The following is a 72089-nucleotide window of genomic DNA, read 5'->3' as shown; positions in this document are numbered from 1 at the left end:
CTCATTATTCAGCCCACTTTGTACCCACATGGGCCCCACATAAAAATGTTGGCTGGGTAGTGGACCCCCAGCTGCCAAGAGCCCACTGGCCACTTGGCCAGATCACTCAAGTTATCCCAGGACAAGATGGTAGAGTCAGAACCGCAGGAGTCAAGGTCAAAGACAAGACCTACACTAGACCAGTCACTTGTCTTGTAGCCCTGCCTGCCATCCCAGACACTGATACTGTCTGTCCTTCGTAAGGTGACAAATTTGATGGACAAATTTGGGGGCGGCTGTGCTGAAGGACAGCCTTAAATGTGATATTGAGCAGCAGAGCTGCCCCCCCTGCTGACAGAAAGGAGCCATCGCAGAGTGAGCTGATGAGTCAGGGGAAGCGTGCTGCTGAGAGAAAGAGAGACTTTCGTCAGGATTGTTGTTGTTGTCGTACCTGTCGGGAGCTAGACGTGTGCGTTCATATACCAAACCACACACCCCCAACCACAGACACACTTTTCACACATTTCATCCACACACATAATCATCCATCACACTCACACCCTCAACATTCTTGAACAACAATAAAGGACTTAAAGGAACATCATCTGGACTCATGCATTTTAACTGATGCCCCCCAGCGGCCACAAGAGTTTCCATCCAGTTCATATACAGTCCTTAGAATAACCTCCAGAACAACCGTGGTTAAAATTGAGCCTGCCATATGTGAAGTTATCAGTTGTGGGGCCATATTCACACTATCTTAAACCTATAGTAACTCCTAACTGCAAGATTTAGGAGAAAATCCTAAAAATAAGAGGTGTGTCTGCCCTACCTTAAGGACTCCTAAATTTTTGGTTTAAGAGTACATCTTGAAACATTTTAACACTAAAAGAAGCTCTAATGCCTGTGAATAGTGAGAGGAAGCTGACCTGCTCACAATCAGTTAGTTAGCTTTTTGGTAATGCAACTCATCACGTCAAGTGTTTGGAAAAACATTTCTATAAATAACTTTAAAAACAAATTTTTCATTGTGGCAAGTTAGTACCCAGTTGGCTCACCAATTCAATTCAATTCAATTCAGCTTTATTTATAAAGCGCATTTCATGCACAAGGCAGACTCAATGTGCTTCACAACAGGTATACATAGTTATATAGAAATCAATTAGAAATCGAATAGAAAACAAGAAGAGTGCAAGTGCAAGTAAACAATCATATATGTCATCTTCAGCACATACACACTTAGACTCACACATGCGCACCCACTCACACAATCACATATGGACACATGCACACACACACATACACACAGTTCAACAGAATGCTGTTGAGAAAAGATATGTTTTCAATCTGTTTTTAAAGATGGCTACTGATGTGGCATGTCTAACTGTGTCAGGCAAGGTGTTCCATTTTCGTGGGGCATATACACTAAAGGCTGCCTCCCCTTCTTTGGATCTGGTGCGAGGAATGAGTAAGTTGCCACTGCCTGTTGACCGAAGTGTTCTTGTTGGGGTGTAGGTGATGAGCATGTCTGTGATGTACTGAGGTGCAAGGCCATGTAGTGCTTTGTAAACCAGGAGTAGCATTTTCAAATCGATTCTTGTACTAACAGGTAACCAGTGCAAAGATTTAAGAACAGGTGTGATGTGTTGATATTTCTTGGTACCGGTGAGAATATGTGCAGCTGCATTTTGAATTAGTTGTAACCTCTGAATACTTGATACCAACAAGTCAAAACAATAAACTGTTTGCAGCCCTGATGAACATATCTCTGCTGTTTTTCCAAATTATTAATCAAACCAAAATGAGCCCAATTTGTTTATATGTTTAGAGTACAACCACACTGATTAAATAAAGCTGGTTTTGTGGCCAATACTGGATTTTAAGGAGAATATAGTGCTATATGTAGGACTACTATATAAAGTACTTGAGTGAATATTACGCTTAATTAAATGGCTTCTATCTAGTTTGTTGCACTCCTTTGAATGAAATACTGATTCACTGACACAGCCCGTCACCTCTCAACCAAAACTCAAGTTCATTCATGAAAAATTATGTCCTCCATAGAAAAGGGTCAACCCTGCCCATTTTCTTAGTTTAGGCATTATCTTTTTTCTTTACTAAAATTGTCTCTCAGCAGCTTTGTGACAAGGTCTCAAGAGGAAATCTTAGCATCATTTTGGAAGACTCCAAGTGGTAAGATAAGATACTTTGTGAATACTAGGGATGCAACAATATTCAATATTTTATCGAACCGTTCAATACGCCCTGTTATGTTTAAAGGCAAACAATACAATACTACAATAATGTTTGCTGTTTAACGTGATTGGATACTGTATATGTTTTTTATGGAAGGCAATTAAGATGAGTGTTAAATTTTTATAATAAGGTTTGTGGTTTAACTATATCTGTGCTTTTAATTATTTTTACATGCAATATTGCCTTTGCTAGTGTGAGTAGTTTTATATTAAGATATCGAAACCGTACCGTTACCGTGGCCCAAAAACTGTGATGCATATCGAACTGTGGGTAAACTCTACCATTGCATCCCTATTGAATACGGCCCATGATCCTGTACTTTTACTCTTAATGTGCTTGTACTGTAGACAGTTAGAACTCTTGTTGCTGGGTCCAGTATATTGTTGTAGTTACTTAGCAATATTATCATGTACATTGTACCTCAGTGGGAAGCCATATTTTTCCACAGACTCTTGGAAAAAGGCATGGGTTGTAGATGACAGATTGTTATTTGCAGCTCCAAGGTACATTATCTGAAACAAAAAGAGCCATAATTAAAAAATATATATAATTTAAAACATGTCTATGGCTGTGTCCAAAATCACTCCTGTATTAACTATTGCTTTAAAATCAACACTGATTTGTTAACTCAGTAGTGAATAGAGATTTCAGACAATTACTAAAAGTGTTGTGCAAAAAATGTTTAATTTTCTATTTTTAAAAAGGTCCAGAATACGAGTCGTGAGTGTGTAGGTTTTAGCTGTTTTGAGGAACTTTGGATGGAGCAGTGCCGAGTAACAAAAATAAAATAAGTTATGTAACCAATTACTTTAACTGCCTTAACACTGCTTAATAATCATTATTTGTTGTCATTACTGACAGATGTGAAGTCGTAAGATGGAAATGTTGTCATCTATAAAATGTGGTGCGTTGCATTGTGGGATTGTTAGCAGGAATTGGTGTGCCTGCTATGGACACCATGGCTGTGTCCAAAATAATTCCCTACTTATTAAAACAGTGCTCCTGATATGTACACTACAGTGATTATGTAAAATGGTAATGATTTTTATATGTCCAAAATGTCTATTTACTGCTCACTAATGAATAAACATTTAGTGTATATTATATAGGGAGTACTGAATGAGTGAATGGGACAGTGGTTTTGGACAAAAACTTTTTAGTAGACTGGATATACATAGAGTATAGTGAACTTTATAGGCATTAGGGATGTCCCGATCCGATCAGAAATCAAAACATTGTCAAAGGATCGGAATCGGTTGGAAAAGATCAGGACCACTGATGTATCAAAAATTTAACGTTACGTTGTCCATACGTCCATGTTGTAAACACTACACATTTGTAGAGTGGGCGCATAGAAATATACAGTTGACTAGTGCTAGTTGAGTCATTAAGGCTCTATGGTGCATATTCAATGTCAACGTGTAGGCGAAGAGGCTTCAAATCAAATCAAATCAAATCAAATTTTATTTGTATAGCCCAAATTCACAAATCACAGTTTGCCTCAGAGGGCTTTACAATCTGTACAGAGACGACACCCTCTGTCCTTCGACCCTCGATTCGAGTGAGGAAAAACTTGCCCCAAAAAAGGCCCTTTTAACAGGGAAAAAATGCGGAAGAAACCTCAGGGAGAGCCACAGAGGAGGGATCCCTCTCCCAGGACGGACAGACGTGCAATAGATGTCGCATGTACAGAGCAGATCAACGAGATCACAATGTATTCAATTATAAGCGATGGTTGACAGGAGTGAAAGTACACAAAGATGTATTACAGCAATAATGATGAAATGCACATGGAAATGTGATTACTAGTGATAACAGTAGTAATGATCAATGGCAAGGATGGTATGTAGCAATGCAGTACGATAATAGTAGTGGAACGTATGTAACAGAGATGTGACTAATATTAGCGACAGTAGTGGTGGGTGTCAGGCAGGGTCATGGCAGTAGGTGCATCCACGATCAGGCAGGGCCATAGCAGTAGGCGCATCCACGATCAGGCAGGGCCATAGCAGTGGGCGCATCCACGATCAGGCAGGGCCATAGCAGTGGGCGCATCCACGATCCACGACCCGGGCGCGGCCAGGATCCAAGGGAGCCTGTAGGACTAGAAAGCACAAGGACTCCGGGGAAGAAGCAAGTCAGTGACATGCAGAGATGGGGCATGTATACAGGCATAATGTATACAGATGGAGAGGAGAGGAGAGGGGAGGAGAGAGAAGCTCAGTGTGTCATTGTCCCCCGGACTAGGCCTATAGCAGCATAACTAAGAGCTGGTCCAGGACAGGCCTGGGCCTGTCCTGGACCAGCCCTAACTATAAGCTCTATCGAAGAGGAAGGTCTTAAGTCTACTCTTAAAGGTAGAGAGGGTGTCCGCCTCCCGGACCAAAACAGGAAGATGGTTCCACAGAAGAGGAGCTTGATAACTGAAGGCTCTGGCTCCCATTCTACTTTTGGAGACTTTAGGAACTACAAGTAATCCTGCGTTCTGGGAGCGTAATGCTCTAGTTGGGTGATAGGGTAATATGAGCTCCTGGAGATATGATGGTGCCTGACCATTAACAGCTTTGTAAGTGAGGAGAAGGATTTTAAACTCTATTCTTGATTTTACAGGGAGCCAGTGCAGAGAGGCCAGTACAGGAGTAATATGATCTCTTTTCTTAGTTCCTGTCAGTACACGTGCTGCAGCATTCTGGACCAGCTGGAGACTCTTTAGAGACTTGTTAGGGCAGCCTGATAATAGAGAATTACAATAGTCCAGTCTGGAAGTAACAAATGCATGGACTAGCTTTTCTGCGTCTTTTTGAGACAGGATGGGCCTGATTTTTGCAATGTTACGTAGATGAAAAAATGCAGACCTTGAAATTTGTTTTATGTGGGAGTTGAAGGACATATCTTGATCAAAGATAACTCCCAGATTCCTGACGGTGGTGCTGGAGGCCAAGTTAGTGCCATCCAAACTCGCTATATCATTAGATAATGCATCTCTAAGGTGTTTAGGACCAAGTACTATAACTTCGGTTTTATCTGAGTTTAACAGCAGAAAATTGCAGGTCATCCAGGTCTTGATGTCCTTGAGACATGCATGGAGTTTAGTAAGCTGATTAGTTTCATTTGGCTTTATTGATAGGTATAACTGTGTATCATCTGCATAACAATGAAAGTTTATGGAGTGTTTCCGAATTATATTTCCTAGAGGGAGCATATATAAGGTGAATAGTATGGGTCCAAGCACGGAGCCTTGAGGAACACCATGACTAACCTTGGTATACAGGGATGACTCATCATTAACATGTACAAACTGAAATCGATCCGATAAATAGGACTTAAACCAGTTTAATGCGGGTCCTTTAATGCCAATTAAGTGTTCCAGTCTCTGTAGTAGAATGTGATGATCAATGGTATCAAATGCAGCACTAAGATCTAGTAAGACCAGGACAGAGACAAGTCCTTTGTCAGAAGCGATTAGGAGGTCATTTGTAACTTTCACCAGTGCCGTCTCTGTGCTATGATGTGCTCTAAAACCTGATTGAAAATCCTCATATAAACTATTTTTATGAAGAAAGTCACATAGCTGGTTGGCGACTGCTTTCTCAAGGATCTTGGAGAGGAAAGGGAGGTTGGATATAGGTCTATAGTTGGCTAAAGTTTCTGGATCAAGATTAGGCTTTTTAAGGAGCGGTCTAATTACAGCTAGTTTAAAGGATTGTGGTACGTATCCTGTTAATAGAGACAGGTTGATCATTTCTAGTAAAGATGTGCTAATTAAAGGTAAAGTTTCTTTCAGCAGCCTAGTTGGGATGGGGTCTAGGAGACAAGTTGTTGGTCTAGATGAAGAAACCATCGAAGTTAGTTGGTGGAGGTCAATGGGAGAGAAGCAGTCTAAATATAAGTCAGAATTTAGAACTGTTTCTGAGGTTCCTGTGTTTAAAGATACAATAGTGCCAGTTGAGGGCAAGCGATGATGGATTTTGTCTCTAATAGGCTTCTACTACTATATATTTCTATGAGTGGGCGTACTGTTCAGGCAACACGAGTGGCAAACCTGTGAAGTGGATTGGGATGAGGCGTGACCAGGAACAGGGTAGTGAGCGAGGGGATTGGATGGAAGGGTCCGACCAATAGCAGCCATGCGGACCGGATGGCTGCTATTACTCAATTTCTTTGCAGTTTTGCAGGCGTTAGAGAGAATGGATTTATGTGGTTCCTTTTGCTCTTCACATTGTGTAGGTTGTACTATTGGGCCATAGCCACCATCTAAATGATGTTAATAATAATGATCAATCTTTGACAACGTAGACCATAGCTTAAACATCCACTAACACTCGGAAATATACTTCAACTTAACAGAACAAGATCTAGCGTAATCTCTCTCTCTTTCTTATCACACACATTAAAGTAACTTGGCCCATTTCGTTACAATAATAAAAAAAACCTTAAAGGACAACTTGAATGTGTTCTTTCATTTTTTTACAACATTGCCAAAGGATCGGATCGGGACTCGGTATCGGCAGATACTCAAAATCAAATGATTCGGAGGCAAAAAAATTTGATCGGGACATCCCTAATTAGGCATACATTTTGGAAAAACCCTACGAAGGACATGCATCATTACTGACTCAGAATATCTATTAAAAACAACAAAAACAATTATACATTTTACACAAACCCACCTTCCTGGAATATCCATCCACTCCGCCGAAAATAACGATGTTATATCTGTTGTGAGAAGAACAAAAATGATTAAATGAATGAACATAGGTTAACATGGAGAGATTGGAATGTAAAGAGTAATGTAAGTAAAGCACATTTAGCTTTAAAAAATATTTATCTATAGTTTTCAGTTGCATTGTATAAACGCACAAAATCATTCTTACCGAATCAGCTTGTGGTTCGTGTCAATATGAACAAGAGACCTTGGGCAAGGCACCAAATATGTGCGTCTCACAGTACACCCCATTGAGGTCAGTCTTGTCAGCACACCTACGGTGTCCACTCTGTGCATTGAAGCCCTTACACACTCCCACTGAACCAGGCACCCCCTGGATTTAAGGGACCCTTTCATCATTCGGTACCCACAGTGTGGCATTGTCAACTTTAGGTCAGCAACCATGGCATCCAACTCCTCATCTGTCATTTGACTATACAGTGAAGTCACTGACATGTTGTTTTCTGATAGTCTTCTGTGGACTGTATGTTTCGACACTCCCAACAGGCTTGCAATGGTTGTGACAGATAAAGGTATATCAAGAAGATTCTGAAGGTACTCAGGGCTAATATAAAGCTTTGGGCGCCTTGCATGACCTGCATGTGTTTGCACCTGAAGATTTGGTTCCAAATTTTGGACATCCTCCCTTTCATCCCTGATCAACCTACACAGTTCAGATAGTGTGTCCATGATGCATACTGGAATGTCAATGCTACTTGAAATGGCACTACAGAACACCAGGTCTTGAGTACAAACAAATTCCATGCGGTCCAAATCCAATGGCCTGTGATTTAAAACATGTAGAAGCCGAGAATGTAACCTCTCAAGGATGTAGCGACGAAGCAGAACCTGCCAAAGATAAATGATTTGCCATTAATTTATCCAGCAGCCTGTTCCTCAGAGACAGTCTGACAGTTCATATGGAGAAATGTGAAGTGTGCTAATGACTGATAGCGGACACACAGCTGTCAATTTAGAATGATTCTGACTCACTAACATAACAACGGTGGTAAGAACAAAATTGGCCACTGTGGAAACTTCATGAATCCTACAGTCATTTTAAGAGTAAGAACATTTCCACACACAAATTAGTGATTGAGGCCCATTGTCCTGGCAAAGTTTAACAATCTGTATAGAAACACGTGGTCAAGGAAACATTATTTGATACAACACCTGTAGCAGTGACCATAATTAAGTAAATGTGTGTCATGACTCATGAGTGATGACTAACGCTGTACCATTTAAAATTGACAAAGGATGTCACAATGATACAGCCTATGGACTAGTATTGCTACTTACATTGCGCCTTCACCTAAAAGGCCGAGGGAAACAAGCTAACAGCTAGTAATGAACAGCTCTGTGCATTGGTTCAAATAAATGGTTTTTCAGTAGCGGGCTTTTGAGAAGCTCCTTTAGTTTTTTCGGCCGCTTCAGTAATCACACATGCGGGCTGACTTTACATTGCCTTTATTTAAGAAAAACAAACGTTTGCTCACCCACGAGTTGTTCGAAGATCCAAACGACTGGCCTGTGTCATTAACAGCAGCCATCTGACACATTTAATTCACCCTCCTATGACCCCGTGTGGGCAACAACAATTTCAGCCAACGTTAACGGGAGCAGTTAACTTAGCTAGCTTGTAGTGCTAATGTTACTTGATATATTTGCTCAGTGACACACAAGCTGAGGAAACGTAACTTGTTCATAAATAACATTACTGATAATTCATTTTAAGAAGGCAATAATACTTCTGACAACTAAGTTACTGCTAAAACATGAACTTTTACTTACAGCAAACAATCGAGAATCCATTGTGGTCTGCCTCTCAACATCACAACGCGCAACGCTCATGTGTGACCCCAACAATGACACGCTTAACATCAGGGTGCTACGCGCCGACTCGTGGTGTATAGGCTGTACTGCTACTGCAGCCAGGCAGCGTGAGCCTGTGAGCCTGAGCTCAGGGCAAAGGAAAAGTGAAGTTACAGACAAATCTTTTCTACACATTTGCGGATCTGCCACGGCAGAAGTGTAGCTCCTGCCTGAGTTGTAACTAATGACAGACATTTACAGATCTGTGTACGCACACAGATCTGAATACGCACACACAGATCTGAACACGCACACACAGATCTGACTACACACAGATTGAGATACGCATTTGCAAATAGTTTTGCACCAATTATAGCTCCATACTGTTACATGTTGTTTTTGTAAACCCCTTTTTAATTTGAACTATGTATTGATGGATTAATATTTCCTTTGTAAATTCTATTTCTAATTCCTCTTTTTATTGCTGATAAAAATCAAAATAATGAATTACTTTGTAATTTAGTCTATTTATTAATAGGTTGATTAATTAATTTGTAAACAAATGAATTAATGGCCATTTTTATTGTACAGTTAGTTCAATGCTTATTACTTTTTCTGTGACACTTGTGGTCCTCCATACATTTTGACCTTCCTATTGAATAAAAAAAAAGAAAGAAACAAGAGGAAAAAAAATCTGCAAGACAGGAGGGACAAGATAAACAAATATACAATGGACAGACAGACAGACAGATTGATACAAAGAGTCCACATTAACTCAAGGCATCCTAAACACAGATAATGATTACAAGTTGTGCTGAAGTGGGGGATATTTAAAAATTCTACCATGTAGGTACCCGAGGGTTATCAATACCATGAACCAGTGCAACTGACTCTGACAATGTTAATCTCAGAACTGTTTCGTGCTTATCACATTGCATGTGGCAAAGAGAATCATGCAGGTAGGTAGCATTGTATGTCCATCTCAATTTCCTATTTATTTATTTTATTTATTTGTTTATTTAACAGGGACAGTGCACGGCTCTCAGCCGTACCAGAATTAGCTACTAGCTAAATTTCATCTGTAGTCCCTGGGCAGGAATAAATAACATGAATCTAACAATGACAAGCACATACAAATATAAAAACTAGGGCCGGGACTCGATTAAAAAAAAAATAATCTAATTAATTAGAGGCTTTGTAATTAATTAATCGAAATTAATTGCATATAAATATTTGACCTGAGAACAGTGAGAAGCAATTTTTTTCATATAGGTTTTAGTATACCATTGAATAATGACTGAATAAAAAAAAAAGAAAGAAAAAAAAAAAGTTCCTTTGTAATATTTACATTTTTGGGGATACTGAATTTTAGGTCTTCATTGAATGTTATCCATAATTATTACTATTAAAATAAACTGAAAAAATAAAGACATGGGATGTTTCATTCGGTGTGTAATGGACATATATATATAATGTATTAGTTTCACTTTTTGAACTGAATTAGTGACATAGGCCTTAATAAACTCTCCCATGACATTCTAATGCACCTGTACATCAGAAACAATAGGAGTGATAGGTACAGTAGGATATGCAATAATTAACTACTGCATACATCTTGACAGCTCTACTTTACACTGTTGATTTGTATAATCCCAACAGACATGTCCAGTGATTTTCAGCTTTCTGTGTTTACATTTGTCTGTTTTGATGATACAAGTCAGCGGTCCTGAAATGTGTGTTTCTCTTCTATAAAACACATTCTACATCGCGGAGGCAACGTCTTTCCACTTAGGGCTTCCTTCACCTTTGAAACGGGGCAGAGCTCCGTGGGAAACACCTGCCTGACACAGCAACGTAGGGAACCGTGCACGTCCGCGGCGCACAGCTCCACGGACATGTACGGGGGGAAAAACGGCGTCGCAGTCGCACCGAATGCACGCGGCTACACGCCACTTTGGGTTGTGAGCGCGCATGTCGCGCGTCTACATTGGAAGCTAATAGGTAGGCTATTATCAGTATAATCAGAGGCAACCATGAATGAGTTCGCCTCAGTTTCACGTGATTGTCACTGTCAGCCTGTTGACCCGAGCTGAGACGCACCCCAAGTGTCGGCGGCTTTTTAACTCGTTAAATAATTGTGCTCCAGTATAATCGGTACGCCTGAAACTCATCCTGTGAGAAACGTTCCGCGGTGCAAATATATGTGCAATTAAAATGCGTTAATTTTTTTAACGCGTTAATTTTTATGTAATTAATTAATCTTAATTAACGCGTTAAAGTCCTGGCCCTAATAAAAACATCATCACACAAGCAGCCTTTCAAACAACAACAATAACACAGTTTTACACTCTTAAAACACAATACAACACAACGCAACAGCAAGAATAAAATCACAATGTTAAGACACAACAAAACAATGTAAAGATACAACACTAAAAAGATTGCGAAATAGTGAGCTAATGTTTGAATTTATGGTTGGTGGGTGCATGATTGAGTAGACTTAAGCCATGATTTTATCTTAGATTTAAAACCAGTAAATGTACTAATGTCTCTCTCGTTTGGTACTGAGTTCCAATAATTAGTGGCTCTGACAGAAAAGGCTGATCTGCCAAACTCAGTACATCTGTGCTGTACTGCACAGTGACCTCTGCTGGTTGTCCTAGTTGTTCTCTTGCTGTCTGGGCGCAGTGATATGAACTCCTTTAACGGAGGAGCAGCCAGATTCTGAATTACCCTATACACTAAACTAACATCAGCAAGACACACTAAATTTTCAAAAGTCACGAGTTTGTGCTTTTGATGATGTTGCAGTGATGATGACTTGATGGCTTTTTGTCTAATACCTTGAGAGTTTGTTTATAGAGCGTTTGTAGTAGAGCAAGTGTTGTTTTCCCAGTTTGTGACCAACTTGTGATGCAGTATGCAATATGTGAAAAAATCATCGAGTGCATATATAATTTGGCGGCATCTAAGGGTAACTGATTTCGAATGTGTTTGAAGTTTCTTAAGTTGAATTTGACAGTGTTACACACCTGCTTTATGTGTTTCTTAAAAGACAACTGACAGACAGATATCTGGCTGATTTCCATTTTTTCTTATATAAAAGTACATGCATGCAGTTTTACTGACGTTCAGTGTCAGGCAAGACTCTGAAAGCCAGGTGGCAATTTTGGCCATCGCTGCTGTTAATTTGGCTGCTACTTCACATCTGTCTCTTCCATGTGCCAGGATGACCGTGTCATCCGCGTACATTTGAGTTTCAACTTCAGGACATGCAAGTGGTAGGTCATTAACATATAAACTAAATAATAAAGGGCCTAAAACTGAGCCTTGCGGGACACCAACAGAGCAGTTAATGAATGATGACATTTTATTCCCAACTCTGGTGCATTGTCTTCTCATAGTAAGATAGGATTCCATCCATGTCATTACATCATCAGAAAAATGAAAATTTGACAGCTTTGAAAGAAGAACATTATGATTTACTGTATCAAAAGCTTTTTTCAGATCCAAAAAAACAGCTCCTACAGCACTCCCACTATGCAGTTTTGATTTGATTTTTTCAAGAAAATAGCAGGTGGGCATTTCGGTCGAATGGTTTTTTCTGAAGCCGAATTGCATAGGATGAAGGAGGGCTTGTCCAGAATTTAGAAAGTCAGTTAGTTGTTCAGTTACCACTTTTTCTGCAATCTTTGATGCCACAGGCAAAATACTGATGGGCCTATAGTTGGCTACATCAGTTGGTTCACCTGCCTTGAAAATGGGGACTACGACTGCAACCTTCCATGCAGCTGGAAAAATTGACTGTTTTATGGACAAATTAACTAGATGTGTAATGGGGGTGCTGAGGGAGTGAATATTGTTCTTTAGAAATGTTGAATCCCACTTAAATGTATCTTTTGCCTTTGAGGACTTTAAGGTGCTTACACACAAAGAATTGTTGGGTTATTTTTTCAACCCAACAGCTGAGTTGAGACTGTTGGTTAGTTTAATTGGGTTGTTTTCATTAAGTTGGGTAATCTAAGAACCCAATTTGCTGGGTTATTGTCGTTGGCAGTTGAGTTATTAGCTGTTGGGTTGTAATTTCCATTATACTGTGTTGGGTCATTTCGGACTACCCAACATGTTGGGTTGACGTTCGCGCATGCTCGACCAACAGTAACGTTGACCCCATGGTCCCGGCAATTTTTCCATGAACAGACATACTGAGAGACTCAGCTCTAGGCTGGGTCGCTATGTAGCAGTTTCGAAGTAACTCGAGTATTTTGTTTTAAAGTTAAAGTTGGGAGGACAACATGAGGTTTTTCATCAATTTGGCTTCCATGTATAACAACGTAAGTAGGAGAGTGTTGTAAACCCAAGTGAAGGAAAAATATATTATGAGTCCAATTGACCGCGGTGGGGGATCGATTTTGGTTTTGGCTACCCCGCTACATGCTAGCAAGCCTCAGCTAGCCAGGCAATCCGCGCTGTATTAGCCAGCTTGAGTTTGCCGAGGAGGAACCGGCAACTTTCTTATTTGCTCAAGTCGAAGTTTAAAACCGTAGAGAAGTTAATTGTTACAACAGTGAAAATACCTTTGATTTAACGTTACTGAATGAGTTATTTATGATACGTTTGTTTTATTTTAATTCTTTGTGTTGGTTTTGCAGTTTGATTCTCCCACCTCATGGACGATTTTGTGAGATCCAAATTGATTGAGTGGCAGCTTCCAGGGCTCCCACTACTATTATAAATAAATTGGGATAATTATTCACTGAGCCTTAAGCTACTGTCTGCTAAAGGACCACTATTTTCCCATATTAATTTTAAGGAAGAAAATAGTTTGAGTGTTGTACCAGATAGATACTCTATTAACCTCAGTGTGAAATTCAGTTGTCAGCTCCTCAATTTTTTTTCTTTGCCTCTGTGTGCATAATGTCTGTTTTTATGGTTTGGTTAAATTTCAAAATTAGGACTACAGATGAAAAAAATTTCTTAAAGCTAAATCTGGGATGTTTACAACAATTTTGTCCCATTAATTTGAACATTTTACAATAGTTCTACTGCAGTGAATTGTGTACAATAAAACTGAATTTCTGTAACACCTGGCCATATCATAACAGGTTCAGATTATATAATTAAACCAGGTGCAAGTCATGAATAGCAAGGAACACACAAGCACTAAAAAGATTTTGGTGTGGTGATTTTAGTGTTTTTTTTCCCGTGTTCCAGAGGAGGCAATTGATGAAGAGAGCTTTGGCTACCTTGATCTTCCAACCATCACCACCTTGATTCCCAGAATAGGCGACAGGCTCAAGTTCATTAAGAAACATAATGAATTTGTAAGTTATGCAGTTGCATACATAGTCACCACATCCTAAATTTTAATCAAGACAAAGCGATCAACATACAACTTTACTCTTTTGACTGCTTGTCTTTTTAGTTTAGGGTATATACAAGTCATGGGATACGTTTGCTTTAGATGTAAAGCTCGAATTCCTGGGAATGTGAAAAGTCTTTTTATTCATTTACGTGCAGTACATCATGTTAATCATGCTGCAAACTACTTTCAGTGTTGTGAACTTGGCTGTGGTAGAACATTTAGCTACATACGATCATTTAGAAGACACTTAACAGCAGCATGAAAATGTTGAGGAGGTGCTTCCTGTACTTGCTCAAGATCCAGTCCAGCCAGAATTCATTAATGCTGAAGACCAGCCGGCAGAGGAAGTTGAGGAGTGGGATGAGATTGAGCCAGAGGGTATTACAGATCGAGTAGCTACGTTCCTGGCTCATTTGAGGTCTGTTTCTTCACAAACCTGGTCTGGCATTCATTTCTTTGTTGAACAGACCTCTAGTTTAGTTTCTGACATTGTGGGTGGACTACAATCAAAGACCATGGCAATTTTCAGTCGTTTAGGACATGATCAAAGGCCAGAGGTACAACAACTCATGGTGGAGTTCCAAGACTGTGCTGAGCCCTTCCGAGATCTGGAAACTGAATATAAACAAATGCAATATTTTGTGAAATCTGGAGGGTTCATTGTACCTGTCGAGGAAACTTTTCCTGGGGATTCTTATGTCCAGAAAAGGGACTCTGCCACTGGCACTGTCAAACAAGTTGCGGTTCTTGACTCTTTTCAACGTATTCCTCTTAAACTTCTTTTGGAAAAGGTCCTTGAAATGCCTGGCGTCTTACAGAAAATCCTTGATTGGCAGCAAAGAAAAGATGGTGGAGTTCTTAAGGATGTCTTTGATGGGGAGTACTGCAAAACGCATCCACTCTTCCTGAAAGAGACTTCTATCCCACTTCTTCTTTACAATGATGACTGTGAAACAGTCAACCCCCTTGGATCGAAGACTGGAACACACAAGCTAGGCTTTATTTACTTTCAAATCAAGAGCCTACCACCAGATCTGCTCTCCAGTTTAAGGTCACACTTCCTGCTTGCAGTATACAAGTCAGATGATGCCAAAACATATGGCCTTGATGTTGTTCTGCGCCCCATTGTTGAAGAGCTGCAGTTGCTAGAGAAAGAAGGCCTCCCTCTTCAGACCCCTACATTTCAAGGTGTTGTGAAGTTCTCTGTTCTGCAAGTAGTCGGGGACAATTTGGGCTTAAATGCCATCCTTGGTTACTCTGAAAGTTTCGCAGCTAACCATATGTGCTGGTGGTGCAAAGTGCATAAACAAGTCTCGGCGCAGCAGACATTGGAAGATCCAGCACAACTGCGTAATGTTCACACCCATCAGGCAGATCGGCAACTTGCAAGAATTTCAGACACAGGGTTGAAGAGAAACAGTGAGTTAAACAACCTCTCTTTTTATCATATCACTGACAATGTTGCACCAGACATTATGCATGACATTTTAGAAGGAGTAGGGCCTTACAAGATAAAACTCGTCTTGAACACTCTGATTGAGCAAAAACATGTCACACTTGACCAGATAAACTACAGGATCACAAGCTTCGATTACGGCTTTTGTGACAAGGCTAACAAGCCCTCTGTCATTACCAAAAATGACTTGAGAAACCCTGAAGCATCTATGCGACAGTCAGCAGCTCAAATGTGGTGCCTTATTAGGCTGCTGCCAACCATGATTGGTGACCTGATCCCCGAGGGAAACAAGGAATGGGAACTTTTCCTGCTCTTGCTGCTGTGCATGGAGTTCATTTTCTCTCCCTCTATTACTGTCGCTGGAACACTGTTTTTGGCCAAGATCATTGAGGAGCATCACTCCCTCTTCCTTGAACTTTTTCCAAATTTACACTTGCGTCCCAAGCACCACTTCATGGTTCATTATCCAAAAGCTATCAGAAAACTAGGACCCTTGGTGCATTTTTGGTCAATGCGATTTGAAGCAAAACACAACTTCTTCAAACGTGTCAGTCACATCACATGCAATTTTCGCAATATTTGTAAGACAATGGCGTATCGCCATCAGATGCAACTTTGTTATAACTTGCGCTCTGGCACTGTGTTGAGTCACAATACAGAGGTTGGCCCAGGACCAAGCATCTTTCTTTCAACCATTGATGGATTTAAAGAAATCCAAAAAGATCTTTCAGATTTCCCTGCCTTCAGTGAGATTCTTGCGCCATCTTGGGTGACCTTCAAGGGCACAAAAATACAGACCAGGCATGACAGTGTTCCTCTCTTATGACCCTGATGGTGAACCCCAGTTTGGCCTCATAAAGTCCATCATACTTCTCGGTCAGATGACAAACACTCCAACAACCAAGTTTGTTGTACAGAGGTGGGAAACACAAGGTTTTGAAAGACATTTTCACACTTTGGCAGCTGTTGATCCAAGCGAACTGGTTGACCATCACCCATTACATGCTGTAAAACCGTACAAAGAACATTCTGACTGTTTATACATTTCTCTTCGCTACAGAGTATTCTAGGGGGTGGGGTCAGTGGCGGGTGGTTTCAGATCTGCCCTGATGCTTTAATACTGCTTATATTTAACTCCGGGCCAGCCTCCAGGGCAGACTTCTATTGACGCCCTGCAGGACCACACCTTTTGCTTATTATTGCAGAATCCTTTTACTAGATTTGATCAGGGATGTGGTAGGCTGCATAGAAGTTGAAGTGTTAAAGCTTTATCAACTCATAAAGTCAGTTTAAAGCTGCGAAGAATTGCCCTGCACAGGTTGGGCAAATGGTGTGCTCACAAGCCACACCCTCAGGACCCCAATTGCCAGCTTCATCAAATGACCTCCAAGAAATGACTGCACCTGCACCCACAGAGATGACTGCAACTGCAACCCTTGAGATGAATGCACCTCCAAGCACAATCGTGCTGCAGACAGTTCCCACATTTGTAAGTAATCTCTAAATAAATGACCTTTGTGTTGGTGTCCTCTCTAGCGCTGAAGCTGGACAATAGCAATGCATGTAGTTTATTTGCCTTTTTTGTCCGTATTCTTTCAGGATATCCGCACTGTCCTTTCCGACGTTCTTGAGGGCAGGGCCATTGTTCAGAGCCTGGAAACGGACCAGTTGATAACGATTAAACAGAGGCGTGCCATGGTCAGAATTTTGGTGTCCCACCTGATTGAAAAGTGCGGAGAAACGTGAGTAAAATCTAATGAAGGTTGTTGTGTTTTTTAAGTTTCTGTCCTGACCTTGAGATGTCATGTGTTTGATTCCTGACCAAATAATACCATAGACTTTTAAAAAGGGCACCTGATATGTCCCTGCTCTGGTTCAGAATAAATGGCAGGATTTTTAGATTAAGTCCAACTTTTAACTTGTTCTCCAAGCTGTCTGACGCAACATACACAGGAAATCAGCTCCTGGCCAAAGACCGCAATATTTTATCGTGTGTGTGTGTGTGTGAGAGAGAGAGAGAGAGAGAGAGAAAGAGTGTGAGGGAGAGAATCTGTGAATGCAATGCTTTAGGTATAGTTTCAGAAATGGTAAACCCCTATACCAATGAAATAATTTTTTTCAGAAAGTTGATTACAAAAAAGTGAAGCTCAATATAATAGACCATTAACCATTTTAAATAATGCTATGTGTCTTCTTAACATCACTGTAAATGGAATTTCACTACATGTATAAGTGACAAATAAAGCAAATCATTCATTTAGTTAGTTTTTCACAGTGTGACAACTAATGATATTATTTGTATGTGTTTGCCATTTTCAGACCATCAGCTGTGACAAAAACTGCCATGGCTTCAGCTTTAATAAATTCTTTCCCCTGCTTAAAAGATGCAAGTGCTAGTGGTTTTGTGAGTATTTTGTGTGGCGTTAAACCAAATGCATCCTAAAAGATTAAGATTTTTGTAATTTAAATGAAATGTTCAGGGTCAAGTAGACGTTTAGGCTCATGGACTTAAATGGGTATTTTTTATCTTGTAAGGATACGTGGTACACCCAGGGGCGCTCTAAGTACCCAGCCACTGGGTCTCTGGAGGAGAGGCTCAGGAACATAAGAAAGCGATTGCGGAGCTCGGACGGGCCCAGGCCACAGATGTCTTTGTCTCCCTCTGTGCCAAGGACGACAGTAATACCAGGTAATACAATGTCCGTGCCTGATTTTCATGTGAGATGTGTGTCGAAGTGTGAAGGTATTCTCTGTGGCATCACATGGCCTGTAATGCTGCATCGTCCTGTCTGTGCAGGATTCAGCTAATGCTTTAGAGCTAATATTCTATTAGTTGTGTTTTTCTGTGAAACAATCTTATTGGACAGTTTTTAATCTTCTTGGGCAGGCCACCCAAGTAAAGTCTATGTAGGGGAAACACTTAACATCACCGGGGACGCATTGTATAATGTAATATAAATGTTAACAACAGTGTGAATTTTATATTTTACAGCCCCCGCCATTTCGGAGGAGCGGGCGGTGCAGTGTGCGGAGTGGCTGAAAAATAACACCCAGCCCCTCGCCCAGGTGGATGCGTACATGAGAGATACTTGCACCTTCAGGGCGGCCTGGATACGGGCCGACCATTCAAAGACTATTGATGAGGTTCTGGCTGAGTTCCCCAGACTTCTGACCCCAGGCATGGTATGTCAAAACACAGGGGGAGCGACACTTATGCGCACTAAGCTTTTCACATAGTTATTTATAAAATATTGTAAACACCTTGTATCATTTTCATTTCTCTTCACACGTGTTTTTTTTTGTATGTATTCAAACGGCCATTTATTCATTAAAAGTATATACGAAGCAGCCTACAACTCCTCTGAAGTAGACGAGCTAGTACATATTTATTCCTGTGCACATTATCTAATGCATTGTCACAAGTCTAAAGTTAAAATTCAAAAATGCTAAAGCTTGGCATTGCCTCCAAATGTACTTTTTATTAACTAAGCATCTTTTTAAATATTCAAGCTCAGCCATTGTAGTTTTTTTTTTTTAATCAGCCCAAATTAGTCAATATTTTTTGTCCTCTATTTAAAAGTTGATTACTTTTTGGTCAGGAAAATGTACTTTTTTGTTATGGACAAGGAATATGTGAGTATATTGACATATTGTTTAAATGACCTTGTTTCTCAATTTGTCTCCATCTTTTAGATTGCACAGGACTTTGCTATCCTTCACGGTGAGGCTGCCCCAAAGCTGTTTGAGAAGTGGGTTCCTCTTCATGCAGACAAGATAATAAGTCTTGCCAAACGCGAAGGGAAACTCACTGATGTGGATGAACAGAGAGCTCGGGGTAATTTTATATGTTGTGCAAATATCTGATTTTATACCATGATTTTCTTGTAACCTAATGAAACTTAAAAGAAGAGAAACAATCTCAGCACACCTCGTGTCACGGGTGCGTCGGAGCGAGGTGCCACCAAGACTGAATCAAAATTAGAAAAAGGCTCCCGCACACCGTTAACTGCACAGCTTTTATTTTCAACGTTTCGGTCGTTAGACCTTCATCAGGATAGTTTAAGAGAAGTGTTCACATCATACATACATATATATATAAAGGATGTACATCGAGGACAGCCAATGGGATCAGTTCAGCTGATAGGTCTCACCTGTCTGGTGGAAACAAAATCAATTTGGCTCTGAAGGAGTTCATAATGGTCCAGGGCAGGAAATATCAGGTTGAAATATTACAAAAATATATTGGATTTTTGTTTCTTAAAGTTGTCAGAGTCCAGGGAAGCTTTGCTTCCCCTTTCATCCTCCTTGGTTGGGGCATCCTAGGGAGAGTGGGGGGACTAAGGAATCATTTTTACTCCCTTCTTCAGTTGATTTTCATGATGATACTTCACAGTTTTATCATATCTAAATATATTTTGTACGTAGTTATATTTTTGTATTTCTCTGCTTTGTATTTTTCTATTTTGAATTTTAATGTATGTGTGCATAGAAGTAGCCACTGGACTCTGACAACTTTAAGAAACACTTGTAAAAAAAATTCAATATATTTTTGTAATATTTTAACCTAATATCTCCTGCCCTGGACCATTGTGAACTCCTTCAGAGCCTAATTAATTTTGTTTCCACCTGACAGGTGAGACCTATCAGCTGAACTGATCCCATTGGCTGTCCTCGATGTACATCCTTTATATATATATATATGTATGTATGATGTGAACACTTCTCTTAAACTATCCTGATGAAGGTCTAACGACTGAAACGTTGAAAATAAAAGCTGTGCAGTTAACGGTGTGCGGGAGCCTTTTTCTAATTTTAACCTAATGACACTTAAAATTTGAACTTAACTTACAAAAACACTCAAACGCGAAAGTCACCTATGTAAACTGCAGAAGAAAGGAAGGAGAGATAGGGGGATGCTCAAAGAGGATTGTTACATGCAAGTTAGTTTGATGGGATTTGGTTTTAATTATAGATGGATATGGACGGCAATTGCTGCCAATTTGGAAGGCATTTTGACTTTTTTTTTATTGTATTACAGCTATTCAAGTCTATATTGACACCCATAATTGTTCTCCTACAGATGCCAAGGGGGAAGTAGCCCTGGCGCTGCTGCCAACCATGCTCCCTCCGCCAGTGTATAAAAAAGGCAGACGACTGGTCCGGGCCAGCATTGATGAATCAAGAAGAGCATTCATGGATGTGCAACCTGTAAGTAATTCACCTTTGAGCATAAACCAAAACATAAATTCATTAGAAACGACCCCAGTTGTTGTTTTAAAAAGTTGGAAGGAAACATTCATCTTTATATAACAAAGGGCATGGTGAAAACGTTATATCCTTGGAATGAGTGACAGTGCAACGTTAGATAATGTTACTCATTTCACAAAGCACAATTCTTAAAAGTTATAACTCGCATAAGAAGACTGCACATGCCGCATGATTTCATTGTTAAAGGCACTACAACAAACACTTTTTTTGCTTATTAAATAAGTCTCATGTGGATGAATCTTTGTTATTCACACTTATTAAAGTGCCTTGCGAAAGTATTCATACCCCTTGAACTTATACGCCCCTTGTCACGTTGCAACCACAAACTTAAATATTTTTTATTGGGGTTTTCAGTGATCGACAAACACAAGGTAACACACATTTGAGAAGTGAAACAAAAATGATATGATACTCAGTCCTCTGATACAGAGGGGGCTAAATACTTTGTTGAATCACCTTTCACTGCAGTTACAGCTAAAAGTATTCTGGGGTGTGTCTCTACCAGCTTTGCACATATACACACTGCATTTTTTGTCCATTCTTCTTTGCAAAACAAAACATCTGTGAACAGCAGATGCTGCCACCACCATGTTTCACACTGTAGATGGTGTGTCCAGGTTCATGGTGGTGGCAGCATTGTGCTGTGGGGGGCTTTTCTTCAGCAGGGACAGGGAAGCTGCTCAGAGTTGATGGGAGAATGGATGGAGCTAAATATGAATCCTGAATCCTACTGAGGATCTTTGGCAAGATTTGAAAACTGCTGTTCACAGATGCTCTCCAATCTGACCCAACTGGAGCTGTTTTGCAAAGAAGAATGGACAAAAAATGCAGTGTGTAGATGTGCAAAGCTGGTAGAGACACACCCCAGAATACTTTTAGCTGTAACTGCAGTGAAATGTGGTTCAAAGTATTTAGCCCCCTCTGTATCAGATGACTGAGTATCATGTATCATTTTTGTTTCACTTCTCAAATGTGTGTTACCTTGTGTTTGTCGATCACTGAAAACCCCAATGAAAAATATTTGAGTTTGTGAACAGACAAAAATGCAGTGTGTAGATTTGCAAAGCTGGAGACACACCCCAGAAGACTTTAGATGTAACTGCAGTGGAAGGGGGTTCAACAAAGTTGGGGTAGGAATGGGTTGAAAGAGCTTGAGTTGTGAGCTAATGATACTTGCTTTGCCCCAGTAGAGATACTTACCTTATTTCTTTTATTTCTCATCATAGGTCGGAACCAACATGGTGGAATACACTGTAAAAAGTGTGACTGGGCTAAATTAATATTTACAAAATAAATACTAGTAACCTTTACATGAAAAAAAAGACTGTGTGCAGTTTGGTATATTATTATGTTGATTTAATCAAATTTGAATTATTTATCAATTGCATTTTACTCATTTTTGTTTGAATAATATCAGCTGAAAACCACTGAGTAGAATTTAATTATATTTAACAGTAAAGTCAACAAAGTCTAAAAATTGATACATTTTACTCAATGGGGACTCTTAGGTTTTAATCGCCGTATACTTCCGCCCAAGACATTTGCGCCACACTGACGTTGATGTCTGCCACAGCCGTCGTCGACTGCCATTTTCTCAAGGTAAGAGGCTTCAATAACAATACTTTATAGCTATGTTGCCCCAGCAGTTGAACATTGATTTGCGTAACCGCGAGTTACCTAACAAGTTTACTGGCAGTAGTTTACTGGCAAGTTTAATCAATATTGCGATTCAAAGTCAGCCGGAGCTTCCACCCCTCCCCCACCTTACCAAGCTAACAGTGAGCCAGACGGTAAACACACGTTGTTCTGAGAGGTGAGTATATAGTTACACACTTCGTGTTATCGGGTATACTGTACTCGAGTGTCACTTTATACTCGAGTAACCGTCAAAAGCGGTACATTCACCGGCTTTACTACTTTTCCGAGTGGTGGTAACGGCGGTAGCAGTGGTGGTGGGGGGGGGGGGGCAGCGGTGGCTCCTACACGGTTTTAAACACTTTCTACATCGGTCAACACGGCAAGAAGTTAACCCCTCCATTTATTCTGTGTCGATCGTGTTTTCAAACTGTTGGTTGTGGGTCGTCGTGGTGACAACACATTACATCAAGGCCGTTTGTGAACGCTGGTTAGAGGTCAGTAAATACGAGCATGGTGCTAACTCTGAGCTGCCAGAAGGAGACACAAGATGGCAAATTATCGCACCAAACTCCGAGGCTACGGTGTTCCTGAGGTGATGTGCAATGCCTTGAAGCGCAAGAGCCCTGCAGACCAGAAATCTGCAAAGAATGTGAAAAAGCCTCGAAAGGCAGAAGTAAACTACCTCCCACCTTACCCAGCAGGAGAGGATGAGGAAAGTCAAGAACAGGAAAGGATTCAGTTGCTAACTGAAGTAAGGAAAAGAGACAACAACAAATTGATCAAAGAAAAGATGGCCAAAACCTTTGCACACCTAAGAAATGAAATCGTTAACCAATCACCCACCATAGAGGACATAAAAGCCAGATGGCCAGCTCTATTTGAGGCGTCTAATGTGAGTTACAAGTGTATGGTAATCAGAAACATTCCTTTGCAATTGTGAGGGGTCAACTATTTGATTCAAAATATGCCAAGTTACTGTCATCTCATAAATCATGTTTTCAGGTATTTTCAAGATCAAATATGGTTTACTGGTTACATCATTTGTCTTTTAGATCCAGGATGAGTTTCACAGAGTCACAACGGTGCACCTGGAATCAAAGTTCATGTCCAAGCTGGATGAATACTCTCCGAGGGCTTCTGAACCTCTTCCACTCAAAGGGCGGGACCATGGGATTGAGGTTGCAGACTATCCTACTGAAGGTATCCTACGTTTGGCCATATTATGTTTTTTATTTATATTTATATTAAATCTGCAGGAGGAAATGTCTATAAAAATGTGTATTAAATAAGTGCATATCATTTTAATTTACAGCAGTTTTTATACACTTTGCCATCGAATTAGACATTGTTTATCACACATTCTCAAAATGTGACCATTCAATTAGCTTGTGCAAAATATTTTAATATTTTAATAATGTGCTCTTTATGTGTTTTACATTACTCTGCTCTTAAGCACCAGCTGCCACTCACCCCTATTTTCTAGCTGTTTAAATGTCAACATTTTGGGAAATAGCCTACTTTGGCAGTCTCTCTATGAGTTAAAATAGAGTTAGAATGATAACGCTTCTCTTCCTCTAATGTAAATTTGAAGGTACAACCAGCAGCATATCTTATCATAAAGCACAGAAACAGGGAAGCAGCTACTTTGTCCAAAAGTGACAAAACTCACCTACCAGCTCACCATAAGTTCAGTGATAAACATAACATTTAAAATGTTTATTTTCTTTTCCAGGACCAGTGACTTTCTGGAGTCATAGCTGGTCCTCTGAAAACCTCAGTTAAGACAGGAAGTGTTTCATAAGACTGGTCTCTCAGACAGCACATAAAGGATCATTGACAGTGGTTTCTTTAAAAAATAACACACGTCTAAGCCTCCTAGCAATAAAAACTGCACCATGACCTTGAGTAATTAATTAATTTATGTTATTTCAGGCTCCAAGCAATCCCACCATCAACATAACCAGAGACATTGTCATCCGGTGTCTGATGTTGTACCTTGGGGAATCTCCCGATCAGCTCTTTAAAGAGTATGATGTAAGTTGAAATGCATATATCTTTCTCTCTACATCTCTATTTGTTTAGGACCTTCTCCTTTAGCTGTACAGTCTAAAATACAAAATGTTCTTGTTATCTTAGGATGCAGATGAAGACAGTGTGGCACAGGACCTTGCTGTACAAGAGATGAAAATCTACAGCATCCAGACTAATCTGTCAGAGGGTACAGAGGACATCGGAATCGTGATAGACGGAACAAAGGTCCTGACCGCTCTGGGTAACTTTCCGAGGGCTTGTGCCATGCTCATTGGTTTGACGTATGCAGTGAATCTTGCCTATCCCAAGGAGCTCAGGTACACTTTTGAAGCCTTTCAGAAACTCTTCCTCGAACTGGATTGTTCAAAGCTTTCCCCAAAAGTGAACAGCCTCAAGAGCAAGCTACTGGCTTAAGAAAGGGACCCTAAATACACTGGAGTGCTCAGTAATTCTGTGCTGTAGTTAAGTGTTCAAGTCTTGTTCATAAAAAATATGTTATCCATACTCATTTGAAGGGTGTGATGTTATACTTTGTACAAGTAACTGTTTTTGTTGCTTGGTATTCCAGAAGTCACGAGCAAATGATAATGCTTCATTATAACCAGGACAGTGAGAGTTGTGTTTTGAAAACACAGAGCTTCCTGATGGACTATGAACACATGGCCACCAGTTTAGGACATATGGATGATTTCATGATTCTTCTGGTTGTTCTTGCAACCACCTCACAGCTCCATTATGAAGATGGACAATATTCTGCTGGGTCTTTACCTCTGTTTTGTGCCACTGTTAGTTGTGAGCTCAAGCTGTACTGATCTGACACTGAGGAAAGCTACCTGTGCATTTGGCCTGCCTCAAATAGCAAGTGCCTTTGTTTTTCTCCAGAAATATTTTATCACTCTGCTTGCAGGCTTCAAAGCTCCTGCCATTCTGGAAAGAAAATTTTGAAATATACATCTGTTTTATCTGATGTAGTTGTTGATGTTGTCACACGGTGTACTTCAAGGCTGAGTTTCAGTGCTGCAGTTAATTACTCTTCAGGTGTGTTCAGAAAAAAATTTCATACTCATTTGAGGGATTTGCTGCTGTGATTCTGCTGTGTACACGAGGGATACATATGTTGCATGTTTTGATAGATGAATTTGAATTTGCACAAATTAATGATTTCAGTGCCACTTTAGTTAGTGAGGAACCAAACCAAATGAAGTACCTGACATTTATCCCAGACTTAAGTCAGTCAGCACAGGGATGTTTTGATTTCTTTTAACTCTTTAAAACGCATTGGCTTTAACAATTTCAAAGTCAAATCAAAATCAAAATCAAAATTTTAAAGGTTTTTTTTGCAGTCTGAAAACACTGCCATAATGTAAACACCAAACCTTGAATTACACCTAAAAGTCTTCTGTCCCTCAGAGGAATTTGTAGATCTCTCTCATCTTTCCTTGTGAACGTGACATCACTTCATAATGAGCCTTGATCAAAATACATAATAAACAGATTGCCAGCATACATATCCCTATTGTACACATTGTTTATGTCTGATTTCTTATAGCCTCCCTCTCTATTTCTTTGTATTTTGGCATTTTACACAAGAAAAAATCTTTTTGAAAATGTATTTGTAAACAAAGTTGCACAAATAAATGTTTACCTGCTGTTCTCCTATATGGTAATTTGTTAACTGACCTTCAGTAAATTCTTGCAACATGAAGGCATGATATTAATGAGATTCAACATAAAAAAATTATGGCAACAAAGTGACAATCAATAACATTAAATAGATTTTAAGTCATGTGGTACCAATTATAAGTTGATTTAAACAATTTATTTATGAAAAGATAAATAACAATTGCAGTTTAAATGTGTTGAATTAAGTAACATTGTTCCAAGTTATGAGTTGATGTAACTTATTTTATTTGTTGAATCCAAATCATTCTTATTCTGATATTTAGAAAGATAGCATCAATTTCACCCATAAAATTAGTAAATATAAATCAGTATCATCCAGATAATTAGTAAATGTAAATAAATTCCACCTAATTAATTAGTAAATCTAAATCACTTTTTTGCAGATATTTAGTATATCTAAATAACTTTTTTGCAGATATTTAGTATATCTAAATTACTTTTTTGCAGATACCTAGTAAATATGAATCAGTTTTACCTGTAAAATTGATTTGGATTTACTCAACATTTGCCATATTATTAGCAAATCCAAAATATTTCGACCAATGATTTCATTATTTTGTATTTAATAGTTTTGTTTAAATTTACTTAATCAAATCAATAGTTTTTAATCAAAGTTGAAGTTCTTAAAATCTATTCAATTATATTAAGTGTCACTTTGTTGCCATAATTTTTTTAAGTAGATAATGGTCAAACTTTTCTGAGTGTACCTTGACCAGGCAAAAACGTCGAGATCCTGCCCCTATGTCCTCCTGCTGGAGAGCGGGACGCAGTATTCTCAGGCGTTTTCTGTGATCTCGGGGAGGACGATTGAGGCCGAAACAGCACTTGCAGCGGTGGATACCTGTTTTAAAAGTTTTTATGTGTTCGACTTGCACTACCCGAGAGAGTGCACGCCAACATGGCAATTCCTCCAAAGTGTAGTTTTTGAAATGGAGGGAATCGTTTCGCCAGCAGTTGGCTTTCTCAGGAGCCAGCTCCAATCACTGGCCTCCAGTTAGGCCAGGACACCCAGTTTCTCCTGTAGATATAGTTCCTACAATTGTTTTTAGATAGTTTTAATGTTTTTTGTTCTGAAAAGATTAAGTCACTGTTCCCTTTTTAAAAAAAATACAATTACAGAAAGTTTGTTAATTAAAATATTTTTGTATTCTGTAAATTTTAAATTTTGATAAATAATTGTTCTTAAAAAAATGTTTCAAAATAGTTCATATGTTTAGTTTCTAAAAGTTTGTGTAAATCACTGTTCCCTATTTTTGATAAAAAGTTTGTTACTTAAAATATTTTGTATTCTGTGAATTTTGAATTTTAATAAATATTTTTTCTTAATTTTTTGTGTCAGAATATATTTAATCAATAAATAATGACCATAACAATATTATATAATTATAATAAAATATTAATAATTAGAAATTAGCAACCCAACTGATTGAGTAGAAAGAACCCAGCAGTATAGTCAAATTGAGCCTATGGTTGGGTTATATGAACAACCCAACTGGGTTGTATAAACAACCCAACTGTTGGTTTAAGGAAACCAACCCAACTTGTTGGGTCAAAATAACCCAGCATGTGTTCTGTCCAATATTTAACCAGTGTTGGGTTAAAAAATAACCCATATTGGGTTGTTTTTAACCCAACATTTTTAAGTGTGTAGGATCTTACAAACTTTATTTTCAGGGACTTCAGTTGTCTTAAAAATCGGCTTACTAAAATCTGGTGCTGCTATGTTTTTAATTCTTGCACCAAATGTGTGGGATAGATTCTGCACTGACGCAGTAAAATAAGTATTAAATGCAGAGGCAATTTCACTGAGATCATTAGTTAAATTTCCCAGAATTTTCAGTTCATGTCCCTTTCCCTGATTTTGCTTGTCTTTCTTTGTTAGTTTATTTATGTTCCTCCATATCAATTCACTATTTCCTTTTCCGTCTTTAATAATGTCCATAAAAAATGTTGCCTTTGCTTTCCTTAGTTCATTCACTACTTTATTATGAAGACTTGTAAAAATGTGTCCGTCGGTAATTGATTTAGACTTCTTTTTATTTTTTTATTTAACCTTTATTTAACCAGGTAAAGCTTATTGAGATGTAGAATCTCTTTTTCAAAAGCGACCTGGCCAAGAGGCAGCAAAATCACAATTACAAGCAGTAATACAGATAAATAACAAAAGTCCAATAAATAAAAATGAAATTATCAGGGATAGATTAAAGGAGGTGCAACATCTGATTTAAAAACAGTGACAGAGCCCAATGCTTTTGAGTTCCTTAGTTTTAAGAATCTTAACAAGGTTATCAAGAGGGATCAGGTTCGACAATTTTAATTCATCTTGCAGAGAGTTCCATGCAGAGGGGGCAGCAAAACGAAATTCCTTTTTCCCCAGTTCTGAGAAAACATGGGGGACAGTTAGAGTAAAAAAGCCAGTGGAGCGTAGCCTGTAATGTCCATGATTCCTAACAAGGTGAATACCGAGATAGGAAGGGACCATCCCAAGTAGAGCTTTATAAATAAAAGTCAACCAGTGAGTGGATCTCCTGACAGACAGGGATGACCATTCAGCTTTTTTGTACAAGGTGCAATGATGGGTCAAATTTTTGCATCCAGTGACAAACCTCAGGGCACAATGATACACAGTATCCAGAGAACGTAGACATGTGACTGGAGCATGCATGTACAGTACATCACCATAATCAAGCAGTGGAAGAAAGGTTGCTGACACAAGGCGTTTCCTGGCTCGAAAAGAGAAGCAAGATCTATTCCTAAAGTAAAAGCCCAATTTTACCTTACCTTTAGAAACTAAGCTTGAAATATGGTACTTGAAAGTTAGACGTTCATCAATATGGAAACCCAGGTATTTATAGGACGAGACCAGCTCAATGGCTGTACCTTGACAGGTTAAAATGGGAAGATTTTTCGACTGCACAGTAGCCCTGGAAAACATCATAACCTTCGTCTTCTCAGTGTTCAAAACCAGCATCAGCCTTTGCAGACGGGCCTGAACAACATCAAAGGCCGACTGTAAAATTGCGAAAGCTTGCACAACAGATGATGCAAAACAATAAATTATTGTGTTGTCTGCATAAAAATGATAGAGGGCATCTGACAAATTATTGCAAAGATCATTTATATAGATCGAAAACAAAATGGGTCCTAACACCGACCATTGTGGTACCCCCTTCAAAACACTCAAAAATGTTGATGAGGACCCTGCCATCTGGACACACTGTGATCTGCCCGATAAATAATTTCTGAACCAAGAAACTGTGTGTCAGATAAGCCCACTTTGTGCAGTATATCAATCAGGATATTATGATCGACGGTGTCAAACACCTTGGATAAGTCAATAAATAAGGCTACACATACTTTCTTTACATCCAGCGCTTCAATGATGTTGTTAAGAACCTTAAGGGCTGCAGAAACAGTGCTATGTTTTTTCCTATAGCCAGATTGGTATATTGATAAGGTGCTAGTTTCATCAAGGAAATCCTTTAATTGATTGCTAACAAGTCTTTCGAAGACCTTTGCTAAAATGCACAGCTTCGAAATTGGCCTGTAGTTGTTCACAATTGAGGGATCTCCCCCTTTTAGCAGGGGAAGAACAAAGGCAGACTTCGATATACTTGGAACCTCACTATTAAGAAGACTCAGGTTATACAAATTTGATAAAGGCTGAGCAATGAAGTCTGCAGCCAACTTAAGAAAGTAGGGTTCAAGCTGATCAGGACCGGCAGATTTCTTTGGGTCCAGCTGTTTCAATTCTCTAGACACATCATCAGCAGATACAGAAAGAAAGTGAAATGGAGCTGACACATTTTCTTTACAGGCAGGCAAGACATTACCGTTATCAACAAGGGAATCAGGACTGTTTGACTCATGACTGGATTAAAAAAAAAAACCTGCAGAAATAAAATGCTCATTAAAACAATTTAATATGTCGGACTTATCAGTTATCATACATGAGCCTTTGTTGATAAAGGATGGTGGTTCAGTGGAGGAAACCTGACCGGAAAAAGACCTGATCGCTTTCCAAAACTTTTTTGGATAATTTAAATTTTTAGTGGTTTCCGAGAGGTAGTACTCTGTCTTTGCTCTTTTTATAGCCTGAGTACAGCGATTCCTAAGCTGCCTAAATCTGAGCCAGTCAGCATCAGTTTTACTTTGTCTTGCTCTGGCCCATGCGTTGTTTCTATCTCAAAGGAGACTATTGAGCTCAGGAGAAAACCAGGGATTATTGCGACCTTTTACTCGCATTTTGTAGAAAGGGGCATTTTTGTTTAAAATGTTCAGGAAACCATCAGAAAAGAATTTCCAGGCCAGTTCCACTTCACCAATAAGATTAAGTCTGTTCCAATCAAAGTTATAAAGATCATGAAAAAAAGCTTGCTCACAAAAACGCTTAAGATCTCTTTTGATAAGCAGTCGGGGCTTGGTTTTAGGAAACTTAGCCTGCCTGACAGTTGCAATGACACAATGGTCACTGAGATCATTTGCAAAAATGCCTACATCAGGGTATTTATGTGGAGCATTTGTCATGATCAAATCAAGCAAAGACGACTTCTCGGGGCATTTAACATTTGGACACGTTGCCTCCTCAACAAGTTGTGTTAGATTAAAAGTGTTACACGTCGATTTGAGGTTATCAGATGCTGAAGTCAACCAGTCGTAGTTCAGATCCCCCAGTAGCAATAGCTCATTTGACTCGAAATTAGACAAATAATGTGCTAATGAGGTTAAGGCTTCAGCACTAGCAGAAGGTGGCCTGTAGCATCCTATAATATTAATAAATTGACTCTGAGCAAGATCAAGTTTAAGAGACAGCAGTTCAAATTGCTTGCAGATGGATACTGAGGATAAGGGACTAATATGAAACTTGTTTTTAGCATATATAGCGACTCCGCCTCCTTTCCTGGGGCGATCGCAGCGATGTACCATATACCCTTTTATACTGACATCTTTATCTAGTATTGACTTACTAAGCCAAGTTTCTGATACAACAATAATATCAGCATCTGTTGAACAAGCCCAAATTCTGATCAAATCAATTTTTGGAAGCAAGCTGCGCACATTAATATGGATAATACCGAGACCAGACCTGCCTTTGAACTCCTCCGGTGTAGAGATACAATTAAGACCTGGCCCGGGATTTGTATGGACATTTCCAGACATTAAAAGTAGAAGCAAGATGATATACCTTTTCTTTAAAATGTTACTACGTGAGAAACCCTAATCACAGTTTTTAGTCTTGCTGACATGAGCACAGAGACAGTCGTCTGCAGATATAAAGTTTTTCCTCCGTACAGAAAGATAAGCAAGCGAAAGTAACATCTTAAGGTTAAAAGAATCTGAATACCTATTTGGCATACCTTACCAAAAAAAGATCAGAATCACAAGCTATTGCAGCCATTTGTGATGCTCAGAATAATCGCATATATGACAATAAGTCTATAAATGACACTTTCAAAGAATTTTATTGTAGACTGTATGCATCTGAACAACCAGATGACGCACTTGAATTAATGGAAGATTTCTTTTCTCGGCTTAGTTTACCTACTATATCAACAGAACAGCAAAACAATCTTAACGCCCCCATTTCCAGAGAGGAAGTACTGAATGCTATAAAAACCTTACAAAACGGAAAAGCCCCTGGGCCTGATGGGTTTGGTAGCGAATTTTATAAAGAATGTTGTGATTTATTAGTAGACCCATTACTTGATATGTTCAATCACTCTTTTTTGCATAATGGATTACCTCAGACTCTTAGAGAAGCAAAAATTTCTCTAATTCTGAAAAAGGGGAAGTGCGCAGAGTCTTGTTCCTCATATAGACCGATAGCTCTTCTTAATGTGGACCGGAAGATACTTTCAAAAATCCTAGCTACTCGACTTGAAGACCTTCTGCCTAAAATTATAAAAGAAGATCAGACTGGTTTTATAAAAGGTCGTAACTCCCGTGATAATGTCAGGCGCCTTCTCAATGTAATTCAGGCTTTCCAGGAAAGAGATATTGATGGTCTGGTGCTTTCTCTAAATGCTGAGAAGGTCTTTTAGAATGGGTTTATCTATTTTATACTTTAAATAAATTTGGTCTCGGTGATAATTTCATTAGGTGGGTCAAAATTTTGTATGATAATCCTCAGGCGGCTATTTTGACTAATGGGCTTAAATCGGACAGTTTTCCATTGTATAGAGGAACGAGGCAAGGCTGCCCCTTGTCACCCCTCTTATTTGCCGTTGCCATCAAACCGTTGGCGAAGGCCATAAGGATGGCACCTGCTATACGGGGTCTGCTAGTTGATTATGAGCACAAGATTAGCCTGCATGCAGATGATGTCTTGATATTTATTTCCAATCCAGAGACGTCAATGCCAGCTCTACTTAACATTATTGATTTATTTGGCACATTTTCTGGGTATAAAATTAATCTGACCAAAGTCTGAAGCCATGCCACTTGGGAGCCTTAATTCGATACCAGCTGCTTTACCTTCTTTTCCCTTTAAGTGGTCTCCGGCAGGTTTTGTATACTTAGGAATAGTCATAACCCCTAAATTTAATCAGATGTATAAAGCAAACTTTGTTCCCCTGTTCGAGAAGGTGAGGCAGGATTTGGAGCGTTGGAATTCTCTGCCTGTCTCCTGGCTAGGACGTATATCCTTGGTCAAAATGAATATATTGCCTCGATTGTTGTATCCTGTTCAAATGAGTCCGGTCATATTCTCAAATAGGGTGATGCAAAACCTGAATGGCTGGCTAAGTTCCTTCATATGGAGCAAGCGCAGACCAAGACTTAAGATGGCTACATTGCAGCTTCCAGGTTCTGTAGGGGGTCTAGACTTACCAAATGTCAGAACATATCAGTTGTGTACTCATATGAGGTATATTTATGACTGGGTCGTAAATAACTCAAGCTCTATTTGGTTGGGAGTTGAAGCTTCCCTTTCGAAGTATCCACTAAGGGACTTACTGTTCTTTAAGAAATTTAAAAATATCAGACTGAGTTGTAATAACCCGGTTACACTTAATACACTTAAGGCCTGACGATCAGTATGTCGACTTGAGGGAAGGTCAAGGTTCACATCTGTTTTCACCCCTATCATGAATAATCCTGATTTCCAGCCTGGGATGTTTGATATTGGTTTTAGGCAGTGGAGGGATAATGGTGTTCATAGACTGAGGGACTTACTCTCTGATAATTTGGTTATGACACTTGAACAAATGATAGAGAAATATTCTGTCCCTAGGCATGACTTCTTTCGTTATTTGCAGTTAACCCTCTAGGCGCCATTATTGCGACAGGCAACATTGCTGAATAAAACAGCCCATATCTTTAAATCTACTGCCTTGTGCTGTTACTGCTTGCTACCACTAGATGGCCACTACATTCAGCTTCAATCCTGACGTCATTTGTGGGTGTGTTTCTATGCAAAATACCTGAGAAAAAAAAGTTTGAAACCCGACACCGGCTGTCAGAGCGGCACCGGCTAAGCGGCAGAGTGGGAGAGGAGAGAGCCGCGGAGCGGTGGTAGAAGTGTGCTGGACAGATAGAGACACAGATAGCGATTTTTGTAATAAAAAACAAAATGCCCAAAAGACTTTACAGTGCGGATGAGGTGCTTGCACAGATCTTTGCTGATCACGATTCAGAAAGGGACGATCTGCCCTCTGATGACGATCGCTCGTCAGAGATGAGTGACTGACGATGCTGCAGCTGCAGACACTGTCACACAAGCAACACACACTGATCACGGCGAGAGTGATTAGGAAATTGACTCCTATCAGATTCCTGTTCATTTGCTCTGAGGATGAGAGGATGAAAAAAATCTATGAAATGAAATGAAAAAAAATCTACTGTGTAGGGCTGGGACATTAACGCGTTAATTAAGATTAATTTATTAAATTAACGCATTTTAATCGCACTTATTTTTGCACCTCGGAATGTTTCTCACTGGATGAGTTTCAGGCGTACCGATTATACTGGAGCACAATTATTTAACGAGTTAAAAAGCCGCCGACACTGGCGCCCTGGCAATAGCAACATAAGCAAGACAGCACCGCTGTCCAGCTGCTCTCTCAGGCCGGCCTTGAAAGTCGTCAGATCATGTCTGTGACTGGACAAATGAGAGCAGCTAGGGACGGCGCTCTGACCGCTGACAGCTGGACTTTCAACGCGTTACACCAACCACAGCACGCTGTCCAGCTCCTCTCTCAGGCCGGCCTTGAAAGTGAAAGTGAAAGTTAAAACTTCACCGAGCAATCCTTGTCGCTGCTGAATCATTGTGGGTGATTATTTATTATTTATTTCACTCGTAAGGCCGTGTAATAGTCATTATTCAATGGTATACTAAAACCCATATGAAAAAAATTGCTTCTCACTGTTCTCAGGTCAAATATTTATATGCGATTAAAAATGCGATTAATTTCGATTAATTAATTACAAAGCCTCTAATTAATTAGATTCATTTTTTTAATCGAGTCCCGGCCCTACTACTGTGTAAATATGTCTTTATTTTGAGGATGAGATGACAATATAAATATTTTTTTTCTGTGTAAATATGTTCAAAAATCAGTTTTACTGAAAGTTACTTTCAGTCACCTGGTGACGTTACAATATGCAAATTAGATGAGCCTTTTGAAATCTTGAAGTCCAAACGGAATATTTTGCTAAATAAACTCTGGCGCCTAGAGGGTTAAGGCATTATATCTTGCACAGTACTACTTTAAAGCTATGGTCTACGATTTGAAAGATTTGTTATTATTATTAACATCATTTAGATGGTGGTTATGACCCAATAGTACCACCTACACAATGTGAAGAGTAAAAGGAACCAAAAAAAAACATTCTCTCTAGTGTCTGTAAAACTGAAAAGAAATTGACCAATAGGAACAATCCGGCCCAGATGGCTCCTATTGGATCAATTTTCCGATCCAATCCTCACTCACTCTCCTGCTCCTGCTCACGTCCGGTCCCGACCCACTTCCGCATTTGAAACTACAAGCGGGCAAGAGGTTTGTTTTGCCCTGAGCAGTTCAGCTGCCTCTGCTCGCCCCACTGACAAAGAGTCAAAGAAAGAAAGTCTGTCACTGAAAAGACACAAAGCGGAGATGTGAAACAAAGAGGGCTCGAAACGGAATAAACATCGGGTCATCACATCAACAGTGGCGAAAGGTCCGTGAAGATATGGACCCGATGCTGATACAGCGGCGTTTCTGTTGAGCAGGTAACCTTTGTCTCTATTGTGAATGTTGTGACACAGATAAGTTTCATGCCGATGCTGCTGATGACTGTGAAAGCTGCCGTTAGTTTGTTTCTGTGTTATTAGACGGTGTCTGTCTCTGCAGTATTGTCAACACTTGTTTACTTGTTCAACGGAGACGTTAGCCTCTATGCTAGCATTGTAAGCTAACAACAAGCTAACATTGCTATCATGTTTACACCAAATTAGCCTATGTATTTGCTCGTGGCAGCTAAATGAAGCAGCAAGTAAGATGAATGAAGGGATGGATGAAATCCCAACGCGAAGCGGAGGGGTTTCGGATTTATTTCCGGATTTTTATTTTATTTGTCCTGATTTATTTCTCCATAACAACCTCTCGCCAGTCACTACTCAGCTGTTTTGCTAACCCTCCTCCCGGTCTTGTCCGTTTGTTTTCAACGAAGCCTTTGCTAAATCAATATGATCGATTATCATATAGGCGTTACGATGTGTGTATTTGTGTGTCTTATCTGTCATAAACAAGAGATTACGGTTTACGGGCACGTTTGTGTCGCGGTCTGTGTGAGTCTCGGAGCAGCTGTGTGTCCCAGCTGCTGTCTGGTGCTACTCAAACAGCAGCTGAGACACACACAGCTGGTCCGAGACTCACACAGGTTTGTTTTTCAGCCTAAATGTGGAAGCGATCGTTGTGATGAAAGCTGACGGCAGCATCTGTTAGTCTCTTGGCCCTCAATAACTTTTAGAAGTGGCTAACTTAGCTGTTGTAACTTATTACGTAGCTGTAAGGTAACGTAGCTGTAGCATGCTAATGACGTTACGCTAGCTTGGCTGTGGAGCTTAGCTGTGGACATTGTAATGACTTACAAGATTTACGTGAGTTTCAACGTGCATTGTAATAACTTTACCTGTGAATCCGACATCGTTACTCCGCATTCAAAGCTGGGCTGTATTTGGTTTCTGCCGGCTTGTTGCTCTTGGTGCTTGTTGCGGGAGGGGGTGTGTCGCGGGACTCCGACGGGAGAGCGATACGAGCTTGGAGGGGAGGGATTAAGGAGCACAGAGGGGAGGGGTGTGTGTGGGGGCGGGGGATGCTTTTTTCAAACCTTTCTCAGATCGTAGACCAGAGCTTTAACTGAGAGCCATGACAGCTCCCCTGTTGAGAAATTATTATTTCTAACAGATAGAGAGGTATCTGTGAGTCTTTTATATTTTATAAGGCTATGTATTTCATACCCCCTGTTGGGTTACAGAGGCTTAAAGGCACATGGGAAAAGGAGTTTAACATCACAATTGATGATGAAGAGTGGAAGGATGTCTGGAGATGTGCTAAATCAATTTCAGTCTGCAATGGTACCAAAGCAGTACAGTTAAAGATTATACACAGAATGCACATATCCCCCAACCGCAGGCATCACTTCAATCCTACTCTCTCACCCATGTGCCTTAAATGCAAGATAGAAATTGGTACCCTAACTCATTGTTTCTGGTCATGTTTGAAACTGCAAATGTATTGGTCTAATGTGTTATCTGAAATACAAAAGATATTGGGCTTAGAACTGGAGATGGACCCTGTGTCTCTCATACTGGGCCTCCCAAGTCGACGCTTAACATCCATATACATATGGATATAATAAGAGGTTGTATTGTATTCTTACATACTCACCGAGGAAGAATATTTTATTGCAGTGGATTAATGAAAAAGTACCAACTGTTAAAGGCTGGCAAAGGGTGGTATTTGATCTAGTGCCATTAGAGTACCTTACATGTATATTACATTCAAAAACAGACCAATTCTATAAAGTCTGGGAACCCTATTTGAATTATTTGGAGCCTGATGTCTCTAATATCATGCTGCAGGGATTTTCTTGACTGCTCATACCGCTCATTATTACTGTAACCCCAAGTATTATTTATATGGATCTGAGCTGGTGTTCGGGTTGTTTTTTGTTTGTTTTTTGTTTGTCTTGTTTTGTTTACTTGGTTGTTTGTTTTGTTTTTTATTCCTGTGAGCCATGTTGTGTAAACCATCCTTTACTTGTAAAAGTGAAAAGTTAATAAAAATATTGTTAAAAAAAAGAAAAAAAAGAATCTGAATACCAAAAACTCAACTCTGGCATGGCTTCCCGGGTTCAGTTGCACGTCGCCAGCAAGGAGAAGGGTAGTCAACAGGTAAGCGAGCAGCTTTCTGTATAAACTTGAAGCTTTATCACTCGTAGTGTTGGTTTGCTCGCATGGTGCTGTTGCTCGTCCATCTCGTAATATTGCCGTGTAGAGGGTTAATCGGCTCCATTCATTGTGTATGACAGGTTGCATTGGTGGTAGTGCGGCGTCTCATGAGATCATCAGCTGATTGATCCCACAGCCGCGGACAGAGAAGATCAGCAGCACTATAATGTAGATCAGAAAAGCCGATCGCTGTATAAAGTCCTCAGTCCTCGGTCCATGCTTGGCTTTTGTAGTATGGATGAGATCATGGCATTTCTCAGCCGGTTTAGACAGTGCAGATGACAACAGAGATGAAAGTTTGGTGAGCACGCCTGCGGCTCCTGCAAGACCGCCTGCCGGCTTCGCCATCTTCCTCGATTAGCGACTTCTCTTCAACTATCTTGAAATGTAAATTTTAAAATGGAAAACAGGGCTTATTTTATTATCAAGGTTTGTAACAAAGTTTAAAAATGGAAATAGAGTCATTTTCAATTACAACACACAAAAAAAATCTAGTTTCCATTACTACATAAAGCAAAATTTAAATTGGTTTTGTTATTATGTTACCACAGCACAATCCAAATGGCATGGAAATTATATGGCAGTCTTAATTGTCTTTGCTCATGTTTGATGGTGGGTTGATGGTCCATGTATCATCTGTACATTCAATTATTCAGTTCAATCTGGCAAACAAAAAATGCATAAACAAGTGAGACAAGTGAGACAACCTTTCTAAACAGACGCAGGTGCCTATGGAGGTGCAGCCTGCCATTCAGACATTCAGCCTGTCCATTCTCTCTTGCCCAGAGACTCTCGGGCAGTGAAGAGAGGCTCCGGAGGAGTGTAATTCAAGAAGAGGAGCAGGTGGTCAGTCAGGAGGGACTGCAACAGTCGATGATTGTATAAGCCTGTTATTATGACCGCCACCAAGCACTGGTGGAGAAGTAAGGTTGGGTCTCTGTTTTGAAAAGCAAGGAGGAATAAAGGACGGAAAGGCCATACCATGGTGACAGCTGTATTGAAGTCAATGGGAGATGCATGGAGAAACACACTAAAACCAAACATATCTATGTCATATGACTTCTGATGAAAAAACGCCTCCAGAAAATGAAAGATCATACTTCAGAGAGTAGGTTAACCACTGATTTTTTTCCCCAAATGATTGACAGGACTTTCGGTTAAACTTAAGAAGTGAATGCTTGGCTACTTACTTGGCTGTTTCCTATTGTTTTTACTCATTACTATGACTCTCAATGCTGAGATCTACTGATTATTTCCCCATGAAACTCTATGTATGTGGTGCACTCTTGCTAGATGTATGGAAAGATTGCTTGTGTTTCTGCTATTACAAGCACATCATTTGTTGCACTTGTTTGTGCACGGCCCAGGACAGGATGGTTGCACAGAACATCATTGGTACCCATCTACAGAGCATCAGTAATATATATATCAGTAATGTTGATTATTGAAGTGAGATGTCTGCACAGAGCCCAAAGGCTACTAAAAGACAGCACCAACCTCAGTGACAGTCTGTTCACCCTGCTTCCTTCTGGAAAAGGATGAAGAAGTATCTGCTGCCGTACGACCAGACTACGGAGCAGCTTCATTCCTCAGGCTGAGACTCTTAAATTCATTCCTTCACAGAGAAGTTGTGGTGAAATCTCAAGGAAAAGTTGATGTCATTTGGTTCAAAATACAAGCATGACCTCAACATCAGCTTTCCTCCTTTCTTGGTTTGTTGAATTTGTGCGCACAGAAGTTAAGGAACGTACAGATCCCAGCTTCAACTTCCTCGTTTCTCAAGCACTATCAGACAGAAGAGAGAGTGTCCCGACCTAGGAAATAGAAGTCTTTTCTTCCCTCCTCAGAGAATGGCAGGGAGGAAGACAAGGCTGCTTCTCAGGATGTAATCTCTAGGTGTACTGTGGTTTGTGGAGAAGTAGTCAATGCAAGGGCATGATTACAGATATGTCTCATTAGTGTTTACCGTGATAAGTCTAAGAGAATCTATCCTATACTCAAGAAGAACAGCGACAGAGCCTTGGCTCAACAACTCGAATATGCAAGGTGATGCATTTCCATACATGCTGAAGACATGTGTAGGACTCAACGAGACAGCTAGCAAATGGGGCTGTGGTTATGTTGTAGAATCAGTCGACCAGAAGATCAGTTCCCCTACTGACACTTCTTCTTGTGTAACCAGGCTTACAAGACATCTGAGGCAGGCGCTCTACAGACTGCCATCTTAGAAAGTGGTCTCCCAAGCTACCTTCACCCCTGCAGCATATGTGTAGGTCAGGGAAAGATTTGGTCACATGTACCCAGTATCACCAATTATTTCCTCAGACAGTTCACTGTCATCGCTAGATCATCATTCCATTTTCCATTTTACTCCCAGCAATCCAAAACTCACCCCCTCCACAGATGCAAGGTCCATCAAGACAACTCCAACCACTGGCTTCACTATTGCTCTTTAAGGTACCCAGGCAAGGGCTACCAAACAAAAAAACAGAAACTTTGTCTTAGTGTCTTATCTCACTCTATTGGACCCTAGAGAAGCATTGCCAGATGTAAGCATGCTTCCTATAATTCATGGGAAAGGTGTTCACCAACAAGCTCCTCCATTGCATGAAGGTCAAGAATCCTTGTATCTACCCTTTTTTCGCAGTTTACCATCCGAAGAAGCCAGAGTGGATCCACTTCATCTTTGAATCCAGTGTGACTAGGTGGTCTCACTCAATGATATGCTGGTCAGAGGCCCTGACATCAGCAACAGCATCGTAGGGATGCACATGAGGTTCAGAAAGGAACCTGTGGCCGTCACTGCTGATATCCAACACACGTTTCACTGCTTCGTGGGGGAAGAAGAACACCCAGAGACTTTCTTCAGTTGCCGTGGTATTACAGCAACGACCTCAACAGTAGCATTGTGGACTACTGTGGACTTTATTCAGTCCTGGCACTGCTCCAGTATTCAACTGCTGACTTTGACAGGGAAAACATCTATTCATCCTTAATCTCAAGTGTTTTCTGTGGGAAGTGATGAGATCAAAGCCTTAACAATTGTTTTGCTGTATTTGCATGTAAATATATTTTGTGGTTTTTAGATTGTTTTGCTGCCCCCAGATGGCCAAATAAGTCAATGAAAGCAAAATAATTATTTCACAGTAAAACTTTTGTCTTGCTACACTAAATAGGCGTGAATGGATTTTAATGTCTGTGTGGGTGGATGGACGAAAAAGAATGTGGAAACAGACACCACACTAAACTAGCAGTCTCATGTGCTCACATGTGCATAAAGCTCTTTCAACCCTCTGATTTGCGCCCTTGGAGAAAAGCTACACAAGAGAGAGGGCATGAGTGAGAGAGTGGATCAGCGGAAAAGTGAAGGGTGACACATGTCCCAGCAGTAGGTAAGTGACCCATCTCTCACTCTTCAGACTAATGAGAGAGAATGAAGGCAAAGCTACGGCAAACCAGCAATGCCTCACATTCTGACACTGTCATCTGCCACCACCACTGGAACCAGTCAGACCCATGGAGGGGCCTTCACTCACATAAATGTCCCACTCCTACACAATAATAATCCACTCTGACTTAATGCCAACTTGTTTTGATATGATCATCATCATCAAACATTAAAAGTCTAAAATGAACAGGAAGTGGGAGTACTTCCATTCCAAACTGACTAAATTTAAAAATCCATCTTCTTCTCTCCGTGGTGAGGTCCTCTGTCCACAGCTAGCTTACATTATTATTACAATCAGTGTTGAAAATGTTCCTCAGAGTGAATAGATCTTCTGGATGGAGGCAAGTGAATAGAGGGGATAACAAGTTGAGTAACAAGGCCTTGTTTGTCCTTTAAACCCTAATGCCAGGGACATTCAGGAGACAGAAGTGTGTGGAGAGGAGAAGAGGAGGAGATCTAGCTATTTTCCTGTCATTTAAACAATTTTCAGGTTGTAAACATTAACAACCTGAGAACAGTGTGGAAACACACAATTTTCAAAGAGCATTTTCAAATATAGCCAACATTGTGTAGATATTTGTAGTCTGTGATTGATGTTTGCAGTGAACAGTTTGAGTAAGAGTTTTAGCAGTCACAGTCATTTGCCAATTAGTCTAACCTGGAGGGTTTTTAAGTTCTCTTAAGCTTAGCTTTCAAATGAAGCCAGTACAACAGAACATGGACACACAAAAACATAGTTAACAATGGCGCACTGGATCTCTCTCCCTTTCTGTAATTGTTTTCTTTTAGAACTGATGGTTCTGTTGTCTCTTAGACAGGTCCTTAGAGAGAGAAATAAGTAATTTCTCAGTCCTCTACCAAGCTTAATATTTATTACATAAATGTATATATTATGTAGGTTTTTTTTTTATTTTTTGGATTATTTGTTAAATAAATGATGTTAAATTGTGTGGTGCAGATTTCCCTTTGGTTGCACAGAGTCTGCCATATCTTGATCTTTTTTTCTGTCATTAGCAGGTCATGCTGATCATGTGACCGCCTACCTGCTCATACTGAGCAGCTGTCTCTGATTACCTATTTAACAATGAGCAGAGCTGACTGACAAACACTTTGCCCTTGCCCTGACGAAGGCCTTTTAGGCTGAAACGCATTGGCATGTTTTTTATTAGATTAGCCATGTACCAATAAAGGCTTTTTGAGTGCCTCAGATCTTTCCTCATAAGTTCTACTTGGATCCCTAAACTGAAGAGCACCAGAGGGACACCTTTTCCTACACCCAAGCAGCACTCCATCAAAAATCAAAAGAGAAGTACAGAAACTGAATAAATTCAAAATAATGAATGAAAAATGTGACCCTGCAACCCAGTGTTATTACTACTAATAGGTATAATGACCAAAATTACAAAAATTAGCCAAAATTATCTTCAAAGTAAACATTCTTTGGGAACCATCGATACCCTAATGGATTTGACGTCAATCCTGCTTTGGACAAACTGCCAGACCGACCAACGTTTCTGTCCTGCTGCTGAGGGTCAAAAAAACAGTGTTGACTTTTAACCTGTCATGTCATGTAACCATTCTTTTGTCACCAGTAAATAAGCTCTCTGTGACTCCTTCGTTAATATATAACTATTCGCATAGTGATTGAGTAATGTGTCAGTTGTTTATGAATGAGATTGGTGTGAAGATTAAAACCAGTACTGCGTATCTTCAACCTTGTTGTGCAGTCATGCATAGTTTAAACTCACAGATGTTTAATGTGAAATAAAATTCCAGTGGAGATTCCAAAAGAAACCAAATGCCACATTGAAATTCAGGAAAATGTGTCTGAAAAAAAGCTGCACAGTGTTATATTTCTCTCAATAATTTTTTTAGATGTGTTGTTATTTGATATTACAAATAAATTCAGAAAAGACATAAATTAAGAAGAATACAATATGGGGAAAACACATTGGGATGCATGCAAATACATGCATGTATTCACATTTTTACGCACAGAGATGCAAACCTTATCAGCAAACCCAATTTCTCACAGCAGCAGCTGCGGGACACCAACCAGCAACAAGCAGCTCTTTGAATGAACTGTGACAAGGTGTTGTTCTTTTCCCCCCTCCCCTCTGTCTTCTGTCTTCCGGGAACACTAATAGGCTCCATGCAGAGTAATGTGACCAATTGAATCATCCTCGCCCCAAGCTGGAGGCTGCAGATCGGAGGAGCAGAGTGCGCTGCGCTCAGTCCGGCTCCCACACTGAGAAAGCCTTTCTGGGGTGACACTAACAGTTTTTGCCCGGGACCTTTGGGATTTTACACCCTGTCCTTCAAGGAACTAGTGGCACTCTTTCCAACTGCCTAGGCCCCTTTGCCCGGGTGAAAAGGTCAGAGGGCCCTTGTTAAGTCGTAACTGCAGCTCTAGGTGAGTACAAACTCCAGCTTGTGATGCTGGGCAGAGCTAAGGCCCTGACACCACGACAGTGTACGAGTGATCAACTGTGATCTGATCAGTGTTAGTGACCCCTTAAGGAGCCTTATCTTGTTATTCAACTTGTAGAGTCCATAATACAAAACAGTATTTGCTGGATGACATATATTGTTTGCACTGCTAGACTTTGTTAATTACGATAAATACAGTAAATAAATAGTTTCATATGTGATTCCTTTTTTTACCAGCTAAAACCATTCGTACAACCAAGCATGTTAAAGTGACTGTGGGTTATCCAGGTTGTAGATAACAAGCATGGACACAGAGGCATCGGACATTCAAGAAAACATGACCATTTTACCACTTTAATGATTTAGACAATCAAACAGTAGTTTCTCTATTTCAGACACTTATATTAGGTTATAAAGTGGCGGTAACGAAGAATAGAAGTCTTCAGCTGCAGTGTGTTACATAAACTCTTCTGCACCCCTCCGAGTTGGGGAGAAAGAAACATTTCCACTAACTTGTGCTCTTAACTTCTATGTTAGCACTGATAGCTTAGTTTATTTAAATTAACATACATCTGAACAACTTACAGGGTGGAAAAAACTGTAAATGTCTTTACAAGTTTATTACATTTATGGAGTAGTACATCTAGTAGAAGATATGGATTCAAACATTTACTAAAATAAAAGTGAGTCCACCTTCACAGTACCACAAAGTCAAGTATCAATGTCCATATGTGAAAGTAAACAAAGACACAGCAAAAGAACATTCCCCCCAAGGATCCGATGATCAAGACTTAAACTTATGCACAGTACTTGAGAAAACATACTTTTTCTGAATACAGTCATTTATAAACCTAGTTCATAATGAGTTGTAAACTCGGTCAAACAGACATTATTTAAGCAGTAGTATTCACACGCTTCCATTATATGAACCGTATACAAACACTGGCTAACCACAACTGGAATGTATGAACATTGTGTGATATTGTCTGTTTTTAAAAGTTAAAGCGTTAAGGTTGAATAACAAGCACACACACTACAGAGTGATCTGTGTCCTTTTCACTACCCTGTCACTTAGAAATTCAGTTCATATACTGATAATTTGGATAAGCAAATTTGTTGGAAGGGAACATAAGGCCTCCGAAACACTGAATGAGTAAACAAACATTTGCAAGGCCTTCATCTTCAAAAAAATATTTAAAGCTGCTTCAAGGAACTTTCATTTTTGTCCAATCTAGCAGCCTCTGTGGGCCAAAGCGGTATGTATACCACCACCTCCAGTCATAAAGATCTTGAACTTTGTAAAATGTGCATTTGTTTAAGAAGCCAGTGAAAGAAAAACAAATTTGGTATTTTTTCCAACTGGAATTATTTAGTTAGTTTAGTTATTAATTGGTTATGCAAAAAATCACTATTTTGAGGGGTCAAAAACTCATTAAACTTTGAACAAATTTCAGTCATGGTAGAAAATTAGGGATTTTATGGGTTTCAGCCATGGGTGTGTCAAAATGGCTCACTAGCACCCCCTAAAATGCAGCCCCGAGACTGCTTTCACCTGCATTTATGAAATTCAGTATTCTAGACCAAGAAAGCAGTCTCTTGGTAACATTATCTAAACCCAAGAGGATGTCAGCCATTTTGAATTTTGTGCTTTTGTCGATGTGAAAATGTTGTACTTAACCAGATCAATTCAAAATGTTATCAGGGCAATCCGAACACTTCTGCAATTAAAAGTTATCAAAGCTTGAGTTTTTGTTGACTGTGGCGGGTCGGCTGTTGGCTGTGGTGGGTCGGCGAATATCAATCGTTCACCTAGAAACAAGAAGTTGCTGTAAATCCATGCCGTATGGTTGAATCTGCACCAAGCTTTGTAAGTTTGGTTGGAGTCCTGGCCTGAACACATGTACATGCCAATATCCTGTTACAGTCATAGCGCCCCCTGCTGGCAGCAGGAAATGACATTTTTTAAAGACTGATGTACTCCTCCTCACTGGATGAACAGATCTGCCTCAAACATGATGAGACAAAGCTTAGGACCTTGATGATCCTGTATCATCATCAAGGTTATACATTTTGGTTGAAGGGCATGGCTGTGGCAGCACAGGGTAGGCTAATGTAGTGCAATGAAACAGGAAATTGCTATAACTTCACTGTACATAGTCAAATCTGCCACAAACTTCACATGTTTGATGAGTCACACCTGAAGACATTGACATGCCAATATTTTATTGCAACAGGAAAATAAATGTTTTCTATACTTCTTACAAAAGCTCCTGAGGCTAATATGACACACATGCTGGACATTCTTTGCACATATCTATCGCACCTACGTCTACAAAAAACTCTCTTGGTGCCATAACCTCACTCAACCGGAAGTATTTTTCACACGATACAAGACAACACGATATGATTAGATACAATACCATACGATAAGATACGACATGAGATACTTTATTAATTTACCTTGGAGGAAACTGAGTGTCACCGAACATATAGGACAAACAAGTTAATGAAATAAAAAATATAAAAGATGACACACAGTTCAAAATAAGGGGAGAGCATAGTACCATAAATAATGAATAGTGTAAACATCAATTTGACTGTACATAACATGACATATTCAACATGGCTAGCAAAATCCCAAAAGTACTAAGTTTGGTCACATCCCAAGGCATCAACGTCATATGATCATCGCATCAATTAGCAGTGATAGACAACAACAATGTTCATTAAAAAACATAACTGAAGCCGGTACAAAAGACTTCCTGAATCTCTCAGAAGAGCACCTCAGCATAATAAGCCTGTCACTTAAAGACCTCTTCAGCTGACTGAAAACACTGTACACTGGATGATCATCATTTTGCGTAATTTAGCTTACTACACATTCTTTGATCCAGAACCGCATCAAGTGTGTCATGGGTCATGCCAATAATGGATCTTGCCTTCTTGATCAGTTTATTGATCTTATTCCTCTCTCTAAGCTTAAGCCACACCCCCAGTAAACAACAGCATAAAACAAGACACTAACTAAAATACCCTGATAAAACACATGTAAAATTGACCTGCTGACATCATAAGACCTGAGTTTGCTGAGGAAAAATAGCTTGGACTGGACATTTTTAAATACGGCACTGTTGTTCTTTTTCCTGTCCGCAAGGACACGGGATGTACTTATAAGAGGAAACAACGTCAATGGCCTCATCCTTAATCAAGACTGGGATATCAACATCCCTTTTCTTTCTAAAATCAATAATAAGCTTCTTGGTTTTTCTTATATTTAAAATTAAATGGTTGTCATAACATCACCGACAAAGCCATCTATGCTCTGTTGGTAAGTGATTGTTCGTGGATGTAGCCACCAAGAGAGTAATCATCAGAAAAAATTTGCAGGAGACAGCCACACCAAATTTAACCTGCGGCTGGAGGAATACAGTCGTGGTCAAAGTTAACATACACTTTTACATACAAGAAAATGTTTATCATGGCAGTCTTCACATCCAATGATACAACTCTCATATTTCTGTGATAGAATGAGTAGAACACATACTACTTTGTCACAAAAAACTTTCATGAAGTTTGGTTCAATAACGAATTTATTATAGGTCTTCTGAAAAAGTGACCAAATCTGCTTGGTCAAAAATATACATAAAACAAATTGAATGACCAATTTTGATGATGTAGAAAGTTGTGAGAATCAAATTTTCGATGTAGCATGTCCTCTTCACTTCTTCTGAGTGATTCTGATTGATAACAGCTGGTGACTTTTCTGGACCCATTTTAATGGACTTGTTTGATACACGCACTAGACTCAGCCACAAACACTACAATGGGAAAGCCATTTCAGTTACAGGTCCCAAGATCTACTGGCGCTGGGTTTGTTCTTGGGCCACCAGGATTTTGATGGTAATCTGAAAAACAGTTAGCAAATGAGCCAATCAGTATAGTGTAATTTTTATTTTGTTTTTCCACTTTGTAAATTTAAATTCCCTTTGAAACGTAAGGCAGAGTGTGATTTGCTTCTGCATATTTACATGTGTCCTGTAAAACAGTCAAGTTAGGAATGACTTGGATATCGATGATATTGATTGGTATTTACTAGGGCTGTCAAAGCTGCAGGTTATAATAACACGTTAATGTAAATTCATCTTAATGCCGTTAATTTTTTTGATGCATGATTAACACACACACGTTATGACCCTCAGCCCGCTCCATAGTTTGGGAAATCGGGAAGCGATGCAGCAGTAACGATGTGTATGGCAAGCAGGAACAAACCTGGGGTCTTTTGAATGGCAAGTTCTGCTTCAAAGCCTTGTCAGGTGGTTCTCTCGACAAGAACAGAGTTATTTGCATTTACGGTCGATGTGAACTACTGGAATACATCAAGTCTCAAATACCACTTGCTGGCCAAGCACACAGCTGATGCAGAGAGCCCTCCTCCCCCTCACCAAAGGCAGACCATGATGAATAGTTTGCAACGGAGACGTCTGGACAACTCTACAGCGACAGCTGAATGGTCGGCTACAGCTTGCAGGCCGATTACCATTGTTTAGTTAACCCTTACAAGTGTAAAGTTGGACACTACATTGTGTTAGTATTACTAAGGAATATTACATTCAGGTCAATATGCCCATCTGTTGCTTGTTGGGCTTGAGTTTGCCATGTTATGCTTTCAGCATATTTTTTGAGTATGCAGTAACTTTGAGGATATTCTGGAGAATATTCTGGACAGTATTTGTCATTGTTTTGGATTGTTGCAATAATAATAAAGCATAAAGCATAGTTGTCCACTCCCATGTTGATAAGAGTATTAAAAACGTATCCCTTTAAGGTACATTTATTACAGATGAAAAAAATATTAATTTCCTATAATCGCGGGTTAACTATGGACAATCATGCAATTAATCGCGATTAAATATTTGAATCGATTGACAGCCCTTGTATTACAGTATTACAAGTAACAGTGTTACTGCAGAATTTGAGTTGCAGTCCCTGCCATGCAGCTACATGTCAAAGTAGCCGACCAGAAGCTATCAGTCAACATTAAGTGATGTGAGGGTTTGTCAAACACGGCCTGATTGGGACCTTACGCAGTATCTGAGACGGATAGCTGCCAATTTGACTATAGAGAAAGCAGTACCAAGGTGGTTATCTTGTCTGATTTTGCTCCTGGCAACCCGAGGTCGAAAGTCAGTCAGCTAATAGCCAGCTCCCCTGAAAGCCAACTTTGAGATGATTAGGGGGAGCTCTAAAACATTTTCCACTTTTGCATTACTTGTTACATTTGATTCTCTGTACATAAACCTCTATGATTCCATGAACACACACATACAGTTGGTCACACACACACGGAAAGCACGCCCCTGTCATTTTTTCTAACTCACCTTGATTCTTGAAGCACTTGTAATAGATCTGGTTGCATGGTGATTTGTCTTGTCTTTTGGCCACACATTTCAGCCATTCCCCTGGTGTGTTTTGCAATAAAAAGGTGTTTGTGAAACTTGACGTTTTGTTTATTTCTACAACATTCCATGCATTGCAAAAAAATGTAACCCCTGGTTTTGTGCAGAACATTAGGGAATTACCTTGCACAGTCTTTAGCAGTAAGTTCTGTTTATACATTCGTTATTGTCATAGATCTCCATCTGCAATGTGAAAATGTGGATCTGGTGCAAATTATCCACAGTGCCGTGTTCCATTTTCATGTACTTTTCGTGTCTTCATTCTGCAGAGCTAGCTCAGCTAGCGCTAGGTTTGTTGTTACAAAGCTGTAACTTTAGTGGCCTGCTGGGCAGTGAAGCCTAGGCTAATATTGATCAGATTAGCCTTGGTTTTGGTTTAGAAGTGGATCTTGTGGTGATATTCGTGGTAGAATTGCAGCTAAAAACACCAGCATAGCTGACTGGAGAAACAGCAGGTGCTGCTAGTTTAGACCTGTCTGAGCTGACCAATCAGCAAAGACTGGGCTTTGCAGAAGAGGGGCCTTCAGTAGGACTGGACTGAAATGGAGTATTTTAGACAGAGGGTAAATTGGGCAGCGGAGCAATGGAAAGTATGTGTTTTATCAACATTAAGCAGGTAGACCTAATCTAGCAGACCCCTAAATACATATGAACCAAATGAGTATAGTATGGCCGCTGTAATTCATCCTATTGATAAACTGCCTGCAAACCTCATAATTACATAATGCAAATTCTCAATTACATCAATGAATGCCCTCCTAATTTAAATATTTTCTGTTGGAAAAAGAACAAACTAAAATTAACAAAGGACCCTGTTTGTTGCCTTTAAGGCATTTCTCTCATTATTACGAATTGCTTCTTTAAATATGTCTTTGTAACATATTCTTGTTCAAAATGATATGCTAATAACTGTCATAAAGTTAAACTTGTTTGTAAAAATGCTTTATTTTGATATTTGCATCATCCAACGACATCATGTCCTGTATGGTCACTTCCTGTTTAGTTTTTCTTCCTGGGCTTTCATAAAAGCAAGGCAGACGTGTGCATGCTCTGAATGTAACCTGCTTCCATCCACTCAAAAGCATCACAGAGGCAATGCCTTTTCACCAGCATGTTAATGAAGAAGTGTGACAGTAAACGGTCAACCTTACTACGACTCTGTCTTCATTGGCTATGGTTCAATTTGGTGTTTAGTCAGAGTTTCATGGAAATGCTAGAGAGCTTTTTATTTTAAAGTGGATGTGTTGAGTTTGTATTGAAGCGTAATGTGGTAACTTTAACAGGGCAGATGGGAGTGGATCAAAATGAGGCTTCGTATAAAGTATTGTAGTTTTAAACAGCATTACCTGCACCAACTCATTATTGATGAAAGTAGCACTGTGTGCACAACTCTCAATTGTAGTACATCACAAGAAAAAACATAGGGAGACACCACTCCGTTGCGCTGAGCTAATTGGCTATCCCAGGGGTTCTGCTAACTAGCCACATGCTGCAAGCTCTCTCCACATCTACCTGGGAGGAGTTCAGTCAGGTTGCATACATTTGAACAGGTTTAAAATCATATACCAGATGGGGCCAACAAAACTGGAATTCTACCAATCACTAAAACACACACACACACACACACACACATACTCAGTGTTGGGGAGACTTAAACTACATGTAGTTGAACTACATAGCTTAACTACAATTTGCTGTAACTTGCTGGTAGTTAAACTACATTCATATTTTGTGCTGCGTCAAGTACTTCAACTACTTTTTGGGTCATTTTTTGTAGTTTAACTACTCAATTTACAAACTACAATTTTGGCCAATAACATGAAATATTTTTTTTTATAAAAAAAAAGTTATATAATATAAATTTTATTTTATTTTTCTTTGAAAAAAGGCATGAAACATGTCATGACATGCTAAGCCAACGCTTCCTCTGATTGGCTTGCCCTGGCAGCACTCAAATGCTTCACAGAGTGGGTGGGTCTTTATGCCAAGGACGGCAGTGCTCATAGGGCACAAGCACGTCATGGACACCCCTCCCGCTACCCCCGAGCGCCCCCAAACGCGCCAGCCCAACCATGGCGATATTTGAGCATGTACATGTTGGATATAGATGCTTTTTAGTGTTGTTAAAGATGTTTTTAGTGCCAAACGGAACCGGCTGTCTGATAAAAACTTTGAGAGACTGCTCATGTGTCGTGTCAACAAGCGATTCTGCCCTGGCATCTAGTTCTAGTGCCTAAGTGTTAGTGCCTCTGAAGTTCCTGTGATGTTGACCAAAAATGTCAGCTTTTGTTCTTTAAAAAATAAAACTTGAGTTGAGAGGCATATTTCTGCTGGCATGTGAAGTTTTTGTAGGCTATTATATTTTGTTTCATATACACCATCTCATCTCATTTTCTTTCCGCTATTTCCCTATTGGGGTCGCGGGGTGTTGCCGCTTTTATCCCCCCTTTCGGGGGGTTGCGGGGCTACTGGGGCCAAATCCAGCTCTCACCGGGCGAAGGCCAGGGTACACCACTGGATGAGACGCCAGTTCATCCAGGGCCCTCTGATGGCAGAGGCTGCCTTGCAGCTTGCAGCTTGCAAGGTGCCAACTGCACATCAGGAGCAGTTTAGGGGTTCAGCATCTTGCTCAAGGATGCTTCGGCACGCATATACACCATATGTTGATTTATTTAACGCTGAGTTAAATGAGTATATTGAGTATAAGTAGTTGCTAAAGCTACTTTTTTTAGCAGTAGTTTTACAAACTACATTTCTCCATGTGAAGAAATGTAGTTTGTTCAAACTACTGCCTGGCTGAACTACATGTAGTTTTACAAGCTACACTTGCAAAGTAGCTTCCCCAACACTGCATATACTGTACATATATATATATATAAGCAAGCTAGCTGTTTCTTCTTCATGCTTCAAGTCTTTATGCTAAGCTTGGCCAATCATGTCCTGACTGCAACTCTAATGCTCCAGTTGTGGTGACTGGACTGACTGATCTGCTGACAGCTCTGACGGGCTAAGATCCAGAACAATGAAGCATCACCCAGCACATGGCTCTCATGTGACAACCTTGCTGACTGTTATCAGGCTGCTGTTTCCTCCAGCCTTAGCATTAAGACAAACATTTCCACATAAGTCCTCTGTTGGTTGATGTTAGCTCCACAGATGAACACAGAATGTGGTCTTGTGTTGGTTATGCTGTCCTTATTTAATGGGAATACTAAAGTAACTTATGAAGTTTTTTTTGTTTTTTTTTAAGTAATTAAAGCCAATTAACCAGATATACAGGTATTTGAAAAATGGTGAGTATACTCTCCAAACTATGCTACTGTATGATGTTATCAAACTACATTTAAAAATGTTCACTCCTCATACCCTAACACTGGTTTCATAGTTCTGTTCAAACTTTGAATTCCTTACTGTCCCTACTTTTTGTATCTGAAAGCTATGCAAAGTTCACAGAAAATGCATCAAAAAAAGTTGGAGGAGCATAACAAATGCATGTGTAACAATACGGTAAATCTATATTGTAATTGGTGAATAAGATGAGTGGAGAGCCATGCAGTGCAATAAGTTTAAAGCTCCCTGCCGATGAAAGACGCATTCCTACTCTGCATGTTGCTGTGTTCCTCAGACAGATTCCCAGCTGGGACCTGCTCTAATCTCCTGGCAACAATATTGACATAGAAATAGAAACTCTGACAGGGACAGGACTCTAGCTGTCTGCCAGTCAGGACTACATTCATATAAATCTGGTGTTTAGAGTTCTTCTATACACATATAGGACATATGTTTACATTGTGATACATGGTGATCCTGTAGATACAACTTAATCTTGACATTTAAAGGAACACTTACACATTTAGTTAAATATGAGTTTTTATTGTTTTACCCAGACTCAAATGTACAGTAAACATAGATGTCAATCTCACCTCGTTTTTAGCATAACTTAGCTCAAAGAAACCTCTAACCAAGATCCACCAAAACAGAAATAAGATGAAATATCTTGAATGAGGCTAAAAGCCAAGACTTGACACTAAAACTCTTCCCACCTCTGCAAGAATGTGCTTAGCACTTCTTCGAACGGTTCTTCCTTTGGGTAGCATGTGCATTAAAGCAATCAGCCACATTAGTAGCTCTGCAAGGCTCAAGTACAACAGTTTTTTATAAGCGAAATGCTGATGTCAACAGCCTAAGATGCTTCCAGTGATGATGCTATCATGCTGGTGTTTAGCAGCCAGTGTTTACCAAGTTCACTACCTTAAGCATATTAGCATGCTGACATATGCTCATTAGCATTAAAGTCAAAGTACAGCTCGGGCTGTCATAAGTTTTGCAGGTATTTGGGTAGAAGTATTGGACCAATTTAAATTTTGTCATGACGATGATTAAGATCACCAAAGTTATTCTTTATGGACAATGAGTGTTTGTACAAAAAGCATGGCAATCCATTCAGATATTTCCGTCTGGACCAAAGTTAGATAAGGGAGACTGATTTTCACCCTGTTTATTTATGGGGGTAAATGTAAAATGTGTACAAAGTCAATCTGATTTTAGCAGGTAACATTTGAGCTAATTGCTGACCAACAGCAGTTGACTACAGCTAATACTCAAATCATATTGCGTAATAGATACAGCATAACATGTTAATTAGACAGCTTTGGAGTTTCTTGGAGTTTCACTTTTGACATTGCTAGTCAAGCCATTTCTTCCCTTTCAGTCCTGTGCTAGGCTAGAGAGGAACATCTCAGATGTACATACCTCTATACTGGACACACATGAAATTGATTATTTCTGCCTTAAACATTCCCACAAACTTGTGAAATATGGGGGTATTTTATTATATGTTTCAGGATCATCCTCAAATTCAACTTACCCTGCCTGAGATCCATCTGCAACCATGACGACAAAATCCAACAGCAGTGTTCTAGGAGGCAAGGCTTCCTCCTCCCCTCTCTTGTCCTCCCCACCCCGCCAGCGCCTGGTCACCAAAGACGGACACTGTGCCCTTCGTCCACCTCTGTGCCCTTCAAGCTCATGGCCTGGGGCCTCGGGCAGAGCCTGGCTGCTGGCTTTGCAGGATCTTTGGGGACTGTTGGTTGGTCTGCGCTGGAGATGGGTGCTATTGGCCTTCTGTGCTTCCTTCCTGGCCCACTGGCTGCTGTTTGCCTGCCTTTGGTACTTGCTAGCCCACCTCAATGGAGACCTGGCTGTGCAGGATCACGATGCCCCCCCACAGGGGCATGTGGTTTGTGTGAAGCACATAACCAGCTTCACAGCTGCCTTTTCCTTCTCCCTGGAGACACAGTTGACAATTGGCTATGGCACTATGTTCCCCAGTGGGGACTGTCCAAGTGCTATAGCACTGTTGGCTGTGCAGATGCTGTTGGGGCTCATGCTGGAAGCATTCATCACAGGTACAACTACGTAATTCATATAGCATTCTCTCCCCATACATTGTTAAGTCTGAGATTATAGTCTCAGCTGAGAGTTTGATGGACACGCTGGGAGCCAAAATTGAAGCTAATTACCGTGTTGGCTAAATAGAAGAAGCTATTTTTTCTGGATATTACATTGAAAAAGTGAGGGTTGTTTTACATTCAAGGACTTTCTATTAATTCACAACAGGCATTTGAGTGTCAAAGTCTGTCTCTCCATCAATTTTGTGTTTCCCCCATCGACAGATCTTAGGCCCATCCTTATGATGCATAAACTTCCCCTAACTTGAATATAGAAAGAGTAACAGTTCGACACCTAACCATATCATGGTCTAAGACCTAATCCCAACCTCAGAGGGCAGATCTTCATGAAGCACGTGGGGATACACTATTTGAAGATTGGATAATAATCATTTAAAACCTGTCCTCGTGTTGAGTCAATCACACTAAAAGAGCGTTGCATCATGGGTTGCAGCCTTAATGTCTATCCCTAAAAGTATTTGATTGGTTAGGGAGAAAGAAGTTTATGGGGATCTGAACATCTATGAGGCAATTGTGCTGAAAATACAGAAGCGCATTGTTTCAAAGATTTTGATGCAGACAGAATGTGACATCTGCTGGGCAACCTTTGGTATTGCATTTACAAGATGTCATTTTTTTGTTTTTATTCAGTTAAGAATGTTCTATAAAAACTTTTAACTTTTTAAACAGTTGACAGCTGTGCTTTTTTTGTGGCAGAGCATCCCTTATTCCAAAACATTATGAAACCTCTCGCTGAGATTATGTAATTAACTGTTTCATTAAAAAAAAATTAATAACAATAACTCATGAGCATATTTAATAACATAATAAATGACAGAAACCAGGAATACCTCTATACTGGACTGATGGTGCTGGTGGTGGGGGCTGCACATACTGGCCCTTTAGGCTACAGCTTACCCAAGGAGTCCACTTGAATCCCACCTTGGACCCATTAGAGAATCCAATTTTTAACCCAATTGAATCCAGACTCTGGCCCAACACTAAACCATTAAGACCTGCATGAAGATGCTGGGTGGAGGCATGAAGTAGACAACCAGAAAAGATTTTCAATTGGACTGTTCTAACCCATCACTTTTTAACATTATTCTACTGAATTTGATACCTAATCATCTAGTGCGTCTAGAACATTTAGTGGTTTTGCATCTGCTGTTATTCTCTGAACCGGATTGCCTTTGCTGCAGTTTTGATTGCAAAGCAGCCTGTAGCACCACATTATGTAATAACGCCCCATTATGTAATAATGTAATACATTTTCACTTCATTATGTAATAACACCGCATTTTGTAATAATCTGCCACATTTTGCAATAAAATTCTTGAACGCAATATGTAATAAACTTTGCTGCATTATGTAATAAGTTCTTACATATTGCATCAGTAATTACAAAATGCAGGTGTTGCACTTTTTTTTTATCAAGAAAATGTAATAATTTGGTGCATTATGTAATAAACCACCAAAATGGATGTCTTAATTAGAAAAAAACATTATACCATCAGAACGACATTGACTTTAAGCATACCAGCATGAATTGTCATGCATCTGCTAGTTTAACTTATCATTGTTAATCAGATCGTTAGCTTAAAAGTTTGTTCTTTTATCTGTTAGCATTTCATATCAGTTGCAAATCAATCAACACAAAATTCTAAAAGACAATCTCTCTCCCTGAGTCTGAAATCTGTTCTTTGTTCACACCTTTTAGAGCCCGACCAATAAAGGATTTTTAAGGCCGATACCGATACAAATATTTGGTGATTTAAAAATACGATATTCCGATATATCGGCCGATATATATATATATATATATTTAAAAAAAATCCGTAAACGCATAACAAAACATACAACAGATTTCCGTAACATTAGTTATTTGTAGTTATTTATGAGTCCTCACTGAAATAATATGATAATGCAGTTTAAAAATAAACTTGTTTGTTTTATTGTCACAACAGAACAGAGGAACATCGAAATTACTAGCTAATTCAATTTCACTCTCGGCTTACATGTAACAGCAGCAAAACTGGGCATGGTAGTCACAAATTTTGTCATGCTTATTTGAGTTAAGAGAACTGATGAGGATGTTCTTTTAATTGTTATTCAAGCAATGTATTTCTCGTGACAGTTGCCAACTTACCATTAGCACACCACCGATGATCTAAGTCATGGATAACTGGTTCACTCTGCCCGACTTTGGCTGGATCAGCTGGTTGTACGGTTTGTGGCGTTCTAAACACGAGTGTTGCCAACAGGGACGTTGTAGAGTGTCCTTTGGTTGACAAACTATGCAACGCCAACACTCATTACATGGTTGAAGGGTATTTCGTTTTATTTTATTTTTTAAATATTCATTTATCGACCATTATAAATGCCGATACCGATAGTTTGGAAAATGCCTAATATCGGCCAGCCGATATATCGGTCGGGCTCTAATACCTTTCATCATGTTGCCTTTTGTTTATTTTCCAGCTGAAGTGTAAGCTATAGAGGACGAAATTGCTCCCCTAAACTGAAGCCAAAATGTTTGTATCTCCCCCTTGTGGCTGGCAGTAGCACATGCATACATTCTACCAGTGCTCTAAATTACAGTAGGCTAACACCCGCCGAATGTGTGGCATTATGAATCTTTACGGTACATAGATACACATTTACGGAAGCGTATTGCTACCATACCAGAAAAAAAAAATAAAATAAAAAAAATATATATATATATATATCAGATTCACGTTATAACGTGATAAGTTGGTCTCGGGTGGAGGGGGCGGAAGTGAATCCATGAATCCACCTGGATAGTCTCAGTTTCATTGACATATTTATACTGTCATTGACATTTCATGCTGACTGTGGAGGTTTGTTCGATCCGAGCGTCTGATTGGAGGCCGCAGCGTGACATCGGGCCCGTGGAGCCCTAGGTGTCCCTCCAGCTGATCACATTATAACGATTATAACGTTATATGATTTTTTTTTTTTTTCTGGTATGGCAGCAATACCCTTTGGTACTTCCGTATATAAGTCTACTACAGTAAACAATTTCAAATGTATTGAGCAAGTTACTTTTTTCTTTGCTAGAATTTTGAGAAAAAGTTGTCAGCTCTTGTCTGTAGACTACTTTTCACTCATATATATTGTGAGGGTTTGTTTTACATATCCTATAACTACAGATAAAGGGCAACATTTGTTACATTTTCTGTTCCATATTTGTTTTGTGTTTTGTCTGCTTTCTATCACGTATAATATTTGCATAACATAATCCAGATTGCATGTGTGTATGTCTTCCAACATTTCAGTGCACCGATAATGTTCGTGCCAGTAACACTCTATGAATTCAGTTATATTTGATTTAGATTTGACCAATGAAACATCCTACTAGTTTTTAAAATTAATTCATATTAACGATTCATGCTGGTATGCTTAAAGTCAATGTCGTTCTGATGGTATAATGTTTTTTTTCTAATTAAGACATCAATTTTGGTGGTTTATTACATAATGCACCAAATTATTACATTTTCTTGATAAAAAAGTGCAACACCTGCATTTTGTAATTACTGATGCAATATGTAAGAACTAATTACATAATGCAGCAAAGTTTATTGCATATTGCGTTCAAGAATTTTATTACAAAATGTGGCAGATTAATACAAAATGTGGCATTATTACATAATGAAGTGAACATTTTTTACATTATTACATAATGGGGCGTTATTACATAATGTGGTGCTATACAGCCTGAAACATTTTATTGTAAAGGCCAAGCATCTCCTCATCATACCACATTGAAGTCTCATTGTCTTAACCTTCAGGTGCATTTGTAGCCAAGATTGCACGCCCCCAGAAGCGGGCAGGAGCCATCCAATTCAGCCCCCAGGCAGTTGTGGGCCAACATCAGGGCCAGACGTGCCTCATGTTACGAGCCACCAACCTGCTGCAACGACCTCTGGTAGACGTAAAGGTGAGTGCTGTGCTCTACGAGGAGCATGACGGTCAGGCCCTGTACCAGACCTCTCTGGACTTCCACCTAGATCATCTGGGCCAGCAGCCCTGTCCTTTTTTCATCTTCCCACTCACCTTTTACCACCCCCTGGACCGCCGGAGCCCCCTCTATCCTGCCCTGTGTGAGGGCATGTCCAACCACTTTGAGTTGGTGGTCTTCCTGTCTGCTTTGCAGGAGGGAACTGGTGATTCCTGCCAGAAGAAGACCTCGTACCTGCGCCAAGAAATCCAGTTTGACCGTCGCTTTGTCCCCGCCTTAGGGCTGGATGCTCGTGGGAGATACATGGTGAGCACCCAGCATTTTGATACTGCTCACTCAAAGGAGCCTTTGAACAAGGACTGTGTGGTGCAGATCAATGGTGATGGCAGTGACAGGATGGAGTAAGGATGCTGAAGGGGAGATCTCATAGGGAGTTTCTGAGGGATTACTGGGGAGGGTAACAATGGGTCAGATATTTTTGTCTGGAGGTACTTGTTTAAACATAAATTCAGATTTACCAAATTAAATCAATTTAAATTAAAATGTATATCAAACATCGGTGCTGATGCAGATTCCCTCAGCTCTTCCCTCTGATTACTTGGAGTCACTAGGGCAGCAACCGCGGTATACTAGCCCAATGGGTTCCCACCCATTTATATGTCCAGGTGTGTTGGTATGATGAGCATGATCAAGCTATATTTGAAAATATTTAGTACATTGTTGTTGGTGCAATCAATTTTAATTCATATTCAATTCATATCCAGTAATCATTGTTTTGTTATTAACACCTTATCAAATGACTATGTACAATATAATATGAAAGTGGGAATTCATAGTGATGGACCCACAGTGAATAGTCACCCACTCTGAAGAGCTTTTTAAGCATCTTTCAGCTCATTTTTTTGGCTTCACAACACCTTCAGTAGGCAGGCAAATGTTATCTGCAAAATGGCACTAAAAACATAGAGACAATCAACATATAGGGCTTTTCAATACACATGTGCCGGTTTGACTCGGTTTGGCTCGGCACGTCAGTCCAGCATGGCAGGGTTTTGCATTTCCATGACAAGAGGGCTGGAATGCTGGAATTTTTATCTTTTAGTATTGCCGTGTCTCCCTTAATGGTCAAAGGCGACTATAAATTCTCTTCCTCCACACTATACTATCGAAGAATGGCCACTAACAAAGCTAGCTTTGCTAATTCCCCGTTATTTCGTTAATTAAAAGCTTTTATTTAGAAGCAGCAAAACCAGGATACTTTGGGTTTTCACCCACAGAAATGTAGCACGACTCCTAAAACAACCGAAACAACAACAACTGAATATGATGAAACAGATGAACAACACAAACCACAGAGATTAGAAACTACAAAAGTGAGGCATGGTTTGAATCGGCATCATTTAACAACTGAAGAGCCAGATTTTGCCCTCAGGAGCTGGTTCAGACCACAAACAGAAAATAAAGAAAGTGAATATAGCACTCATTTTAATCAGGGGGACAACAAAACTCCAGATGAATGATAATGTTACTTGGATTTGTTGATAACATAAGATGTGACAGTTGTATGCCCATAAAAGTGGCCATAAAACAGATAGCTTACAGGACAATGAAAACTTCATCTTAAGCCATTTCTGACTTTTTTTTACAGAAATTTGAAAGATGTTATGATCACACAAAAAAATTTCACATAAGTGTTGTATGAAAATAAACACACAGTTTGAACATGAAATGTGTATACCTAAATTGAAATTTAGTTTGATCAAATCAGTTTTACAAACAGTTAATTTTCCAGACTTCACATACATTAATTAAATTCTTAAATAAACCATGTACTGTATACAATTTCAAATTTGAACTACAAATTCAGATGTACCAACTCCAAATCTAGTACATATCTGCCCATAGGTTAACAACTAGTGCCAAAGACTAAAAAAGGGAAGGGCCAGTTATGATAGGATTAGTGATGAATGGAAAGTACAGGGTTGGTACCAGGCAAATTGAGATGGGGGTAGCAACAAACTTTTCCATTTTCTTACTCCCATAAGCAGCATAGTATGTCACACTGGAATGCTTTACATGGCAGTGAAGTGGTGCAAAAAGGTTTACCTGTTCTCCCTGTGCCTGCATGGATCTCCTCTGGGTTCTCTGTTTTTATCCCACAGTCCAAAGACTAACAGGTTAGGTAACTGGCAACTAAATTGCTTGATGGTGAATGTGAACCAAATGGTTGTCTGTCTTCTTGTGTCAGCCCTGTGATTGACTGGTGACCTGTCCAGGGTGTATCCTGCCCCTCTCACCCAGTGTCAGCTAGGTCCAGTCCCAATGACCCCCACCTTTTTAAGGATAACAGATATAGTTAATGGATGGGTGAATGCACAATTACTTCACTGCTGACCACTCCCATAACAGTCATATATAACACACCATAACACCATGCACAATACCATAGTATTTTACATTGTTAAATGTTTTTTCTACATTCCAGGCAGTCACTGCTTTCAGTTAATTATACTTCATTGTGAAAATCATCTTATAGACACTTGAAACAGTAACATTATGTCTGCTTTCATTGTAGTCAAAGTTATGATGCTGTGTGGAAACGTACATATGGATTGCAATAAGCTGCTTTCAGAGTAGACCTATATGGTCATTTTTCTGATGAGGAGCTGCTGGTAAAATAAATGTTATAGCTCTAAACCTGTTGTGGATTTGATGGCATTTGATTATTAAATTAATGTAGTTCAACAAGGCAGTACACCAGTTGATTGTAATGTTTCTATGAAACAGAAGTGAATATTTTCCACTTAATTTTTGGCACAGAAGGTAATTTTAAGTTGACATGCCTCAGAGCCAGCCCTGTAAAAATGAATATGGATTTAGTAGGAATGGCAGGTATATTGAAAGTGTTGAAAGAGCAGAAAGTACCAGTGAGGAAGAAGCGGAATGGAATGACTCTTCTGTCATCTCTACTAAGGGTGATTTTCTCTTCTGATGTTTGTGGACTAGCAACCGAACTGAAGATTACACTGTATCAATGGGAGCTGATAATCACAACAACCTATCAGATGATTGTAATTTATGAGGGTTGGAAGTAACAAAAATTAAATGATAAAAATTGAGGTGATAAAAATGCAAGAAAATGAAACATGGATTGACAAATTATCAAGGGATTTGAATACTTTAAAGGCGATTTGATTAAAAAAGTCTGACAACAATGATAGTGATTACAATGCTTATATCAATAATGAAGTGATACAATGTATGTGAATTGAAAAATATTGATAAATTGTCACTTGATTTAATAAACCCGATTGACATTTTACAGTATTTCTCTGATAATCAACTGGGCTACCATTCATCATTCACAACACATATATCGTTTACAGCAAACGCCCATTCAGTGAACAACTTGACACCCATTATGGATCCCACTGCTTTTCTTGTTAGACCCATATCTCATAATACATCCAGCACATTATTCGACAGGAAAGGGCAAGAAAAAGTGGAATAAGCGGTTGATTCTGTCAAAAAAAAAACATCCGATTTCCGTGGCCATGGTTACCTGCTAGACTGGAGGAAGAGAGGGAGATGACGGGGCCCATGCCCATGGCCATAGAGATGTTCTCGGCTGTCCTCCCACGTTCACACACTAAGTCTAGTCTTAGTCTGCTGGACAACCAGAGAGAGGGAGCCCTTGGTCAGTAGGCCACAATGAATTCACTAGTTAATCAGACAGATGAGACAATAATTAACCAACTAACATGCTATTTCTTAACTGTATGTGGGTGTCTGGTGTGGGCGTTGTTTCCCCAGTAAGTTTCCACGTCAACTTCTTTGACTGTCGCAGCTGTGTGTCTGTGCTCGAAAAAACACCAAGCTTGGATAAATAATAGACATAACTGGGTGGCAAAAAAATTCTTGCAGAGGGGCAGCTCGGCAGCAGCTTGCACTGCTGACATACTCTGCCTAACCGAGAAACACTATAGCTATGAAGCATCTCCAGAGGAGGAATAACCCAGAGTGGAGCAGCACCAGGCCCAGCAGGATATTTATCAGGGAAACTACACATTATAAGCCTTTGTATCAGCTGTTTTTTTACAAACAGAGTTGCACATAAGCTACCTGTTAAATCGGCATATTGCTCCTTAAACTTAACCAATTAAGGCAACATATCATAGGCAGAGTATGGCAAGAAAAGCAGTGGGATCCTTAACGAGTGTCGAGCAGTTTGCTGAGTGGGTGTGATCTTTTTGGGCGGTTTTTAGGGCTGAAGTAACAAAAATGTTTTACCCATAAATGATAAATGTCATTTGGGTGCTGTGAATGATTAATGGTAGCCCAGTTGATTATCAGAGAAATCCTGTTTGAAGTAATGTCAATTGTTTTTTCAAATAAACTGATAGTTTATCGGTCTATTTTTCAATTTACATACATTTTATCACTTTCATTATTAATTCGTAAGCATTTCGATTTCATCATATCACAACTTTTTTTTAATCAAATCAGCTTGAAATTAAACAAATCACTAGATACTTTACCAATCCATTTCTTATTTCACATGCACCTTTCATTACAAGTTACCCTTGTGTTGTAAAAAATTTTAATAAATCTACCTTGTAACCTTGTATTTTTACCCCTCAATTTTTCAATTCACATGCATTCTTATCACCTTCATTTTTATCATTACATTTTTGTTACTTCCACTCCTCATAGTAATTCTACTGTCAATGTTAAGCTGCTAAGGTAAATCATTGGAAGCCTTTTGGAACGAAGACATCCATGTTTTAGAGTTAGCTATCTAACATTAGACAGACCTGCATAAAATGACATATGGCTTAGTGACTGATAGAATGATATTGACTGCTAACTGATTTGTAGATTAATGCATTTATATTGAAAAAATCATTGCCTGAATCATTATGCAAAGCAGAAATTGATGTAATATGTTCAATTTGTATGATAATAAATGTCAATGTGCAAACAAAGTTAGGAGATTAGGAAGCAGTCTAAATTTTGTAGAAATACATTAATTTGTATTTGGAGTATTTTCCCTTTAAAGGCTGATGACATGAAGAGCATCACTGTGTTATCTCCATAGTTTTAAAAAAAAATCATGTTGCAACTTCAGACATCAAAAGGAAATGTTCTACAAAATGTGATTGTGAAGGATGAGATCTCAATGCATCTCACATGTTTTAGTGCCTTTGTACAGTGTACATTACATGAAATAAATATTTTCTAAACAAGCTGAATTGACAGAATCATTATTTTATTCTGCTTGTGGACTCCATGAACTCTTTTAGAGTTACCATGGTACCAAGATACTATGCTGCATGAAGGATGTGTTCTCCTTGCTGCTGGTGTAAGACTGTACCACACATATGTGCTTTGACTGCAATCATGTCAACATGTGTCAGTGCCGTTCATTTTAGCAGACACAATCAACAAAAATCAAACATACAAAAAAATAAAAAATACAGGGTCATAATCAAATAAGAGCTGAGCAAGCACCTGGCAAAATAAACACATTACCTTTATCTCCCTCTTAATCATTACAAATAGTCAAAATATTTCATAAGAGTGTTTCAAAGGCACATATAGTTCACAACATTAAACCATGTTTAACAAGGAATATGAATCCTTTACCCCTATTACTGACATTACTCTGTCATTTCACATTATTTACAACACTTGCGCAGCAGCCATTAGCCTACTGTTGCTAGCAATGATGTAAACAAAACTGAAACTGTTTCCACACTCTACACACGCTAAGGCTACGACCCTTATTTTACCATATTCTGATCATGTTCATCATATTAATAAGAATGTTTGTTGTTTGTTATGATTTGTTTAACATTGGACCAACCTGTATAACAGAAGAAACGAAGAGCAGAAGTTGCTTTCACCATGGCAGCTCTCGTATGAATGAGGAGGAGCTTCCGCTCCCCAGAAAAAGAGACGCTTCCCGGCCAGTCAACATTCTACTAGTGCCACCTATTGGCCCATTTGTGCCACAGCATGAGATTATCTAGTGCACAAGTACTGTTAATACTGCTCTGAAACAGAATTATATTACAAATAAAATACAATTTAAAACAAATGTGAACACATTCAGTGTGGGTCACAAATATAAATATTTTTTTTTAAGTACCATCCAAGTAAAATGTGTCAGTATCTGTACTCATGATAAAGCCTAAAGTTTATACATTCAAGTTTATACAAACTTTTCTGTAAATAGTGGTTCTACTCTTGTCAAAAACATTTATCTGAAGCTTAAATCTGAGGCTGTTCTGTAAATAGTTGTCTAAAGAATAATAAATATAGCAACTTCTGATCAAGCCTTGTCAATTTTAATAGATAATAGTCATTCCTTACATTTAACATTAGTACTACAAAGCAAGATTTGGGGTTAGCGAGGAAACCTGGGTTTTCAAGGCCATGACGGTGGGTCCCTTCCAGTGTTGGGGGGTACAGTGATATATTACTTTCAGCAGTAACAGTATAATATAATGCATTTCTAACAGGATTTGCTATCATATTATTACAGTTACTATCAGAGGTGAGTATAACAAGTTACATTTACTCCATCACATGCACTTGAGTAACTTTTTTGATTAAATTATACTTTTTGGAGTAGTTTTAGTGCAGCATACTTTTACTCCCACTTGAGTGAATTTTCTGAGAAAAATCATTAGAGAAGACTTTCAGGCTCTCCACCACAGACCCTGGACATGATGCCACTGTAACGGTTACAGATATATCAGCAATAGATAAACGTGCAAATGAGTAAAACCATTGCAGACACCACAACTCACTCACTTTGACATTGCTGCAACATTTGTCCTTTAATGTTACTAGGGAATTTATTGCAGCATTGAATGAAGAAATAGAAGTTGCATCTTGCCTCCCCAACTTTATTTCTTGAAACTATCACATTTTGCCAAGCAAAAACAAAACCAGTACCCTACAATCAATGTGATCTATAAAACTGACAGTAGGCAAATACTCTAAATAATGCCTTGATGAGATCTTAAAATAAAGCGTGAAAAAAATTGTTAGGGCTTATCTACATATCATTTTTTGCTTTGGTTCCTGCACACTCACACCTCAGTATTTCTTGCTATGCTACAGAAAAGAAGAGACTAAACTATGCTCAGGGAATAAAGGCAAACCAGTTTCCTTTTGTGTGAAATTCACTGAGATGTTTCAAACACAAATGGCCTTGACCACACCTGTACTTAATGCAATTAGGCATTTTATGAAACATCACAGCATTGTCTCCTAATGAGCCAAAATAAGTCACATCGATTTAACCACTCTAATCTCATGTCTACATGTGACTGGACAGACCTGCATGTGGGGGCTCACCCCTGATCTGTTCTCCGATCTCAGTTTTCTGTGATGAAACTGAGACTTGAACATCTATACTGGAATTACCAAAGTAAGGGCAAGGAAAGTATCACATGTTGACACTCTATGTCTACTTTTTGACACAACAGACATGGTCTATTACACTGAAAAAAATGTGGAGTGTTATTTACTTGGGAAAACCTAGGAAAGTTTTTGCACTTAGAAATTGTAAGTAAATTCTACAAGGGCGCTCATCAAGTAAACTTTACTTGTGGATATAAGTTTCTTTTACTAGCAAACCTCAGGTAATTTACTGATGATTATTAATATGGTCATTGAATTTTACTCTCTCCTTCTTTGTAAGTTTTACTTAAACTCTGACTGCTTCAAACTGAAAAATCTCACCTAAAACCAATGGCTTTTCAAGGTAATTTTTAAATACTTTTTCTAACTTTTATTTATGGACTATATTTAAGTTACATTTACACAACATTTTAAATAATTTTTCTGCAGTTTAAATTGCCTAAATGTGTTCTTAATGTTTTTGTTTATTGAAACAATGACTTGAAAAATGAGGCAACTGTTTAATTCAACAGCACCTTTATTTTTCTTAAGTGAAAAAATATTTTTTTTCAATAAAACATTTTCCAACAAGTTTGCATGGCAAAACAACAACAAGGTATAGTTCGTCCTAAAATGAAATTTTTGTTATCATTTACTTACCCCTTTGTCGAAAGAGGGATTGATGAAGTTTTGTTAACATCCGTGTTCTTCTGTGAGTTTGAGAGAAGTTTTTTCCACTCAACTGCAGTGTTCACGCAGCACCACAGAGGAAGTAAAGCAGAGCAAACAAAGCCAAAACACAATTTTGTGATGCTTTTTTCAAAACATCTAGGAATGTGTTAACTGCAAGACACTTGGATTACTTCAGATGAGCAGTATGGAGACATTTTTTTGATTCATGACATATTTTTGAGATGTTTGAAGCCAAGTTGCCATTCACTGCAGTTTTGTGAGAAACAAAAATCTCAGCAAACTTCCAGAAGAGCATGAACGTTGACAAAACTTCAGTCCTTCTATCGGCATCGGGGTAAAAATATGATGACAGAAATGTCATCTTAGGGTGGCTAAAATGGGTCTGAGGTAGCTTGTTAAAGGCACAAGGACAAGTTCAGGAACTGTTTGCATAGAGCATACGTAGCCTATCTTTTGATTCCTTTTTAACCTTAAACTCTCGAAAAAAACATTTGACATGCTTCAGGAACCTTCAGTGCTTATTATTCGAACGTTTCATCTTAAAGAACAGTGTTTTGCCCTGGGGTTCTAAACATACGTTTCTGTATCATGAGTAATATCCTACAAAAAGCAGAGCATCTTGACACTAAAAAGTGTGATATTTCGCCCCTCCCTCTTTTCATGCCCACACTCACATCCGTGACCCATTGAAAATGGCCCCACTACCCACCAGTTGAGAACCTCTGGTTTAACTTGAAAATGCTGATCTAACTTCTTTTCTTTTGTCCCCAAAACTTAGCCACTCTACATGGCCACATGTTTAACACAGTGCAACAAGAAATAAAAATACAATAAATAAAATATAAATAAAATATAAATTACATCGTTAAAACTTGAGAAAAAGAAGAAAATAGACAAAAAGCCACATAAACAACTGTGCCGTTTTTTTTTTTAGTGCCCTCTTTGAAAGGACAACTCTTGGGTCAAACATGTGCACTCAAGCTATGAGCTTGTTTCGCAGAGACAGGATTTTTGAGGACAGCTTAAGGACATCAAGCTCTAGAAGAAGCTTTTGAAACACTTCAAAAGTGTATTTCATTTTTGGTGGGTAACTCAAGTTCATGGCATAAATGATGCCCATGAGCAGGAGACAGGCCTTTGCAACACTTCCACAGTTGTCAAGTACCTCAGTCCCTTCAACAACAATTGACACATTAGCGTTGGATGCACCTTCATCTTCTTCACTTGTGTGGAAGACACAGATCCTCAGGACTTGCTCAGCCTGGTCCTCTTGAGCTGCCTCTCTGCTGATATCCTGTAAAATATATGTGAATCCATGTTCAGGTGCATAGTACAGCTTAATTTTTTATTCAAGTTATAGTGTCAAAAATATTAATATTTCAATACCTATCCATCCTAAACATTTGAAATAATTTCACTAAGTTAAGGAAGTTTAGAAATTGAGTCTTTGAATCATACAAAAAGGAGGAGACTGCCAACTGAGGAGGAAAGGGGGTAGCAGGGAACTAGAGAGTGCATCCTATATGATGATGTTGTTGTTATTTGTCTCTTTTGTGTATGCATTTGTGTTGTTAGGGTCTGGAAACATATAAGCTTTGCTCATTCCAACGCATTTTCAAACTGTTGTAGTACTGTGTACTGTCTGCTGCGGAATTTGGTGTCTTGTGAATATTCAGTTTGAAATATATTTTTCTGATTCTGAAAATATACTTGTTCCACAGTACCGATAACAGCTGAAGTTTGCACTCGCTTTTACACAAATAACCTGTAGTAAATCAGGCCTTATGGATCTTATGGACAACTCTAGTGATTCCTGAACTTTATTTCCTGTCTCTCATTATTGGAAACACTATTGAATAATACAGATGTGCATGTAGCACGCAGAGAGGAGAGGACCGACGAGAGGGGAAGAGAGGGGAGGGGGGAGGAAAGAGGACAGAGGAGAAGAGAAAAAATGGGAGGAGAGCAGAGGAGAAGAGAGAAAATGGGAGAAGAGAGCAGAGGAGAAGAGAGAAAATGGGAGAGGAGAGCAGAGAAGAGAGAATCAAGGAGAGGAGAGTGGAAGAAAAGGGAGGGGAGAGGAGAGAAGAGGAGAAAGTAGAGGGGAGGAGAGAGAAAAGAACACAGGAAAAGGGAGGAGAGAGGAGAAAAGAGAAGCGAGGAGAGATAATCATTACCCCAAATTTCACTCCGTTTTTCATGTCAGGAATATGATTTAATTCATTGACATTTTAGATTTATTTCTTATGGAGATATTGAGTTAATTTAGAGACTTTTAGGAATGCATTCCCACTCATACACTGTGAAATAGGCCATATAGTTTAATTACATCTATGAAAATATCTTTTTCTTCATCTCCAACTGAGAATGCAGTACGTGCACCAGAATGCACGTACAATAAAGACTTCTTATTGAAAGAATGCATTTTGTTTCTTTTATTGAGTTGTTATAAAAGGCAATGATGAGCTTTAGGTATCCAGTACTTTGCTTAATTCTGCCAATTTTAATTTCTTTGCTTTTCATGCATTATACAAAATTTCATCAAACAATAGACTATTTTTATCACTTTGTATCTCATTATTTTAACTTTTTATTATTAATTCTCTGACAATTATTTGATGGTTCAAGCAAGTTGTATTTAAAGGGGAAGTGAATAAGAATTCAATATAATGTAGGCTACTAAAGTGAACTTTGTGATCTGAAAATGTTATTTACCTTGTAGTCCTTGATGAGCTCCCCTGAAGACTCCCCCTGGAATTCCATCAGGGTGCGAATATTTGGCCTCCCGTCTTGCTTCAACATGACGCTGTTTTAACAGACAAAGGATACTTGTGTAGGAAGTACCATATGAATTCACTTATCTATACATGTTGTCAACAGAAGCAACATCAAAATTCATACAAAACTATGATATCCTGGATCTGCATTGGTTGGTCCTCTGAGGGCATTATTCTTAACTGCTGTGGGTTAATCCACATTAAAGTAACTGTATGCATTTGAAACTTTACCTCAGCCTTTCCCAAACTATGGGTCAGGACCCAAAGTGGGTCGCCGACCAATTTTGCTTGGGTTGCCAGAGTGAAATGTCAATTTTGTGAATTTATTCTCCAAATTAAAATAGACAGAGAGCATGATTTTTCACTGTCTGTTCAGCTCAGTTGCATCTCTCTCTACCTCTATTTTTTGCCCTCTCTCCATTTCTCTCCCTGTCTTTCTCTGTCCCCCTTCTCTCCCTGTGTGTGTGTGTGTGTGCGTGCGCACGCGCATGTGACAAAGAAAGATCAGGGGTTTTTTTGCTGAATAACTCCTGCATTTTTGGAGTTTGGAAGTCAGGCTTAGTGACAAAAGTTCTTTCCAAGGGAACCGTTGTGATTCTTTTGAATTCCTCCTTGATCTGAAATAAGGAGGTATGATTATGCTATTTACTTTTTTCTTTTTAACAAGCACAATTTCTTAATGGATATATAAATGCAACACACAGACACTTGTTTTACCTGAGCTTCAGAGAAAAGAGCAGGCCATCTCTCCTGGAAATCTTGGATGGCGGGGCACTGCTTTACAACTTCCTGTCTTCGGAAGGAGAGAGATCTTTCCATTTTCTCAGATATTATACTCTCATTGTTTTTCTTCTTAATTTCTTGCAGCATGTCTACTCTCTCCTTCTCTAAAGTGGCTTCCGTGTCCCCAATTGGCAGTGGAGGCAGGTAGTTTACCTCTGCTTTCTTGGGCTTTTTGATGCCTTTGCTTGAACCATTCTCATTTGACTTCTGTCTTTTCAGCGAGTTCACTTCCAGCTCTGGACAGGCAAGTTGACGGCCACTCAATTTTGCATGGTAATTCCCCATTTTCATCCTCCACTGCCACCCATAAAGGCTGTTAAAAGACAATGGTTCCCTGAGACATGGGAACTTTTTGATTAAGGCTTCGACCACTGTCAAAATTTGAATCCCTGTGGGGTATGCCGTGTAACCAAAAACCATCTCTGCAGGCTTCTCCAGTATGATGCTTGTCAAACTTGGGTGGTTGAGCAGGGCGTCAACCTTCAGGAATGCTTGGTTTCCAGCCTGCAAATGTTGCTCTACATCAAAGGAAAATGTCAGTATTTCAAACCTGGCTGGACATGGTTGAGGGCGTTGGGAAGTTCCGCTTTCATCAGAGAAGAGAGAATGATGGTGTCTGATGATGATGAGTGGGTGGAGATAGTATCAGAGGATTCTTGTGGTGGAGGCGAGTCAACCTCTATTTCTTCCACTGAACTGAGAGTGAGGACAACTAGCTTTACTGGCACAACTTTTAATGTTGCCTTATCCTCCACATCTCTAATGCTGGTTAGAGTGAAAAACTGACCATTGAAATCCATGTCCTGATAAAGCACAGAAAAATCCCCAGGAATATCAAAAGAATCTCTGATAGCACAAATAAGGTCTGTGAGGCTGCTTGGTATGCCTGCAGGTAGAATGAGTTTGCGAATATCGTCGTCTCCAAAAATGATGTGGAACTTTGCTGGGGTGCTCATCCTGGCTGAGAAAGCTGCATCAGAAACACAAAAATTGTTTGTTAATCTTTACAGACATTCATTCTGATGTGAAGTTGCAACTATATACAGTAGGTACTACTTCAAAGTGGCCATTTCACTCGCGGGGAGCGAGATTCACGCAACGCGTGAAATGTAAGTGACAACTGTAGCCACTACGTGGAAGCATAGTACTGAATTGCAGCTGAAACGATTTTGGGACAATTCCACATTTGACCACAATGTAGCTGCAATGGAGAGTGGCGCTGTTTTAGGCTACAGGTAGAGTGAATAGAGAGTGGGACTGCTAAACCGTATCAGATTGATTCAGACTGATTGTTTCACAGCGGTGGGACACCTCAATTATCTGGGTGACCTTGGATAATCACTTGTGCTTTCTTTGTTTTACAGTAGAGCTAAACTACATTAGTCGTTTTTTAAGGAACATTTGTTTACTGGTAAAATTGCCGACCTGAATTATTGTCCCAGTCCGCCCCCGTGAGCCTATATCACGGCCTGACTGGATGTTGCTTAAATATAAGAATAGCCAATAAAAATATCTGATACCCTAAAGACATCTGAGGTTGTGATTTTGCTCGCTCGCTGCAGCCACGGCTAATAAGCGGAGGCAGAAACAATTACGCACAGCCTACAGAATTTTCTACGTCCATACAAGCATTTAAGAAATTATTCTTATCAGTTCCATAATTCAGAGAGGATTTTTACTCAACGAAAAAATGTATAAAGATCATCTTTTAGGTTGAAGACACGACAGCAGCACGTATGTCCAGACGCTGATGTGTGTTATGACTGACGTATAGCTCCCCTGGTAGAGCAGCTCCCTCAGAAAGCAGAATCTTCCGCTAGTGTGAGTTCGAATCTCAGTTTAGGCTGTAACTTTAGTTAATGTGTTTTCTTTTCTCATCATCATCATTATGATCACATATAGCTCCAAGTTTGAGCAAATAAATGAGCAAATGAGCATTAATTCTCTGCCGGGCCGCGGCACCAGCTTTCCAGCTTGTGTACATAAAATACATTAAATTCTGACACCACAACTGTAGCGTACCGAATATCAAT

The 72089-nt window shown here is 39.4% G+C and overlaps 2 protein-coding genes across 2 annotated transcripts; both read left to right on the top strand.

The window, feature by feature from the left end:
- The first annotated feature begins 23601 nt into the window (after nucleotides 1–23601).
- Nucleotides 23602–25379, top strand: LOC311256071 (uncharacterized protein). Its single transcript, XM_084350828.1, has 3 exons — nucleotides 23602–23679; nucleotides 24412–24513; nucleotides 24616–25379. The coding sequence occupies exons 1-3, from the start codon at nucleotides 23647–23649 to the stop codon at nucleotides 24922–24924; spliced, it is 444 nt and encodes a 147-aa protein (XP_084206954.1). The 5' UTR covers nucleotides 23602–23646; the 3' UTR covers nucleotides 24925–25379.
- A 17929-nt stretch (nucleotides 25380–43308) lies between these two features.
- kcnj13 (potassium inwardly rectifying channel subfamily J member 13) lies at nucleotides 43309–63617 on the top strand. Its single transcript, XM_084350625.1, has 3 exons — nucleotides 43309–43485; nucleotides 53803–54366; nucleotides 58221–63617. Exons 2-3 carry the CDS (start codon nucleotides 53850–53852, stop codon nucleotides 58793–58795), a joined length of 1092 nt encoding a protein of 363 aa, XP_084206751.1. The 5' UTR covers nucleotides 43309–43485; nucleotides 53803–53849; the 3' UTR covers nucleotides 58796–63617.
- Nucleotides 63618–72089: the final 8472 nt, after the last annotated feature.

This window comes from Pagrus pagrus (assembly GCF_965226575.1).
Source record: "Pagrus pagrus genome assembly, chromosome: 4".
NCBI lineage: Eukaryota > Metazoa > Chordata > Actinopteri > Spariformes > Sparidae > Pagrus > Pagrus pagrus.
The sequence above is the reverse complement of the archived record's forward strand: the minus strand, read 5'-3'. Positions and strand labels throughout refer to the sequence as shown.

What these genes read in the sequence shown, in the direction of transcription:
- LOC311256071 (XM_084350828.1), top strand. Translation starts at nt 23,647, where the DNA reads ATGGGATTGAGGTTGCAGACTATCCTACTGAAG. An exon ending in TGCAGACTATCCTACTGAAG is followed by an intron (nt 23,680 to 24,411) that starts GTATCCTACGTT and finishes ATGTTATTTCAG; the next exon opens with GCTCCAAGCAATCCCACCAT. An exon ending in AGCTCTTTAAAGAGTATGAT is followed by an intron (nt 24,514 to 24,615) that starts GTAAGTTGAAAT and finishes TTGTTATCTTAG; the next exon opens with GATGCAGATGAAGACAGTGT.
- kcnj13 (XM_084350625.1), top strand. Translation starts at nt 53,850, where the DNA reads ATGACGACAAAATCCAACAGCAGTGTTCTAGGAGGCAAGGCTTCCTCC. An exon ending in GCTGGAAGCATTCATCACAG is followed by an intron (nt 54,367 to 58,220) that starts GTACAACTACGT and finishes CTTAACCTTCAG; the next exon opens with GTGCATTTGTAGCCAAGATT.